At 33.1% G+C, this 72,089-nt stretch overlaps 4 protein-coding genes and 2 pseudogenes across 5 annotated transcripts; 2 read left to right on the top strand and 4 right to left on the bottom strand.

Annotated features, from left to right (window-relative positions):
• The window catches only part of LOC128176896 (solute carrier family 22 member 16-like), a 13,966-nt pseudogene extending 7,757 nt beyond the window's left edge, over nt 1-6,209 (bottom strand).
• A 14,132-nt stretch (nt 6,210-20,341) lies between these two features.
• Nucleotides 20,342-22,866, top strand: LOC128175220 (uncharacterized). Its single transcript, XM_052840676.1, has 2 exons — nt 20,342-20,757; nt 21,602-22,866. Exons 1-2 carry the CDS (start codon nt 20,726-20,728, stop codon nt 22,701-22,703), a joined length of 1,134 nt encoding a protein of 377 aa, XP_052696636.1. The 5' UTR covers nt 20,342-20,725; the 3' UTR covers nt 22,704-22,866.
• Nucleotides 22,867-29,630: 6,764 nt separating this feature from the next.
• Nucleotides 29,631-30,592, bottom strand: LOC128175180 (uncharacterized; annotated as a pseudogene).
• Nucleotides 30,593-33,008: 2,416 nt separating this feature from the next.
• Nucleotides 33,009-39,293, bottom strand: LOC128177697 (uncharacterized). The gene is made up of 3 exons (XM_052844519.1): nt 37,918-39,293; nt 37,422-37,637; nt 33,009-35,074 (listed from the first exon to the last, which is right to left on the bottom strand). The coding sequence occupies exons 1-3, from the start codon at nt 38,380-38,382 to the stop codon at nt 34,754-34,756; spliced, it is 1,002 nt and encodes a 333-aa protein (XP_052700479.1). The 5' UTR covers nt 38,383-39,293; the 3' UTR covers nt 33,009-34,753.
• A 1,267-nt stretch (nt 39,294-40,560) lies between these two features.
• LOC128177501 (uncharacterized) lies at nt 40,561-44,820 on the top strand. Of its 2 annotated transcripts, none has more exons than XM_052844221.1 (8): nt 40,561-40,601; nt 41,123-41,205; nt 41,396-41,569; nt 42,046-42,143; nt 42,630-42,769; nt 42,891-43,003; nt 43,757-43,908; nt 44,308-44,820. In XM_052844221.1, exons 1-8 carry the CDS (start codon nt 40,563-40,565, stop codon nt 44,511-44,513), a joined length of 1,005 nt encoding a protein of 334 aa, XP_052700181.1. In that variant the 5' UTR covers nt 40,561-40,562; the 3' UTR covers nt 44,514-44,820. The 2 variants fall into 2 exon arrangements, with proteins under 2 accessions (XP_052700181.1, XP_052700182.1); XM_052844222.1 differs by having other exon boundaries at nt 43,757-43,912; nt 44,308-44,450.
• A 1,548-nt stretch (nt 44,821-46,368) lies between these two features.
• Nucleotides 46,369-61,688, bottom strand: LOC128175163 (G2/M phase-specific E3 ubiquitin-protein ligase-like). The gene is made up of 13 exons (XM_052840591.1): nt 61,199-61,688; nt 58,506-58,617; nt 57,796-58,250; nt 57,454-57,507; nt 55,612-55,704; nt 53,523-53,579; nt 51,407-51,472; nt 51,220-51,269; nt 50,372-50,661; nt 49,599-49,780; nt 48,983-49,152; nt 47,654-47,871; nt 46,369-47,186 (listed from the first exon to the last, which is right to left on the bottom strand). The coding sequence occupies exons 1-13, from the start codon at nt 61,274-61,276 to the stop codon at nt 46,933-46,935; spliced, it is 2,079 nt and encodes a 692-aa protein (XP_052696551.1). The 5' UTR covers nt 61,277-61,688; the 3' UTR covers nt 46,369-46,932.
• Nucleotides 61,689-72,089: the final 10,401 nt, after the last annotated feature.

Raw genomic sequence — 72,089 nt, 5'->3', positions numbered from 1 at the left:
AGTAGAGGTCACATTTCTTAGTTCTCATTCCAAAACAGTTGTTTGCATTCATTTTGAAACTTTGGATTGAACAAGTTGCTAATGGCACTAATATAGAGATAATGACTAATTCAAATGTTACTACTAAGAAGAAATGATTTGATGTATTTATGTGTATTTGTACATTATGGAATTGTTATAATTGTTTTGTTTAAAAAAAAAACAACAAAAACCCCTCAAATTCAGTAGTACCAATGATAAATTGGATTTGACCTTTTCGCACAATTTTATTAAAAAAAAAACTTCTTTATTTAAGCTAATCCCGCTTCAATAGTATTATCCCACCAAGTTTATTACCAGTTTAAGAAGAAAATTTCAGTTAATACTTATTGTAAACACACAAAAACATTGAATTTGAAAAATACATTCAGTTTTACACTGCATTAATTATTATTCCTTAATCAGTGATTAACACATTTTGAATCCTTATTCTCAAATTTATGTACTTTATGAAATACTGAAAACCCTTAAAATAAGTTGAATGTATTTTAGACCATCCAAATAGTGAAATATTCAGCTAATTTTCTTTAGTTGTGAATAGTTTTAGCAGACTTAAACTCAGTTTTCAACATTTTTGTCAAAATGACCTTTTTGCACTTAAAATTATGAAAAATGTTGGTTTTTGATGAGTGATCATTATTTCTTTCGTCATAAATCATTTCCTATTATAAAGAAATAAGCATGTATTAAATTATAGTCAATATTTGTGACATGAACTCCGTCATTCACTGTCTCATAACAATAATAATAACACGTTATCAATGTCAAAAATGGGTAATATTGTGCTGCTTCTATGAGACCGATGCTGTTCCCACTGAATTTATTTTTGTTTCTCAAAATTTCATTTCTCAGGTTTATAAAGATGCCTCATTTTTTCCTTTCATGAAAATGTATTGGATTTTATTGAAGTTTCAAATTGACATCAAAATACCAGAATTTCTGTTCACAAAATATGCATCAACTTTGATAAGGCATATATTTTTGTTTGAAATATATTTATACTTTAAAAGCAGTCTAAGTTAAAGAGTTACATGTAAGTGTGTTTAAACTAAATAATATAATTTTTAAAAAGGTTTAATAGAATAAAGCAGTTTTACAACTTATCAAACTTCACAATATTTTTACAACTTCTTTTTACAACTTCTGTGACCTTTTTGCACTAAACATGTTCCGAATTCAAAAATAGACTTTTTTCTGCCTAGTTAGACATATAATGAACTTTTCCTTTCACATGTATTACATTAAAATGTTAAAATGAAGTGATACACAAATATTTATTGAAATCCAAGACATAGCATGTGCAAAGCCCTGCCTGAATTTTGCTTGGACAGCCTCTTAACATAAGAAAATCTATGTACTACTGGTGAAATAGATACACTAAAAATTGTTTTAAACGTCCATCATATAACATATCTCATTATCTCATCTAGAGCCATAAAACTTGGTATATCTTAACAGTGTAAATATCCTGCCAGCGCATGATAGCACCTCTGTGAATTGTGTTGACCCTTTGTTTTATTTATTGAATATTGGTAATAAAAGAGAATCGGTTAAAATCTAAAAAGTCTCACCATGTGTTGATTTCATAATTAAAACAGAGCCCACCTGAAAAATAGTTAAAAAGAGTAGCTAGTGCCAAGAATGTTCCTACCATGCCGAGAAACAATATTGCAACAGTCCGTCGTCCGAACCTGAAATAAGAAATCAGGAGTGCTACATGTAGTTGATTGTTATCAAGTATTAACCGTTTTTATTTTGAAATATTATGATCAAAGTTTATTTAAAAACATGAAAATTCATAAACTATAGAAATGAATTCTTTACTTTCACAATAAAATAAAGTGTTGTGGCGTACATTTAAGTCTTACCGGAAAAGCATAGGATATTCTATGAACAATGCAATGTATTCCACACAAACCGAGAAGAAAAAATTAAGGAAGCGATTTCCCGCCAATGATGTCGATGTCAATGTGAGACTATAGTATGTCAATGTTACTGTAAACCTAAAATAAATGAAATGCTACATGTATTTAATTTCGTCATGTCTAACGGTTGAAAGTGAAAAAAAAGTTCAAAAATAAATTTTCTTTATTCCAAAACATGAACTGACCAAATAAATGTTATTTATTCTAAAAATGAATTGACCAATATTGATCAATCGAAAAATTTGTTAGACAATTTGGATTCAGACCCATCTTATCGTGCATTTATGCATGTAGTATAACTTACAGTTTTTTTTGGTCTTACGTCTCATAAGACACACATCGCCGTTAAAATATAATAATTATTTTATGTTTTTCAGCTTTAACCCAGATAAAGAGATTAATGAGAACATGCTGAAACTAGTGATATACTTAACAAGTTTTGGAATAGTTTTACACTGTTTCATACGTACCAGGCAAAATACACCAGAAGTGATATCAGTAGGACGGATTTATTTTGTAGGATGGTCAAAAATGAATACTTTTCTACAATTATTATTTTTTTACTGCTATCCAGTAAAGATTCCTCATAGTCTGGTTTTTCTTTGCTCGAAACATTCATTTTCTTCTTTAAATGAGCTTTTAATTCCCTATAATCTATTTTGTTCCACCTAGATATTTTTAGTAATATTCTGTCGACTTCTTTTGTTTTTCCGTTGACAATCAGCCATCGTAATGATTCGTCTTGAACCCTACAAATACAATATTAGTTCTGGTTTATTTACCAAATATAATGAAACAAATTGATCAAGGTCTTTAAATATTTTATAGCTCATACTTGCCAATATTGAATCAAGCTCAGAAGCGAAAAACAACTCAATACAATTTGTAGATATCTCCAAGAGTAATCTTGGAGCAAATAGGCTATACCGGACATAAAGACAAGACCAGTGGTCCAGAACACTGAACCCATGATTTCACACAAAAATCGTGTTTTTTCGGGAAAAAGTTCCAACGAAAAGACCGCAGCAGGCAAAACCATACCCTGTTTATTATAAAAATCGAATTAATACTAAGGAACGGACATAACAAGTATATTTTCAAAAAGTGAACGCATAAAAATGTTTTTCACTGTATTATGTCACATTACCGGTATCAATACGCCCAATATAAACTTTAATATAGCAAGTGTCGTATAGTTTGGGGCGAAACCAACACTTATTCCAAAGACCAATGTCAAATAGTTGGAACATAGATGAACGGTCTTTCTTCTTACTCTATCTCTGAGGGAAGAAGCAAAGGCAGCTCCTATTAGCTGACCAACCATAACAAGGGTCTGAAGTAGTTCAGCCAAACTCGATCGATCACATATCAGGTCGAACTGCAAAGGAACGTCATGGTTTTGGTTTTTAAAATATATCAAACGAATATGAAATATTAGTTACTTATAAAAAGAATGTTTCTTGGCTTACTAGATTATGTCCGTTATTTCTTTTTTTAGGGGGAGGGGTTGATAGATAAATGGTATATTTGTGTTTGCATATTTGTGATTTTTTGGGAAACAAATTAATACTTATGCAAATAATTTTCTTGCATTTCAATACCATACATACGTATTATGAATCTAAAAAAGTAAATCACTGACTTAAAAGAGGTCAAAGATACTTTCCAGTGAAAATTTTATGTGATGCATTATTTAAACAATAAAATGCTCTCTTTGGTGATTCATTTGGGATATGAAGGTAGTGACATTGCAGAAAAAAATACATAACCCGCGGTCGTGGGTTATGTGATTTTTTTTCTGCAATGATCACTACCTTCATAACCCGAATGAATCATCAAAGAAAGCATTTTGTTTATATTAACATCTTTCTTCAAGCTAATCGATAAATTAATTAGGAAAATTAGTAAAATTCACTAAATTACTGTTGATGTACGTAAGTAAGTTAGCTAAAAGAAACAGCCAAATCGTCTCCTGTGAGACTTTGAGTCTGACATCGTCATGATTATTTCATGCAGTCCGTGATTTTTCCTAGGTCGCTATAGGTTTGGACTAATCGATAAACAGGGTGATATCTGCCCTGTCATTTTCTTGTCAGTTTCAACCGCTGTAGATTTCGACCAATCGATAAATGGGGCGTGTAGATTTCAGTCTGGCTGTTTCTATAGAGCTATGAATTAACCATAAGTTTCCGTAAGAAATAGAGGTAAAAATACTTGGGAGATGTAAATATAAAATCATTAACAAATACCTCCGTTGCAATTGTACTCAGTTTATCCAGCGTATACTTGTATCCGTTTGTACATTCCCAAACTGATTAAAGGTTAGCACCATTTGTATCGTTGTGGAATATTTTAATCTGACATTTTTCATAGATGAGACTGGAATGATTGAACACTGATTGGTTAACGGAGGTTGCTGGTGTTGCACACTGAAAGTCCGGCCTATAAGCTGAAACCAAATCAAACAAATCTAAAGAAAACTACATTTTTGCTTTACATGGTTTATGTCATCACTGGTTTCCTCAATATTCATGTTTCTCAAACAATTTCTGGTAAATAAACTTTTAGCCACAATAACAATTAAATTAATATCAATTAAATACCAAGAAGAAATGAACCTAACTCCAAAAATAATCGATTGAAAATTTGTCATCATATGATTAGAAATCATTAACAAACGATAATGATGTTTAAATTTATGAAGAACGAAATTATTCATTACTATTTCTATGTAATCATGCTTCCAACATATTCTTTGTCATTTCATCAATTGTATCATGGTAATAAAGTTTTGTGTAATCCTTTTTTAATCATTTATCGCCCTTCGTTATTGCTATCGGGTTTCATTTAAAATTACCAAGTAAACAAATCTAAAACGCATGGTTTCATTAGAAGAACGAAGATGTTCCAAATTCCATACACTGAAATAGTAAAAAATTTTAGTTTATAATCAAACTATGAGTAATCATAAGTATTGAATACTTACATTTAACCAAGTAAACGAAACTGAAATTCATGTTTTCATAAGAAGAACAATGACGCTTCAAATTCCAAACATTGAAATAGTAAAAATGTAAGAGTTTGTAACCCAACTTTGAGTAATTAACAGTAAATGAAAACTTTAACATTTAACCAAGTTATCCAAACTGATATGCATGATTTCATGAGAAGAACAAAGACGCTTAAAATCCCTACATTGATCTAGTTAAACTTTGAGTAATTATCAGTTGACAAAAACTTCACAGGGTGAGAGTAAAATGTCACATAAACGCAACTGGTACGGTTTAAAAATATGATTTTGGAACGCTAGAAAAAAAATCCTTTATTAATTTTGTTAATGCAATAATTAATTGATAAAGAATAGTTTTTGTCAACTCCTTTTTGTGCCATAAACCTTCCTCATGTGTAATATTTATAATACGTTGCTTATCTTTCTTACCGATCAAAAGTTGAAAACCCGTCTGCCATATATGGAAGTATATAAATCCAATCTGAATCGTTTGATATGGACCCCATCGACCATATCTGCAGACGAAATTAATTTTGATTATAAGGTTTTAATGCATCATTTCATATTACGTCTGTTACCACAATTTGTCTCGTTGGAAACGTTTAGTCTATAGAAGACGAAACAAGAATATTTTTCCCTCAGTTGTAATCGGGTTTTCAAACGAAAAAATGATACCAAGTCAGGGTTGGCTGGGAAATACCAGTGCTGGGAATTACCGGTGATAAACACCGGTATTTCCCGTCCCGGTAAATACTACTGTTTTCCACTAAACTGGGAAATACAAATTTATAATCTTTATTTCTTTAGTTTGTTCAATGTAAAACTTATGTTTATGATCAAAGATATTAACAGTAACTACAAAAACCAATTTATTATACTTCCCCATTTCACTGTCAGTTTATAAATCTTAAATTCACCAGATCACCTATTCCAAAAGATTTCTATAGCTGCTAATGTACAAATTTTAGTCCAGTATTTTTTAACTTCAAGTTTTGTGTTTTACAGATTTATAATTCAAAGCACAAAATAAACTGTTATAATAAGTGTAGGTTTTGCAAGTAAAAATTCAATAATCACACATGTTGTTTTAATAAATAATTACACTTGACAGTTTTGTGCTCCTGTTTTGGGGAAATATATACTATGAGTGGGGCTAATTGGCTTCTTCTTAGGTGTGTTGCATACTGAGGTAGTGACTCAGTCACACTTTATTTTTCACAATTTTCTTGCCCCATTTTCATATTCACCAAATAACCAGAAAATGGAACCTTTGATATCATGTTTATGATAACTGTGTAGATGCACCTATACCTGATTAAAGCCTTAAAAACGAATTACAATGGTATATGAATGAACCATGTTTTGAGTATTCATAAGAGATAACCAATGCATTACTGACCAGTCAAAACTAGTTAAAATCAAAGAACATTATAAAATATCATTGCTGACAAGGTGTACTATTGTCTACATCCCTACAGATTTAATTAAGACTAATGTCTTAAGTATGAAGTACTATAATATGTAGTTGTACTTTATTTCCCAGTATTTCCCGGGAAATACCAGTAATTCCCGGGAATTACCAGTATTTCCCATTGTCCTGGGAAATATGAGTATTTCCCGCATTTTTTGCCAACCCTGTAGCAAGTACATGTAAATAGTTTGTGTCAAATCTATACAATATTTAAACGATAAAATCTTAGTATCTTCCGACAAAATAGCAAAACATTATCTGGCAATATTTGAAATATACACCTTATTTCACCTGTTACAGTGCAAATGAATTGACGGTGACAAATTGACGCGGACGTTTGAGAAAACATTGGATTGAAACTGTATTAATTCATCAATTGGTAAATAAATTATGAATCAGCAGATATGAGAATATCACAGTTAGGGAGAGATTATACTTAAAGGCAAAGCGTTGTTCAATGTCTTCAGAGAATCATAGGCGCTCGCCAGCTAATTTTGTAAAGGACGAACGATATCTATGTCTACTCTCTATACTATGAAACCAACTGATTTTGATTGTAAAATAGATTTTATTGTATATAGGGTAGACATATATAAATAGATATCGTTCGTCAAAATTAGCTGGGGAGCGCCAATGCAGAGAGTCACAAGTCTGAAAAAAGTCGGGCCATTGTTAAATCAGGGTCTATTCCTAGAGAAAAATAATTCAAATTCCAATTTAATAAATTAGAATTATACCAAGATAAAAAAATCCTTTTTTTCGCTAAGTGAATGTATAAGAATTGATATTCGCGTTCATTGTTTATCTAGCATATACACAAACATTTAGTGATTCAGCGATAGTCGCCGACGATCGAAAAATCGTCGTTAGACTACTGCCGATGCCGACAATAGATAGCTGAAAACTAACATCGATAGTCGGTGAATGTTTGACAAAAAAATTAACTCGCACTAAACAAATCCGTTTGAGAATGACCCCCGTAGAATAATGATCGGGGGTCATTTTTCGACGTAAAATCCCCCCCTTGCTGAAGAATAATTGGATTTTTCTGAAGAAAAAAGACCCAGGGGTTATTTCTCTTCATGTTAAACATGGAGACAAATGACCCCCACTATAAACAAGAATAGAAATTGGTTACCCCGTATCCAATATACGACTTTGAAATTACTTGAATTTTTACTCTATTCAACTGATTTTGTAGTTATAAACACCGAACTTGTAAATAAATCGCTGCATATAGTTTTTCATATCCGTAGCAAGCACACACAAAGCACTCTTACATTGCCACAAATTGATTGTTAACATTTATGTTACATTCTCGTCGACATATGGCGAGAAATGACGCAAATAAAGAAAAACAAATTCATACACAATGGGGATATTACGTAATAATTAACGAACAATTATAATGAAAGAATTATTCTTTTAATAATATACGTAATATTCATTGGTGAATGAATTGTCATACGAAGAATGATACATGTATACATTTTTAATGGGAAAAGACTAAGGACGCAGGTAACGTAGGAATATGAATACTTCTTATTTACATTTTTTGGGGGAAAGTGATTTTTAAAAAGGCATTTTACGTTAGTTTTGTTTTCTTCTACGTTATACATGAACATCAATATTCTTAACTTTTGTTGTAATGTTGTATTTGAGATCATCAATAGACTTTATTCTTTTAGAGCAAATGTGTGAAGAGTACCTGACTATAGTAAATCTTAATAGATAATAAACACTGATCGATTATAATAAGAATAGATTGTTTCTAAAAGCGTTGTCAAGGGGTTCGAGCTCATATTAGGAGTTTATACCCTCTTTGATTTTGATCACACGATCTTTCCAAAGTTGTCAATGCTCATACAAACTATTGATACATCAATCATCTTGATATTAATTAAAGTATGCCGATGATAAAGTAAAATATATTTTCTGTTCGAGTACTCCCAGTACTTTGACGATTTTCCTTATTGGCCGTTAACTTCACTTGCGTAATGGCTGCTGTCAGTACCTGCTAACTTCAGCTTGGTTATAATGCCTAACAGTAAACTTTTTATAATTTTGGTTTCATCATTAATTCTGTGTGATACACTTGCATACCCAGCAGTTTGTAGTAGGGGAAATCGTCAATGCAAGTATAATTCATGAACAATATCGAGTCTAGTCTTTCATCGCCAATAAACAGAATTTTATTTTAAAGTGTCTTTTATCTCGAAATAATTTTAATGTGTTGACACTCGTAATAATGAGATACATATGGTGTTCCGATGGGGCCACTTCGACCTTCGCATTTCCGCCTATGAAGAGAAGCTGCGAGAGTCCGAAGATACGATGGCGAAAGTGCAAAGATGCTAGGGCGAAGCAGGAAGATGAAAGTGCTAAGTTGCAAAGGCGAAGAAGCGATACTACTATCGCTCCTTCGCCTTAACAACTTTTATTTTATAAAATTAAATTATTCAGGCCGACCAGGGGGGTGGGGTCCGGACCCCCTCTCCCATTCTATTGCGTGAAATTTTTAATATTGAATTTTCCGGGAGGCGGACCCCTCTCCCCCTCTAGATCCATGCATGAGCAAGGAGTGTCGCATAATGAAATTAGAATGTTAATGAGTTTGATCCGCGGTAAAAAGACGGCTGGTAAGTGACAGGAGTCTGGAGGTGCATATGTACACATTATGGCAGACATTACGTTTTATGTGGAGTATAAAATGATTAGGCATAGCCAACACTGGTAAACATATATGCCACATGAACACATTAAATATTTACAAACATTCATAGTAAGCACGATGGCGTAGCGCATGCGTACCAATAATAGCATGGATTAATCGGAAAATTATGACGAGTAGGGTGCCTGCATCAAATTCTATGTATTCGACCGAGACCTGCTTGCAATAAAAAAAGCGAAGGTGAAAGTGAGACCAGAGTGCGAAGGAGTGATAGTAGTATCGCTCCTTGGCCTTCGCCATCGCATCTTCGCGCTTTGCCGTCGAACCACCATAGATATATGTAAATATAATCGTTAAGAGGACAACCATACCCCGAAGCAATACGTCCGTATCTCGTTATAACGGAAGGATTTTTATTTTCTAAGATATACCTCTTCTTTCACTTTGAGTTAATTTGAATATGAATTATAATAGCTGTTACTTTCTGTAAACTGCAGCAGTAAAAATTACATTATTGTAAATACTATTTCACAAATAATAAAAAAATATACTGAAAAACTTTAATCTATTAGGGGTCTTTATTCTACAGGGGTCAATTTCTTTATGTAGAGAGTGCTTATTTTTAACCGGGTTTTCCAACGGAAAAATCCGTTGGCGGCTGCCAAAATGGTACCCTCATTGTACGGATAACTCCTCCTACAGTTCTCAAGATAGGAAGTTGGGTTTTTTTGCAAATCAATTGTACATATATTAAACGTGTGCATATTGCTATTATTTTGATTTCCGATAACTTATGAAAAAAATACCAGCTTTTGAACTTAATCATTTTTTGGCAAAATATTGCATATAGGGTACCCTCATTGTACGGATAACTCCTCCTACAGTTCTCAAAATAGGAAGTTGTTCTTTTGCATATCAATTGTACATATATTAGAGGTGTGCATATTTCTAGCATTTTGATTTCTAATAAATTATAAAAAGAAAAAATACCAGCTCTTGAACTTAGTCATTTTTTTGCCAAAATATTGCATATAGGGTACCCTCATTGTATGGATAACTCCTCCTACAGTTCTCAAGATAGGAAGTTGTATTTTGCAAATCAATTGTACTTATTTTAGAGGTGTGCATATTGCTAGGTTTTTAATTTCTGATAATTTATGAAAAAACACCTTTTAAACTTAGTCATTTTTTGGGCAAAATATTGCATATAGGGTACTCCATTTCACTGGATACGGGTTGACATGGATTATGGATACCGTTCACATAAATGAAAACTCGGTTTGCTGTCACATTGACAGCTTTTCACTTGTTATGAAAATGATACTTATTCATCAGGCAAAAGGGTCATTTTTCTACGTAGAATAATGACCGAGGGGTCATTCTACGTCAAAAAATGACCCCCGGTCATTATTCTACGGAGGTTTCTTACGTACGGAGTATTCTTACACCGGTTTTAAGCGTTTTTTATTTTCCAAAAAGAACGATAACTCTTAATAGTAAAAATGGCTGAACACGTTGAGGAGGGCGCAGTGACAGAGTCCCAGATTTACCCTTATCCCGGGGCAAGTAAACAGAACTTGGATATGGCCGTCGTCATTTGCAAACTCTGCAGAAAATTGTATGCCAATAAAGGTGAACAGAAAAATGACAATTTCGCGCCACGACTCGCAAGTGGGCATGTTCTACATATTTTGTTGTTTTGCGCAGTCAAGCTTGGCAGTTCTTTTTTTTTAAAATAAAACTCTTGTTTATGATTAGCGTTTACGACGATTTAAAAAAATACCATTAAGATGATTATTTATCATATATGTCTACCTTCGCACAGGAAATACGAACAACGTTCAGTTTCATCTTGACAAGCACCATATGGTCAGGAATTAACTTCAGCAGACAAAAAAATAAGTCAAACAGCTGAGAAAAAAATCAATTCAGTCCCAGATTATTGTAGTTCAGAGTGCTGGCCCTAAAATTGGTTTAAGTGCTGAGAGAAAAAAGAAGAAAAAAAAGGACGATCGAACACTGAAACTATTGATAGGAAAAGTGGATCCTACAAGAACAGTTTACAATACGCATTTCATCACATTGGCAAAAGAATTTTACCTCAGGTAAAGTATTTGTTTCATTTCATAATAAATGATAAAGCAATAAAATTCAGGCACGAAGTAATGGGGGGGGGGGGGCACTTTTTCTCGCCGCCAAAATTTTTCTTAAATTTACATAGTAAAAATTGAATTACTATGGAGTTGCCCCCCCCCCCCAACTTATTTGGGAGTATGTAAGAAATTGGAATGGAAAGTGAGAGAAATCAAAGTTATAGATATATACTACGCCATCGAACCCCCCCCCCCCCCCCCTTGTCAAGATTTTTTGGATGAGTCTGCCCCCCCCACCACTTTCAAAATCGATGCTACGTGCCTGAAATTAGGGAATGTTGTTGCTGTTTTTAAAGGAGAACATAACTATTGTCAATTTTCTTTTAGATATACACCCTAAACTAACATGGAATTTTAAAGTTAATGAATGAAAATAAAATCAATATGACAGAAAAAGTAGCTAGACATCTTCTACCAAAAAATGGATCCATTGCAATAACGCACGACGGCTGGAGTAGTTGTGCAACAGAAAGTTATAGCACAGTGACTGCACATTTCATCACAAGTGCCTTAAAAGTATTTTTTGTTATCTTAAAATGTTAATTGTGTAAGATTAAAAATATGGGGATGGAAAATGATAATATATTGAGGCTTAATTCAAATTCTTTCCTTTTCAGAAACCGTGTCGACATGGAACCTACCAAACCCAACATGTGACACAGACAATGCACCGAATTCTTGGATGGGAGTGCGGAGACTGTTATGGACATCGCATTAATTTGATTGTAAAACAAGCACTAAAGTTCCTGAAGTACAAAAATATTGTCTAAATGTAGATATAAGTTGGATATTTTCACGAATAAACTAGTTTTAATGACTGTTTGATTGAAAAACAGGCAAGCTTTTTTTTTTAGCCAATGAGAAACTGATTGGGCACAAATTGATTGTTGACTGTCCCACTCGGTGGAACAGTTCTTTGGACATGTTGAAGTGTGTATTAGAACAAACCCCTGCCATCATGGCTGTAGCTAATGATAAACATGATAGACAATGTAAAATATTGTTGTTTGAGTTTTGAAGAATTTACAGTTGTTGAAGATTTAGTTCAGATACTTGAACCATTTCAAAGAGCCTCATGTATTTTATGTGCTGAACTTAACCTGACAATGTGCAAGGTTCTAGTGACCTTTGAGAAAATCAAGAAAATTCTTGATAATCCAAATTTTAGTAGCGTTATTCAGAAGGTTGTTTCTAAAATGAAGGTGGAAATATGTAAAAGAATAACAGATGAGGAAATCCCACTTATGGCTGCAATGCTCAGTCCTGATACTAAGAACCTAATTTTTGTGTCAGAGGCAGAACCATTTTCTTTACATCATCTTCTTCAAAAAGCTTTGGCTGTTCAAATTGAAATCTTAATATCAAAAAGGAAAATATAGAAACGGTTGCAGATGGCCGTAGTGGAACTTCATCTGATGTTCTTCCCAAGCTTCCTAGTTTTGATAGTGAATGTTAAGTTCAGCAAGGTAATGTTCCCTGTGCAGATGATGAAATGTTAGACGATGGGGATGTCTTCAGCAAAAAAAATAAAATGTTCCGACTTGGAAGATTGGTTTGATGATGTTTTTATTGTTCATGAAGATAAAGTTCCATTGTCAGTGGCTGTGGAAAAGAGGTTCCTACATTTTTGGGGAGTACTAAATGTGCTAAAGATAGGGACACCAAATTATTACAGTGGTGGCATAATGAATTTATTTTTCCTAGATTAGCTACTCTTGCAAGAAAATACTTGACAAATGCTGCCTCCTCTGTGCCAAGTGAAAGGGTATTTAGCCTTTGTGGAAATATAATTCCTGTTGAAGAGGGGAAAACTGAAAAGTGGTTTTAAATATCTGGTAAATTTCTTATATTTTTGATCCACCATATATCAGGTTTTTTCCACGTCATGTTTTTTCCGCGAATCAGAGCTTATAAAATTTACGCGAAACAAATTTTCACTATTTCAAACTAAAATTGTAAATATACATGTAATTCACGATTGTTTAAACCTGTGAGGTAAGAGGAGAAAAGTATCTAAATTGTCGCTCCTTATAATGAAAATTTGGACAATGAAACCATTTACACGATTTCTTTAATGTGAAATAATTACCGATAGTCAAACAGTCCGTACTTTTACTTACCTATTTACTTTATCAGGAAAGACAGAACTCTATTATAAGAACAAACTTTGTATGAAATTTACACTGGTTTATTTCCCGCGAACAAAGCGGAAATTAGATACACGCAGAAAATACCTGATATACGGTAATACATATTTGATAAATAATTGAACATAATGTTCATACTTACTACATGTACTGCTTGTTATAATATTATAAACCAACGATAATGATGTTCAAAGTTATGAAAAACGAAATGGATCAATATTCTATCCATTTATTATGCTTCCAACATATTTTTTGTAATTTCATTTAATGGTAATATGGTTATAAAGTTTTGTGTAAGCCTTATTTAATCGTTTATTTATTGTTTTTCGTTATCACTAATGAGTTTCATTTACAGTTAACCAAGTTTTACAAATCTGAAATGCATGGTTTCATGAGAAGATTCCATTGATGGGATTAGTAAAATGTCTGAGTTTGTAATTAATTTATGAGTAATTATCTTTTAATGAAAACTTTTACATAAGAACAAGGACGGTAAAATTTCGCACATTGAATTAGTGGAATACCTGGGTTTATAATTAAACTGTAAGTAATAATCAGTTAACGAAAACTTCCCAGAATGAGAGTGAGATGTCATATAAACGCAACCGATTTATTAGTATGATTTTGGAACACAATAAAAAATTTTTTTCCTGCAATAACTAATTCTTAAAGTATACTTTATGTCTACTTCATTTTGTGCCATAACCCTTCTTCATGTGTAATATTTATAATACGCTGCATAACTTTCTTACCGATGAATACACCAATCAAAAGTTGAAAACCCGCCTACCATATATGAAAGTATATAAATCCAACCTGAATCATCTGGTATTGACCTCATCGACCATATCTGCAGATTAAAACTAGAGGTACTGTGAGCAAGCTCACAATTGATACCCCCCGCTAAGAAAAAATCATAACTCATGTATTTTTTTCTATTATAGAAAATATTGGATGAATCTATTTCACCGTCCATTTTCAATAAATAACAACTGCTCTATTTTTAAAAACTGTTAATGCTAATATGAGTACAAAAACCAATTTCTATTCTTTAAATTCCATTTTAGTTCAAGTTAACTGTTAATGCATGAGGACATTTGCATCCTTAAGTTAACAAACATGACTCGAATCAAACAAAATTCCACATGTCAAGCAGCTATTTAATATAAACATTTTGAATTATTGGTATACTGAGCTCGATTTTTTTTTAAACAATGACCTTGAACTTCTTCAATTGACTTTGGGTAAAGGTCATGGCACACCCTCAAGGTTACAAGCAATCTTGATGTGAATTAAGAATTTCCATTATTTGTCCATTAGAAAGATATGGACTGGACATAAAATTTGCACTTTTCTGCCAGTGACCTTGGCCTTGCCCAAATGACCTTGGATCAAGGCCATGACACACCCTTAGGTCATAAGCAATCTTTGTGTGAACTGAGAACTTTTAATGTTTATCCATAAGAAAGCTATGGACCGGACACGGATGTTGCTCTTTTGCTGTCCGTGACCTTAAGTCAAGGTCATGACACACCCTTAGGTCATAAGCACACTTTTTGTGAAGTAAGAACTTCCAATGTTTCTCCATATGAAAGATATGGACCGGACACGAATCTTTTGCTCTCCGTGACCTTGGGTCAAGGTCATGACACACCCTTAGGTCATAAGCAAACTTTTTGTGAAGTAAGAACTTCCAATGTTTCTCCGTAAGAAAGATATGGACCGGACACGAATTTTGCACTTTTTCTGTCAGTGACCTTGACTGAATGACCTTGGTTCAAGGTCATGACACCCTTAGGTCTTAAGCAATCTGTGTGAAGTAAGAACTTCCAATGTTACTCTAAAAGAAAGATATGGACGGGACACGAATTTTGCACTTTTTCTGTCCTTGACCTTGCCCGAATGACCTTGGTTCAAGGTCATGACACACCCTTAGTTGATAAGCAATATACATATAGTCAGATTTTGTGAATTAAATTTCAATGAATATAAAATGTTCCACAAACCTAACATCTTGGCAACAGAAAAAAAACTTACCTTAAAAACAACTGAATGTTTATAATGGATAATTGAAATAGGCGCAAATCTAGAATATATTTAAAAGGTTGGGGAGAGGAAAATAATTGATAATATGACGTATTTTTAAATTGCCACCAGATTAAATAAAATCCTCCCACTTATTATACACTAAAACTGATACAGTACCCGGAACGTTATTTTTTACAAGATAAACGATAGGATAGGATTCACGCAAGATAGAACAGTATATACGCACGAAAGGATAGGATTTACGCACGATAGAACAGTATACACGCAAGATAGAATAGGATTGATACACGATAGGAAAGGATAAACGATGTTCATGATAAACGTATAATCGCTTTAAACGATCTTCACGAACAAACTGATAATCAGATACTTTTGTTTCCGTAAAATATGATGCAAAAAAAATCATATTGCATAAAAGTTAATGTTTACGCAGGTATACACTCCGCGTACGATTTAATATATTCAATATACAGGTAAATATGTTACCTTGTTCCTAAGAACTACGTTTTTCATTTTCAATGTTTACATATATTTACATGTAATATTGGTTAATTTTGATCTAAACAAAATTAATAAACTAGTATCATGATAGAATGCTCGATAGAATTTTACAATTCTTGTTAGATAAATATTTGTATACGGCGCACTGAACGAGTTGCAACTTAGTAATAAATTTACTTGCTTATGAAAAGGCACGAAACGATTAACACGATAGGATAAACGGAAGAACTGTTGAAATTAAACGATTACCCTGATAGGATTAACGCAGATATGATAGGATTAACGCACGATAGGATAGGATTAACGCACGATCGATAGAACAGTATACACGCACGATGGGATAGAATTAACGCACGATAGAATAGTATACAAGCACGATACGATAGGATTGATAAACGATACGAAAGGATAGGATTGTAAAATATAACGTTGCGGGTACTGTACATCCCTGCTATTTATTAACGACATTTAAATCTAGACATTAATACGGCCATATACCAACATTACTTTAACTTTCCTTGGATTTTCTATTTAAGTGTCCCAGGCATTCATACTCGTTTATATTTTTTTTTTTTTTTCTAAAAGAAGAAACGACATCTGTTTTTATTACCATTCTCGAAAACCCTTGGTATTTATAAATGGCATTTTAATCTAATGTTAAAACGGCCATATTCCTACATAACTTTAACTTTCCTTGGATAATTGTTCCAAGTATTCATCCTCGTTTATAGCACAACAGCTGTCTGTATTACCATTCTCGAAAAAGTGATATTTCAACTGAGTGTAATGAGAAAATGACAATAACAAACTGTCAACCATCTCAAAAATCCATAAAACGAAATATAAATTCAAAGCAAACCGACACGGACCTCTAAAAAAGATAAGGTAGGATCAAGTGCCACGGAGGAGCGAGCATCCTCTGCTGACCGGTGTCGTATAATGTAAGGTCCGCCCTGTAAAATGGTCTGGGGCGGACCATTAATGTTAACATTTAAGGTCCGCCTTTGCTATAAAAGGGTCCGGCCCGTATAAGAATAGGTCCGCCCTAATAAAGGGTCCGGGGTCTATTTTCATTTCTTTATCTTGACTTATCTTCAAGTTGTGTCTATACGTATCTTTTTGTTTTAACCAGTTATATCATTTTATAATTGCTTAAAGTAGAATACTGAACCTTACGACAAGTGAAGTCATCAATTTCCTCTCGTTGTATTGAAAATAATTGCTGATTCAATAGCTCGTTAAATTTGATTACGGTTTTGAATCACAACTGGAAAGAAATGAAGGACTATTTTAGGGCTCCTTTAACATTGTAAAACCAACAGGAAATGGAGCTTGTTGTTGACACCTATATAACAACAATGGCTTCATACAGGTGTGATAATTATACCCGAGCCCCCTGCGCTTTGGTGTAAGCAGGTGAATTCAGTAGGCAATTAGCGGTTGTTATTAACTACGTTCACACATGAGACATAATTTACTGGCATCTTTTCTCGTAGCAACTGAAAGAAGTATGTATTTTTAAAAAAGTGAGATTGCGGTTCAGAAAAAAAACACCTCTGAAAATCATTGATCGCAGGTGTTATAAACTTTTACTATTACTAAGATAGTTTGTTTATTTATTTATGTATATTTACGAACACCAGGTAAGATTCCTTCGATTTCTTACGAAAATTGATTGTAATTCATAGTTTAGTAGAAATTAACTGACAGGACTTAAAATAATTTTATATACTTCTATCAATCAATTCATTAATTTGTTAACCGGGTTTTCCAACGGAAAAATCCGGTTATTAAAATGGTGAAAATGGTGGGCGGGCGGGCGGCTGCCAAAAGGGTACCCTCATTGTAAGGGTAACTCCTCCTACAGTTCTCAAGATAGGACGTTGTTCTTTTGCAGATCAATTGTACATATATCAGAGGTGTGCATATTGCTAGGATTTTGATTTCCGATAATTTATCGAAAAAATACCAGCTTTTGAACTTAGTCATTTTTTGGCAAAATGTTGCATATAGGGCACCCTCATTGAACGGATAACTCCTCCTACAGTTCTCAAGATAAGAAGTTTTTCTTTTGAAGATCAATTGAACATATATCAGAGGTGTGCATATTTCTAGCATTTTGATTTCTGATAATTTATCGAAAAAATACCAGCTTTTGAACTTAGTCATTTTTTGGCAAAATGTTGCATATAGGGCACCCTCATTGAACGGATAACTCCTCCTACAGTTCTCAAGATAAGAAGTTATTCTTTTGAAGATCAATTGAACATAAATCAGAGGTGTGCGTATTTCTAGCATTTTGATTTCTGATAATTTATCGAAAAAATACCAGCTTTTGAACTTAGTCATTTTTTGGCAAAATATTGCATATAGGGTACCCTCATTGTACGGATAACTCCTCCTACAGTTCTCAAGATAGGATGTTGTTCTTTTGCAGATCAATTGTTCATATATCAGAGGTGTGCATATTGCTAGGATTTTGATTTCCAATAATTTATCGAAAAAATACCAGCTTTTGAACTTAGTCATTTTTTGGCAAAATGTTGCATATAGGGTACCCTCATTGTACGGATAACTCCTCCTACAATTCTCAAGATAAGAAGTTATTCTTTTGCAGATCAATTGTACATATATCAGAGGTGTGCATATTGCTAGGATTTTGATTTCTGATAATTTATCGAAAAAATACCAGCTTTTGAACTTAGTCATTTTTTGGCAAAATATTGCATATAGGGTACCCTCATTGTACGGATAACTCCTCCTACAGTTCTCAACATAGGAAGTTGTTCTTTTGAAGATCAAGTGACATATATCAGAGGTGTGCATATTGCTAGGATTTTGATTTCCGATAATTTATGAAAAAAATACTAGCTTTTGAACTTAGTCATTTTTTGGCAAAATGTTGCATATACATGTAGGGTACTCCATTTCACTGGATAATGGTTGACATGGATTATGGATACAGTTTACATAAAAGAAAACCCGGTTTGCTGTCACATTGACAGCTTTTCACTTGTTTACATATAAGATGTAAGTATAAATAATTGTATAGAAGATTCAATGATTCTTGTTGGTTATGATTGTAGCGTAGCGATCGCTGCAGGAAAAAAATAACTAAACCATTTAGCGCGAGGTTATGCATTTTTCTGCAAGTTGTCTCAAAGTGCATTGTCCTTTTAAAAAAATGCATAACAATATGTATGTCAAGTGACACGCGTGAGACAGAAGAATATTTCATGAATCATTCACTTTTAAAAAATATTCTTTTGGATATGAAAATAATTTGATTTTATATTTGAGCACATAGAGGTACATTTTACTTCTTTTAAATGAAAGGATTTTTAAATAAAATTAATTTACAATCTGAAGGAAAAAATGATTTAAAATGTGCTCAAGAGCACATTAGTACATGCAATCTGAAACAGGAATTCCGACTGATATTTTTGATTGTTTGTCGGGGAACGTACTTCACATAGAACCTAATCCTTTTCAGCTTCTTTTATCAATAGTTCTTTCTTTTAAAATAAGATAGAGATAAGTTTAATCAGAGCTAAAAGAGATTTGGATATATGATATAACAAAGACATACTGTTGATAAAACAACGACGTTTTGTTCTAATTTAAAGAAGCACACAAACCAATTGCAACAGGGTTTTTTTCTTAATTTATGACAAGATGCGATATAAAATCCGTCACCATGATTAACAAAATGTTCCCATCATCAATACAAGTAATGTCACGAAATGCACCGCGCTTATCGTGTGCGATGTATTATACAAATGAAATATTATTGCCAAATAGTATGTTTTATGTCATCATTGTATCGTTAATTCTATTTTTAGAAATTCTAATTTAAGTTCCAGTTTTTATTGGTTATTTTAAGCTAATTTGTCCATCATGTATCTATTTTTAATGCCTGTGCTTGTACCTTGTCATTAGCCAATGAAATGAGAGTATTTCGATCACGTGTATATAACTTTTGTCTTAAACTCAAGTGTGAGAAAGACGTGTTTCCGTAATCTAAGATATTGATCGTTTTGTAAAGTTTAAATTCACGGCCATGTACTTTCCGATAGTTTGAGAAGTATTGGACGCGGGAGGATTTGCTTTGGAACTTTGTTATTTAGTTAAAGTAAGTGTTAAAATCGGTGTACTGTGTAAGTTTTTACCATCGGCGCCCGGGGTATGTAACCAGTCAAAATGGCGGATCGAACATCAGTGTGCATTATTGGGCATTCTTATGTAAAACGATTGGAACGATTTATTTTACAAAACCCTGTGTATGAAAACTTGGGTCTTGATGAAGAACAAATTAATGTGTGTTTTCGGAGCCAAGGGGGTTTGTCTATTTAAGGACTTGCTAACTCGTCAAGATTGTGCGCGTTTTCGGCAGTTCCTACTTTGTGTGTTCTGGAGATAGGGGGTAACGATGCGACGACTCGACCATCACATGTCATTGCACAAGACATTTTTTCATTTGCGAACTATTTAATACATGGATATGGTGTAAAATCCGTGATCATTGGTCAACTGTTGCGCCGCGACCCTCGAAAATCACCGATTGGATATAACGAGGAGGTCATCAGTATAAACAAACACTTGGAACATTTGACAAGTAGCGAGGAGCATGTCCATTTCTGGAAACATAGAGGATTTTGGACTAATTTGGCATACCTTGGGCGCGATGGAGTTCACCTTGGGGTAGATTCGGATGGATGTTATCCAGCACCCATGGTCAAATACTTGAGGAGCATAAAATATGCAGTGCATAACAGAGTTCAAAAACTCAAGGCCAGTAAATTAACATCACTTTGTCAAAGAAAATTTAAAAAAGATAATTTAAGAAAGTTTTTAATGAGTATAACTTGAGTTATTTTCTAAGAAATTGAGTATGCATACTTAACATGGTGAATTTTTGTTTACATAAGCATAAGGAATAACATTTTGGAAATATTCTATAAAGATATTTTAAGAATATTCAATTCAATCTGTACAGTTTAGGTACAGTACTGTAATCCTGTTTCAATGTAATGCAGGAATAGTAAGAATTTTTAGATTGATACAGCAATAATTGCGAGAGTGACCAAAAAAATTAAGTTCATGTCTATTATACACACCTTTATCAAAGCTGAGACATGATTGGATGGGCTATATCTAAGTATGCCATCATCTGTTTTAAAGGATATATATGTATTTGAAGAAATAAGAATTTAAAATACATGATTTCTGCTTATGGGAAAGTTGTCAGAATTCTAAGTTTATATATTCTGATTAAAGCCCTTTCTAAGTTGAAGCATGAGCAGATTGGCTGTATCTAAGTAAGCCATCATCTGTTTTATGTATGTGTTTATATCAAAAGAAATAAGAAAACATATACAAAGTCTAAGATTTCTATGTATGTGTTTATATCAAAAGAAATAAGAAAACATACACAAAGTCTAAGATTTCTAAGTTACTAATTGGATACAAAGGTGTATCACAGAAGTCAAGTCATGCAAGTTTTAAAGATGGTTACATGTTTTTCAAATATAAGTTACAACCATCCATGAAAAGAAACAAATGGTCAATTAGCCCTCAAGGGCCAATACTCTGGCAGTAAGCATGTCTATTAATAAGTATAAAAATTTCACTTCAGAAAAACCATGCCTAAGCGGGCTTTAGAGGGGCGGTCAACAAAAAGGAGGCGACCGGCAAAAGTACCACGAAATGATGACTTAAGTCTTCAAGCAGAACCAGTGTCTGATGAACCAGTGTCTCGTGCAGAACCAGTGTCGAGTGATGCTATTAATTACGACCTATTAGCTGCAGCAATCTTAAGACAATCCCAAACTTTGTCCCAAAACCAGACAAATTCGAGTGATACCACCATGGATATCCTGCAGCCATGTGTTCAAAACCAGGGTGATATCGAAGCCCACGCTCATCCAATGGCAAGTCAGCAAACAACAACATCAACAGTTAGTGACAACCAGCCTCAGCAAAATATTGCAGACTTAGTTAGTGCGTTATTACAACAAGACGGTCAAGGTGAGCCAGCAACTGCCAATCTGAAAAATGTTATTGATTTATCTGATGGGATTCCTCTTGGGGCTGCAACACCTCATCGATTAAAAGCTAAGATCTGGGCAAATCAATTTATTGATTTAGGTTTGCTGTTGCAGCGTCGAGAGGATCCTATTTCGTTAAACATATCTTCTGGGTCCCTTATTGTACAGCAAGGGTCATCAAAGCCCAAATTGCCAATGTCAATTCAGCAATGGACTGATGCTTTTTTGATTTTTATGGGAATTTTTATTGAAAAATATCCAGAACAGGCTCCCCATCTCCTAAAGTACTGCTATTTTGTTAGAGAAATGAACAAAATGTTAGGAGATAAGGCCTGGAGAATCTATGATGAGAATTTTCGGATGTTGAAAGAGACTGTTGAATTACCGTGGCAAAAACCGGTTGAAGAATTAAGAATCAAGGCTGCTTCTAGCAATTATCAATTTCAGCAGCCCTTTCGAGCAAACACAGGCAATAAGCCTATTAGATTCTGCTATGCCTTTAACAATGGGGAACAATGCACTCATAACCCCTGCTCATTTGCCCACAGGTGTCAATCATGCTCAGGATCACATGCAAGAGCCAATTGTAGATTTCGTAAACAAAAACCAACAAATACCAACACTGTCACCAAGTCCTCAACAATCACCCAGCCAACTACCTTCCCCAGTCAACCCAAAAAGTTTAGGTGAATTTTTAGTTGATTATGACAGTGATCAGGCTTCGTACTTGATAAATGGCTTTACTCATGGTTTTAGATTAGGTTGTACTTCTGCTCCTTCATCATGTGTACCTCAAAACCATAAATCCACATTAGATCACCCAGACATTATAGAAGACTATATACAAACAGAGTTAAACAAAGGAAGATTTGCAGGTCCATTTTCAAACAAACCTTTTGAACAATTTGTGGTATCCCCATTAGGTTTAGTGCCAAAAGGCAGTACAGGAAAATTTAGGGTAATTCATGATCTTTCATTCCCTAAAAATCAATCAGTAAATTCCAATATACCAAGAGAAAATTCAGCTGTTCAGTACGATTCCATAGATCAGGTGGTTGATTTAGTTCAAAAGTTTGGGCGTGAATGTTTAATGGCAAAGACTGACATTGAAGATGCTTTCCGGATCATACCTATTCATCCAGCTGACTACTACCTGCTAGGGTTTACTTGGGAAGGTCAATACTATTATGACAAATGTCTTCCTATGGGAGGGAGTAGTAGCTGTCGAATCTTTGAATCATTTAGTTCTGCTCTCCAATGGGTCATGGAAAATGTCTTCAATGCTTCGGGTATGTCCCATATTTTAGATGATTTTTTCTTTGTGGGACCCCAAAATTCAATAACCTGTAGAAACGATCTTGCTAGTTTTTTATTTCTATGTAAAAAAATTGGGGTGCCAATAAAAATGGAAAAAACTCAGGCACCTACGACCAACATTGTCATTTATGGTATAGAAGTTGATTCAGTGAAAATGGAGTGTCGGCTTCCAGTAGATAAGATCCAAAAAATAAAGGACAAACTTAACTTGTTCAAAAGGTGTAAAAAGGTCACTTTAAAAGAAATGCAGTCAATCATAGGCCTTTTGAATTTTGCTTGTTCTGTGGTTGTCCCAGGTCGAACATTTCTTCGTCGTTTGATCAACCTAACATGTGGTTTGTCTAACCCAAAATTCTACATAAGATTAAATAAAGACTCAAGGGCTGATTTAGAAACTTTGGCTACTTTTATTGACCATTTCAATGGCAAGTCAGTTTTTCTGGATAGAGTTTGGGTGTCATCAGACCATCTGAGTTTATACACAGATGCTTCTGGCTCAATGGGATTTTCAGCTGTTTTAGGGTCTGGTTGGTTTGCAAGGGAATGGCCATTGGAATTAGAAGATTATCAAATTTGTATTAAAGAATTGTTTCCAATTGTCCTTGCATTGGAATTTGGTCATGCCATTTTCAAAATAAAAAGGTATTATTCTTATCAGACAATATGGCTGTCGTTGAGGTTCTCAATAAAAAATCGTGTCGAGATAAAGCTCTCATGAAATTGTTACGTCGTCTTGTTTTAGTGTCCTTACGTTTTAATATTCATTTCCGTGCAAAGCATATACCTGGGAAGTTGAATGTAACAGCTGACAGATTATCCCGTTTTAAATTTCAGGAAGCTTTTCAAGAAACACCTCATTTACACAGACAACAAACAAAAATCCCAGTGGATCTTCTTTACATTTGACAAACTCTGCAAAAAGAATTCTACAGGCTTCCTTAGCCCCTGCAACAAGGAAAGCATATCTACATTCATGGCATATTTTCCTTGAATGGGTAGGCTCCATATCCTTATCTGTACATTACATTACAATATGTAATTTTATAGGTCATTTATTCGAAATTGGTTATTCACCAAGCTCAATAGCATCCCACATTTCGGCTTTAACATATATTCATAAGAAATTGCCAGATCCCGCTCAGTGTTTCCTAGTACAAAAGCTGCTAAGAGGTTGTTACAAATTAGGTCCATCGGTAGATACCCGTCTTCCAATTACAGGTGAAATTTTGAAAAAACTTGTGAATTCACTAGATCAATCTGTCTCAACTAGGGCACATTCATTGTTACTTAAGGCATTGTTTTTTATGGCATTTCATGGTTTTTTCAGGTTAGGGGAATTGGTAATAAAATCAAAGACTCAGTCAGATAAGGTCATTCAGAGATCGGATGTCCATTTTGAGACAGCTCATGGAAAGCTAAAGCAGGTGCAAGTGGTGTTGAAACATTTTAAAACAGTCAGTTATGGACAGCCAAAGATTATTACATTAGAAGTATCAAAGAACACTAAGTCATGTCCAGTACATGCATTGTTTTACTATTTAAAACATTATCGCCATTCTGGTGGCCCCCTTTTCCAGTTTTTAGATGGTTGTCCGGTGCCTTATTCCTTTGTGGCAAAAAAGTTAAATGAAGTGATCAAAAATATTGGTTTGGATCCAAAACATTATAAGGGTCACAGCTTCAGAATTGGTGCTGCAACTCATGCATCTAAGGTTGGTTTCTCGGAAAATGCGATTCAGAATATGGGTAGATGGAAGTCTGATGCTGTTAAACGATACATTCGGTTGGGTTCATTTAATGTTGCACTTGACTAAGAAAATTAATCTATATCATTCCTGGGTATAAGTTGTTATCAGCAAGATAACGTTATATAACTAGTTCAGATGATGTCTGCTATAGATCTGCTCTGTTGTTTGCCTGTGAGTGATTTTTATTACTACCTCTTCAAAGTGGTAGGATTGTTTGGAGTTCAGATCAAGTCTGCTACCATAATTATGATATATACAACTTACATTGATAGTAGTTCAGATCAGGTCTGCTACTATGTCTGTCATCTTGGAATTAGATCATGGCATTTACTTTTCCCCACTGCTTTCATTGTTCTAGATTAGATATGTTAGTGTACCCCCCCCCCCTTTTTTTTTGTTGCATGTAGTTCAGATAAAATGTCTGCTACCACCCTGTCCTTAGAAAACATAGTTTTGTTTTTTAGTATTGTATTTTAGTGTTTGTATTAATAGGGTATGTTGCTGGCCATCCGTCAAAATCAGTTAATCATATTTTATATATATTCTGTCATATCAAAAATGTCAATTATTATAATTACATCTTCAGTAGGCCATACTATTACACATTGTTCTAAGTTTTACTAAAACAATGTATAATATAGTTATTAAAGTCTCCAGTTCCATCTATTTCCTTTGGGTGGCGGGAATCCAATGGGTATTGGATTTATGGCAGAACTTTGTATATGCCACCTTAATTTTTTACATGTTTATATTAAGGGAGATCACCCTGCCATTGTTGTTTACTATTTTTGGTTATATTTTACCGGGTGATCTCAATATTTGTTCAGGTGTTTTTTAACTAATAAGGGAGATCCCACAGTACCTGTTACATAAGTCATTTTAATAAGTTTAAGTATTGACTTTGTCAGGGATCTCCCTGTTTGTGATGTGGTTTATTTGTACAAGTTTTTGATTCGTCATTAATAAATGACATTATTTCGTCAATGACCATTTAGTTGTTTTTTAAGGTAAAAAATTAACAAGCTGCAGTTCATAGATGGAACAAAAAGATTTAAGTCTATTAATGGAATAAGCTTTATTGGTAACTGTTAAGATCAATGCATGGGCATAATGAAATATTATTGCCAAATAGTATGTTTTATGTCATCATTGTATCGTTAATTCTATTTTTAGAAATTCTAATTTAAGTTCCGGTTTTTATTGGTTATTTTTAGCTAATTTGTCCATCATGTATCTATTTATAAATGCCTGTGCTTGTACCTTGTCATTAGCCACTGAAATGAGAGTATTTCGATCACGTGTATATAACTTTTGTCTTAAACTCAAGTGTGAGAAAGACGTGTTTCCGTTATCTAAGATATTGATCGTTTTGTAAAGTTTAACCCACCACCATCCCCATCTAACCGTCCAAATAATTTTATAATTTAAAACAGTCATAATAGCTTGTGCCAATATCAGAAATCCATTCTAATGTTTACATTGTGTGCATCATGGTTTTATTAGATTTATGGCAGAACTTTGTATATGCCACCTTAATTTTTTACATGTTTATATTAAGGGAGATTACCCTGCCATCGTTGTTTACTATTTTTGGTTATATTTTACCGGGTGATCTCAATATTTGTTCAGGTGTTTTTTAACTAATAAGGGAGATCCCACAGTACCTGTTACATAAGTCATTTTAATAAGTTTAAGTATTGACTTTGTCAGGGATCTCCCTGTTTGTGATGTGGTTTATTTGTACAAGTTTTTGATTCGTCATTAATAAATGACATTATTTCGTCAATGACCATTTAGTTGTTTTTTAAGGTAAAAAATTAACAAGCTGCAGTTCATAGATGGAACAAAAAGATTTAAGTCTATTAATGGAATAAGCTTTATTGGTAACTGTTAAGATCAATGCATGGGCATAAATGATATAATAAAAAAATGGACATATAGAAATTTTAATTCGAATTAGGAAATTGGTTTAAATCTTGTTGAATGATTAAAAAGATATGTTTATAACATTATATTCGTGACATTGTCGCATCATAAACTTATGCCTTTTTAAAGGTTTTTATTTCAGAGTAAATAACTATTGAATTTGAAAAACTTTAAACAACGAATTATTTTAAAATAGATATATTAACATAGACATTTAAAAAATAAGAAAATCGTAAGCGTTCATTTCGGTTAACTACACAGCGCTTTCAGAGCTTTTTTTGTTTCTAGATCTATGAATGTCCATGCATGAAAAAGACTGACTGGATAAGCGGAGAGAGTACCCTCCATATGGTTCCAATATTTTATTAAAGCCTATGCCATGTTGACTAAAAAATTCGATAGAATAAATACGCGCGGAAGGAAAATTAACGCTACTCGATGCATATGTCACCAGCAATATTATAAGACCAGAGGCTACGTTCATGGCTTTTTTGAAAACTGGTCACACATCAAATAATCCAATTTACTACTCTTTCAAACACAAAAGAGAATTCTTTTTTTTTTGGTAATGTACTTAATGGAAAAAATGATTTTAAAAAGGTTATTAGAGTATCACGGCTAATTCTTTGTTAAGAAATAAATTACGAAGTTTTTTTTTTATATAACATCAAGAATTCGAAAATGACGTTGCTAGTGTGCGGCGCATAACATTATTCAAAGTTTTATACAATTTTATTCAGTAATAATTATCTGGTTGCCTTAAAAATTTCAGACCTGTTAGATTAAGTTTGATTGAATATGATCTCTGCTCGATTGATTAAAACCAAAGAGTATGTATACGAGTTCAATGAGCCTGGGGCTTTTGCCTTTATTTATTGGGCCATTTATTTCAAATCATAATTTATTATCTAAAGCTGCATATTTTTTCTCCCATTGGATTTACTAAATTCCTACACACCGTGCAATCTAAAATATACTAAAATGGTCTTATTATATGAATTAATATTTCTCCTAAAATTGTAAAAATGACGAATCTTTTCTCTGGCTATAATATAAGGCCCCACCTCTAAAACAAAGCTCTACTGAAAATGAATGCTTCAGTATTTCCGTCTACTCAAAATCTACTAGTCTAGAAAAGGAATGCTTAAATATTTTCATTTTCTCATAAAAGTTTTGGGGCGTACTTTTTTGGGCTGTAATAAAAAGTCCTGCTTTCTACTAAACAAAGCTATTAATAGATGTAGAACGCTTGAATATTATCCCCTTAAACAAATAAAGGGCGGACCTTTTCTTGGGCTATAATTTAAGGCCCCACTACCAAAAGACAAGGCTATATTAATCAAAGAATGCTTGTAGTTTACATTATCCCCTTAATCATTTATTGGGCGGACCCTTTCTTGCGCTGTAAGAAAAGGTCCTACTACCCTATGAACAAATCTATTAACTCAGAAAAAGAACGACTAATTATAAAGTTTACCTCTTTAAACATTGATAGGGCGGACTTTTCTTGGATTGTACTATACGGTCGTTTTAACACCCCCCCCCCCAAAAGTTCTACAAACAGAGTATGTTTAAAAATATTCGCTTTCTTCTAACACTTATTGGGCGGACCTTTTCTTGGGCAATAATATAAGGTGCTATTACCCAAAAAACAAAGTTTTATAAAGGGGGGATAATTAAAACTTTTCGTTTTCTATTTAGAATATTAGGGCGGACCTTTTCTTGAGCTATAATATAAGGTCCTACCTCCCAAAAACAAAGTTCTATAAAGCGGGGGTGTTTATATAACTTTTCGTTTTCTATTAAGAATATTAGGGTGGACCTTATCTTTGGCTATAATATAAGGTCCTACCCCCCCCCCCCCCCCAAAAAAAAAAAAACAACCAAAGTTCTATAAAGGGGGGAAGATTATAACTTTCTGTTTTCTACTAATGATATTTGGGCGGACCTTTTCTTGGGCTATAATATAAGGTCCTACCTCCCAAAAACAAAGTTCTATAAAGCAGAAATGTTTATATTACTTTTCTTTTGCTATTAGAATATTAGGGCAGCCCTTTCCTTAGGCATAATATAAGGTCCTACCTCCCAAAAAACAAAGTTCTATAAAGCGGGGATGTTTAAATAGCTTTTCGTTTTTATTGCTCAAGTAGTAGAAAACGAAAAGTTTTAATCCCCCCCCCCCCCCACTTTATAGAACTTTGTGCAATTAAAATATCCAAATAGTCATTGCTTAAGTGTATTTGGCTATAATTACAAATAGATTTGTAGTGTTATCATACAGACACTGAAAAATTTAAATAATTATGAATAAATTGTTATTTATTATGTTCCAACTTGTTGTTGACATTGACATACCGAATCATCCAGCCAATTCTGACCATCCAGGCAATGGAGATTTTTTTTCTGTAATGGAAATGGAGCCAATAACCAATTTCTTCGATGCAGGCAACTTGGGGAATGGTCTTGGGGACGCTTTTTGCAGATGATTCGGAACTTCATCGATGGTCTCCATGGTTTCATGAAGCAGCATCCCTAAGTATACGAGGACACCACAACTGCCGTTGCCACGTTGCTGAACACAATTTGGTGTGAATATCTTCAGTCTTCACTTCCGCCAGAAGAATCTTGAAGACATGGTCATAAAGGTCTTCATTTACGTCATGTGTATCAGCAATGAGTGACAGTCTTGGGTCGGCATGACACTTAGAGATTTGCAATGGGGAGGTGATTTTTGGTAGTGCCTTGGACGTCACCGAAGTTTGGACTGCTGCCAAATGTCCTGCATCGAAGAATTCTTTCAGTCTTCCTCCGACTCCCTGCAGGGTCCTATTCGACAAAACTGGTGATGATGATCTCGTAGATGCCTCGTCTTCCTTTGGCTCACCTTCACGTTGCACCGTCTTAAAAGACACCTCACTATCACTCTGATGTTCATTTTCCTGGGTTTCCTCTGCGGAAGCTGTCATCACTGGTGATGGCTTTTCCACTCGATCCATCAAATGCCTTGGTCTTCTCCTCTTTAACTTGATGTTTCCAACGCTGCACTTCAACTTTAACACTGTTCCGGATCTGTCCATAAGAGTAGCAACTCCTCTGGATGAAACATCAGAAATAGTGTATGGCCCAATCCAATTCAGCTCTTTCAGCTTTGACTGTTTCCTTTGCAATTTCCGGTAATTCCTCCTATGCACAATGTCTCTAGGTGCAAACGAATTCTTGGCAGCAACTTTTCTACCATGGTCTTCTTTCATTTTCGTATGGGCATCCTTGATGTTTTCCTCAACCATGTCGTGTAAAGTTTTCCTGTACTTCATCAAGTTTTGAACAATTTCTTCTGTTGCTTCTTTCGGTGTTTCCATTTCTTTGAGTTTCATCTCTGCCGGAAGTGTAGGAGGCCTTCCATATGCTATCTGGAAAGGTGAATACTTTGTCGTGCGGGAAATGGCCTGGCGAATCCCAAATAGGGCTGGATCAAGTTGCAGATCCCAAGAGTCAGCATCCTGGACCAACTTCTGTAGTGATCTGTACATTATAAAACAAATCTATAAGTACCAGTTCAATACGGTATTAAATGGTATTATAATTACAGTACATTGCCTTGTATATGTTGGTAAACTTTTTCTCAGTATGATGAAAGGAAGAGAGTGTACAAGGTCTGTCGAATCCCCCACAACCAGGCATGACTAACCAACACCCCTTTTTTTCCAGTTCAATCTCGCCGAAGAAATTATTAAAAGATCCAAAGGGAATAAATCTCTTTTCACTTCAAATACTGCTCAGGCAATATGTAACCAAAATATTGCAGTCTAACCCGAAACTTCCGATATCAAGCCTTGGCAGTTTTACCATGTCAATTTCACTAACCTTGCACATTTCATCCACCGCGTGAACTTTACTACAGAAAAAAACCGCTCAGTTAACTGTAAATTGTCAAAAATACAATATACACGGCTGCCATAAAGAGAGGCATCCTTCCTCCTCCGATCACTGCAGACGCTAGTAGCGTCACCTCCGCTGTGACGTCATATTCACCCCAAGCACTGAGAGAGTGGATCCAACTGTGTTGAAGAATAGATCTTGTATATAATTGTACTACCAATATTCTAAAATAAAACACGTAAGGGATTGCAACATTTTGATATATATTTGCAGATTATATATGTACGAAGCTTTGTTTGGTTTATACAAATGATAGAAGGTGGTAAAATTATTTTGATATTTACTGCAGTTCTGTTTCACACCCCTCTCCCCATCGATGTGTTTGTAATGTATAAATTTCATTGTTGTTTATTGTTTTGTTGCTTGTTTTTATTTTGGGTTACCATTTTTTTCTGTTTTGTTATTTGCGCGTTTCTAATTTATTCATTCTTAACGCAGCTGAATCACATAATGCAATATTCATTCATTTTAATGTTATATTAAATTATATTGGGAAAAAAAACACAATGATTTTTATGGAAGTCTGCGATGTACGTTGTTATGAGTTGTAATAGAATTATGCATATGGGCTCATTGTAAATTTTCATCTTAATATTCTTTTTTTTATTTCCAAAGCTGGATACATTTCCCATCACCTTAGTAGAAAGCTGTATCAGTGGTTTGGCAGAAACTAAAGAGTTCTCTTCAAAATACTAATTCAAAGTTAGCTGTGATTATTTATTTAAAAAAAAATCAGGTAGGACCTTATCTTATAAGGGAAAGGCGGACCTTATATGTTAACATTAAAGGTCCAGCCGGACCGATTAACGTGTCGGACCTTAAATTATACGACACCGTTCACACCGTGTGCTGTTTGTCGTAATCGGGAAAAAAACCCCGGAAAAGTCCGTAGACATTAAGGTGAATAATTATGGTCTTACAGTTAGTATAAAAACGTCCATCAGCATGCGACCCAGTGGAAATGTACGTGAAGTATGCTATCCATTGAAAAATGTTTGTAAGTAAATTTATGTTCAAGTGTTACAGTTCTGTGCAACAAACTCTTTTCTAACCCGAGATTCCACTGTCTTATAAATAGAGTGGTTTAGAGACGGATAGTCCTGATAAATTAATTCAATTATAAGTTAATAATTTTTAAAATAAAAAAGGCACAAAACTGTATGAAATTTTCATGGATTGTCAATAATAAAAATAGAAATCAATAACATTACTTTTATTAGAATATACATGCTTGTTAAATGCAATACTAAGTTGTTTACTCCTATTTCAATACCACAATTATGTGATTTACTATACCTAATGCATTGACAATTTGATTTAAGATGTTCCAATGAAACCTCAGATGGCAATTGGATGTTTCAAAGCAATAACACCAAGAGCACAGTCGATGAAAAGATCCCTTGACAAGACACCAACCACAAAAGGAATCAAAGTACTGAAAGTACTGAAAAGCGCTAACCTAGATTGGTTCTAAGAAAATTTACTGTGTGCAAGCGTAGGCGGAAATGAGCCTTATTGAAATTTTGGTTTATGTTTAATGAATATCAATTTAAAGTATCGAAGACCAGATTTCTTTAAATATATGTTACTTTTTGAAGATGATGTGAATTAAAGCTTGTATATGGATACTTGCCTGAAACATGGTACATAAAAGCCTTTGATTTTATAAAACTTAATTTCTCATGTGGTCCTTGTGTTCGACGTTTTGAATGTTTTTTTGGGGTCTAATGCTTGCACTTTATATTGTTGTTATACGTTTGCACAATTGCATATTTTTTGCTTTTTTGATATACATACAGTTCATCATCATAATTCACTTCATATTATATTAGATTATTACCAGTTTGAGCGACATTTTTTTAGGTGTGTTATACCACCTTTAATAACACTTTTCTTTTTTGTTTTGTTATACAGCTATTGGCGCCATTGAAGGTTATTTTGCAGCAAAGCTTATTAACTAGTGTCAACAATAATAAAATAGTTCTTAAAACCGTATAAAAATTACCGAAGGTGTGGTAGAAATTTGCAAATACATCTCACAATAAATGACTCAAAATGAGGAAAGATAACGTTTATTTGCAGATGTTTCAAATTAGACCTTGTACAAATTATTTTGAAGTAATATTTTAATTAATCAAAACTGTTTGAACAATGAGTTATTTTTTACAACATATACATGTGGTAAAACTTCAATCTGTTAAAAATGGAGAAAAGTAATTTTTATGTTATTTGGAAAACAGATATGGAATTAATGACAATTGTAATAGAATATATCTCTTCACAAGATGATTTTTCATCAGTCAGTGACAAGAAGAACTGTCTTGGTAAATTATGTAAGAAAAAGTGAGATTTTGGCAGCAATGGAAGAGGGGAAATTATAAATGTTACATTATGAAACTGAGAAGTAGTGTCCAATAATAATATATTAAAGTTAAAGTAAACAGAAGTTGGCATGTTTATATTCATGGCATTTACAAGCTGAGTTTTATCATTCCTCTTTAAACAATAACTTGTACAGTTTCTATGTTGTGCATAATTTTTACACATTTGGAAATGCAACAAAAGACATATTGAAAGTATACAAAAAGTGTTCTTGCAAGTAAAATACCTAACACTACTGTATAATTTAAATGCTAAACATTGAAAAATGATTAAAATAGACTTGGACATAACCTTGTCATGCATTTTTTTTAATCATAGTGTACAACAAAATGAGTTTTAGGCTTTTTGTTATTGGCATATTGAAAGTAAAATTGGAATTTTTCTGATATATATCAGACTGGTAAGTTTTTTTCTCCATAACCAAATAATAATAAAAAATAACGATAATATCAATGGAAAATGAGAAGTGAATGACAAAATTCAATCTACATAAATGTATACAAAACCTATATTTACAGGTGTGTACAGTTCAACAAAATATTGGTACAAAGAATACACGTATTATCAACTCAACAATACTTAGAAGTTTAGCCATTATCTATAGTAGTTGACAATTAATAACAAATCATTCAAATCTCAAGTTACATTTAGAAACATCACAAAGACAATTAATGACATGCAAGATTGTCTGGTTGTTAACATGAAGAGTAAACTAAACAGAAGCTTCCCTGTTTAAAGTATATTAATTTTAGAAATATCTATGATACATGTTCGTTAAAGGAAGTAGTTTAAAGCTCTGTACTACAAGTAAGTGTGAAGACTAAATACTACCCAAGAAAATGTACTATTACTAGTAAACGCACACACAGTCAGTTAACATATTTTTAAAAAACTACACATGAAAGGTACAGGTTCAAAATATGTTTTCTTTCAATTTTCAGCCATGCAGATGCAAAGTTATAACAGAGTCTGTAGCTAAGAAATGATAATTTTGGATTTTTGTGAATGATAAGGTGACATATTTATTATTTTTTACAGTTGTTATAGGAAATAACAATTAATTTTTCAGTTTCTTCCAAAATATTACCTGAATCTGTCAGAATTTCATAAAATATCAGTTGATCAAAAAATTTTGAAACCAAATAAAAAATAGAAAGGTAGTCTGCTACAAACATCTGTCTTATTAAAATACATGTACAAAAAAACATAAGAAAAATTTGTTGTTTTTTGATACAAATAACATCCCAAAAATAAGCACTAGTTGCATAAAACACATTCAAACACATATGAGTATATCCTTTGACTCATGAAAGTGTAACTATTATTTACAGTTGTATTCTAATTTCTCAACAACAAAAAAACTCCCAGAATTTAGAAAGAGTGACTATATATGTACTTGCTAGTGCATGTTATTTACAAAGGCAATGTTCATTCCATTTTCTCAAATTGTGGATGTGGAATCTGCTGTGCTGGTAAAATTCCAAGTTGCAGATTAAGAATTCTTGATCCCATCATGACAGCTTGAAGTTTGAATGGAATTCTGTTGATAAGGACGTTTTCTAACTCCTCTTCTGTCAGAAGGCAGGCTTCGTCAATATGGCTTAATGCATTTTGCATCATGTCTTTTTCAATAACAATGTCTCTATATTGTTCTTTGTTGTCTTCTTTGAGGCAGACTTCCCAGGAAGTTTCTGTTAAACTAAGGGCTTGCACTGTTCCTGATACATTTGCCTCCAAGGGCTGTATTTCCTAAAAGAGGTAGTACAGAATACAGAAAAAAGATACAGAATATGTTTGTAAAAAACTGTAGATAAAACAACTTATATGCTGCGCCAGTAGTAATACATAGCATGTGCCACATAAAAAAATAGTGCTTTTAAAATAACGTTATTTTAAAGTGTACAAATTAGAAATAAAACTAGACTCTTGTTGCAAAAGCAACAAAAAGGTCTTCCGTTTTGATATACATGTATCAATTTAACTGTAAGACATTGTTTCTCTCACATAGAAAAAAAGTGGATATGATAATTATTGTGAATGATATATCCAGACGTTACTTCCAATAAAAACAACGAGAATAAAAAAGAAATCAATTTTTAAGTACTTTCTGTGACGACTGGAAGTAACGCCGAACTTAACATCAATGTTAATCATATGTACAATCACAAGTCAATCTTTCCTCAAAGTTTGGTTGTTCATGTCTCTGCCAAATCTAAGATCTCTATGAAACAATATTTTTGTCTCGGGACCGGAAACGGACAATTGGAAGTGATTAATAATAACAAAAGCTAGTATTTCTCATACATTTGCTTAGCGTACATCACTGTTTATCAGGCTAGATGAAACACCCAAGAAAGTCAGTTAAACTTGTTAAAAACATGATTTATTTGAATCCCTCCGGTGAAAACCGGAAATGACAGTTGACAAAATAAAACCCTCTAAACATATCATCAATCAAATGTCTATTATTCATGAAAGCTTCGTGTCTCAATCACTTACAGTGACAAAATTCTTGCGGGCATCAAATTTGTAAAAAGGAGAGCTACATAGATATATTTGAGATATATCACCGGAAGTAACAGTTATTTGAATATTTAACATTATAAGGATGACACATCTAAGATTGTATACCGATATATTCATTCCATGTAAACGAAATAAATAAAGAAAAAACAAAATTGTTGTAGTGCTTCCTGTGATGACCGGAAGTTATGCCGAACAAATTAAAACACCGTTTTTGAGATCTCGTCGAAATAAGGTTTTTTTGTCTCGGGACAGGAAACGGACAAACGGAAGTGCTCAATGTAAATTGTATTAAATATTTTTTGTATACCTGCCTTTTGAACATAATTGTTCATAGACAACCTATGCATACATTTATACTTATATATCTATTTTATGGAAAAGGAGTTTTATGCGAAAAAGTAGTTATTTTTGAAGTGCTTTCGGTGACGACCGGAAGTTACGACGAACAAAACAAAATAGTGTGAACACGTCTACAGCTATATTTATATCATCCCACAAAGTTTGGATGTTCAAGTCTTAACCGTTTCTGAGATCTCGTTGATACAAGCTTTTTCAACGCTGGACAGGAAACGGACAAACGGAAGTGCTCAATCTAAATTGTATTTAATATTTATTGTATACTTGCCCTTTGTACTTCATTTCTCATCCAGAACACTACAAATATCAATGGAAAACAGTTAAACTTATAAACAGTTCGATTTGTTTGAACTCTTCCTGTGTGGACCGCAAGTGACGGAAGACAAAACGAAACTGGTTAAACACATCTTCAATCAAATGTCTATCATCCATAAAGGTTTTGTGCTTTGATCACTTATAGTTTCTGAGATCTCGTTTGTACAAAATGTGTTTCAAAAAAGCTACCTGAGATGTTTGAGATATCTCACCGGAAGTAGATTTTTTTTTTTGAGTTAACATCGCATAGATAACCTATGTATGTATTTATACTTATATATTTATTTTATGGAAAAGGAATTTTATGCGAAAAAGTAGTTATTTTTTAAGTGCTTCCGGTAACGACCGGAAGTTACGACGAACAAAACAAAATAGTTTAAACACATCTACAACTATAGGTCTATCATCCCTCAAAGTTTGGAGGTTCAAGTCTTTATCGTTTCTGAGATCTCATTGTCCATAGCTTTTTGTCGCGGGACAGGAAACGGACGACAGGAAGTAAATTTTGAAAAAATGAAAAAAACGCCTAGAGATATTATCATTTTCTATCTGTCCTTAAAATATCAAAAGAATCTATCCAGCCATCTCTGAGAAATCTTGTGGACAAAAAACGGACAAAAAAAAATAATAATAAGAAACATTACAATCACTATAAGGTCTTCCGTTGGAAACGGAAGACCTTAATAAGTAATAAGGAACCATTCTTTGAATATAAGGAGGTGATAATTTTGGCCAGAGCGTGGTCAAATTTATCATAGACCTTCGCGCTTTATTGGATTTGACCATTACCAGATCAAAATTATTACCTCATACTACTCGACAAAGAATGATTCCTTATTATTTAAAAATTATAGTGATTAGTGAAAATTATATCAAAGATATTTTTCAAAATCTGTACCTGTATCGTGGTGTTCCTAGTCGTATTGAGGGCTTTCGTTCCTTGCCACTCATTCAGGAGACAGTGTGTGATTTGCAGGGTGTCCCCAATGGTTATCGCTAGTTCAGCAAGTTCTCGCCATAAAGTAATCTCGATGGTAGAACTGTTCTCTTCAATTGTAATGGTCCTTATAGTTGTTTCTGATCCACTTACTCTTACAGTTCTTGTAGCCTCATTCTAAAGAGAAGAATTGCAAAATGTTACACACACACACACACACACACACACACACACACACACACACACACACACACACATATATATATATATATATATATATATATATATATATATATATATATATATATATATATATATATATATATATTTAAACAAGTTTATATTTACTTTTGTTATTAAATCTTAGTACATGTACAAGCAAACTTCTAATTTTAAATAAAGAGGAGTATTGATAAAGTGATTGTACATCTACTACGGGAATCAAAGCAATTATCACCTTAATCACTTGACCTTTCACAGAGCAGATGCTTCTGAGGGGAGCAGTGTGCACTTCTGCAACTTTCTTTTCAGGAGAAGGTGGTAAGATTAACCGGACAGCACTTGTCCTGATTTCATCTGGAATTTCTAGGCTAGGTTTACCCATGATGGAGGTTTTGGACGACATTGTTATCTTCCCTCCTTTCAGGATGAAGTTTCGAACAAGGAAAGTTTTCCCTTCAACAATTTTGCTGTGTTTGGTTTTGTCAGAAAGTGTGGCCAACATGGAAGCAGATTTGTCTGCAACACTGAAGTTTAGTAGTTCCCCCTGTTGTCCGTTACTATCGACAAACTTTGCTGTGTGACCTTTCTTAACTACCACCACGGTTACTCCATCTGAGTAAGGAACTGGCTTAGAGGTCCCACTGTGACAGTTTTTAAGCTCTGACAGGCTTTTCTGAGCCATTCTGAAAGTAAAAAGCATAAATTTTCATAAAACAGTGCATTGAAATTTGACAACAAGTATAGGGATAGAACATGAAAATTAAAATTGCTTAGTTGTTCTTATATAAGTAACTGAATGTTTGTTTATCATTGAAATTTATCCTATTGAAGAGAATCAAACAATTTATTAAATATTGATGGCAAGGGTTATTCAAATTTTATTTCCCTGCTATAGTTTTCTATATGAGAGATGCAATTAATCAATTTAGTTGTTGACTTAGTTGACTAACACTAATGATGGTCGGATATACACAAGTATTACATTTGACTTGCAGAAGATTTTTATAAAAATGGTAAGTAAGCAACAATTGGTTTGTGGTCAGAGTAATAGGATTCTAATGTAGCAGATGAAATTTGATCATTGGACATCATGTTTGTATAAAGGTGGTCTAAACAAGTACCATAATCTGTTGTTGCATTTTAAACAAGCTGGCGAATATTTTTTAAATCCATAAATTTACTTAGAGTATTTTGATTATTGAAGTCCACATTTGTGTCTCCCATTATTATAATAGGTTTGTCCATTTCCAGAATGCCAAGCAATTGATTAAGGATATTGCAGAGTTTGCACAAACTGGTTCCTTGTGGAGAAAAATAGAGGAATACAATCTGATGCATTTTTCCATTGTGAGTGACACACACGAGTACAGAATCAACATTTTCACACAAGAATAACCTTTTAATGTCCATAACTCCCAGCTTTGTATATACAACAATACCCTTGTAAGACCTTCCACAATTTACACCAACATCATCATCAAATCTGTACATATGAAAGCCAGGAATGTTGTAGTCATCATTTTTATCAGATTGTTTCAGTCTGCTTTCAGAAATTGCAATGATGTCACTTGCATGCATGTTGCTTTCATGAGCTAAGTCTATAATGTGCAAATGAAGAGATCTTGTATTATGGTACACAATTTTAAGATCACTGGTAATGTCTTTCAAAATTGGCACACATGAATGCATATGTATGGTGTCCGGATAGGGCCATTTGCGTTAGCGCGACATCGCGTTCAGATAAACGAGACATCGCGCTAACACACAACACGCCGTCGCGCTAACGCAACTTTGCACAACACGCCGTCGCGCTAACGCAACTTTGCACAACACGCCGTCGCGCTAACACACAACACGCCGTCGCGCTAACGCAACTTTGCACAACACGCCGTCGCGCTAACACACAACACGCCGTCGCGCTAACGCAACTTTGCATAACACGCCGTCGCGCTAACACACAACACGCCGTCGCGCTAACACACAACACGCCGTCGCGCTAACACAACTTTGCACAACACGCCGTCGCGCTAACACAACTTTGCACAACACGCCGTCGCGCTAACGCAACTTTGCAAGTTTCACAGTCTATTAGGAAGTCGTGTCCGGAAATATAAGACTGCGCATGCTGATTGCAATTAACGTGTTCATCACTTTTAAAATGCAGAATGAACCCAATGGGATATTCGTCTTTGACAGAAGGCAATCACAGGGAAGACGTTACTCGTAAATATAAACTTTTGATATTTATCTTTTTAAAAAGGTTTCATTAATCAAATGAAAAAATTTAAGAGACCGAATTTTCTCTCAATATGCCCTATATAATAAATTTTCTTCTGTCATATTTGTAATTTTTACAAACTATTAATTTTTTTGTTGATAAAGGAGAAGACCTCATTCGAGACTATTTCTACGGTGGGTACACAAATCTAGAGATTTGTGGTATCCTGCTTTTACGACATGAAATAGTTATCAGGTAAATATATAGATTGATCAGTATAATTATGTTGAACATTGTTTCATGGCATTTCCCGTATTTACTATAAATTGATTATGAAAGTCCCAACCAAAATATCATTTTTAGAGCCAAGTAACAAATATTGCTGCAGGTGATATGCACATGTATTCTCTTTTGAAAAGTGCACAGGCATCAATAAGCCTACATCCACTGGATGTAAGATATAATTTATTGCTGCACAGCAAATAACAGCCATAGGTACTGATAGCTATAGTGTTTTCAATAGCTTGCTTAATGATTTTTATAATGTGTATAAGCACAATTAATTAATATCATAGTAGAAACAAAATATATCCCAGATTTTTTTGGCACCCAGTATACGACATCTGAAAAGAATATTGGCGATGATGGGACTAGGAAGACGAATGCTGCAAAACACTGTTGAGGCATCTTATGCTATCATGGTAAAACATTATTTCAAATAATCCAAAATAAAATATATAAATCTTAAAGGTCCTTTTTATATATTTTCCTTTCTTAATTCATTACATAATTTGAACTACTACATGGAGCTCATGTAAATTATATCTTTAATAACTGTTCTGTTATTAGTTATAATAACAAAAGTGCTAATTATTTTGTTGTGAATAAAATTAAAACAAGATCAAATTTAAGGTCAAATTATTCATTCACAAAAATATACACTACTTATTAAAACATGTTACAAATTCATGTCCGGTGCTTTGTATATTACCAAAACAAAGAAATTTTAAAATGTACAATTGCATTTAGTTAAATTACATGAATAAATAATTGTTGAATTTATGAATTATTTAAATATTTAAGGTAAAGTAATCAATTGGTAGATTTATTAATGTGTTACATGCATGTTAGCATATATCCTTATACAATGACATAACTATATTTTATTCATATGTATTGATAATAAAATATATATTTCAAACTACATTTATTTTTAAATTAGGAGGAATTAAATGGAAGTGGTTCTTCTCTTGGATGTCGTGGACTACAGCGTCGTCTTTTGTCACATGGACTCGTGGTTTCAAGGTTGGGTATTTGTACATCATGCCAGAAAAGGGTAGTAGGCAATAAGGAACAAAATATACTGTATGAAAACAATAATACATATAACTGAGTAATGCTATTTATTGAAAAACTTTAATAGATATTAACATACTTGTGAATTGTGAAATACTAGTATGTTTTGATCAATGGCATTATATATTGAATCATTAAGAGAACAGGTTTTGGCCATTCAAAAGGAACTGGACCCTATTGGTGTTTTGGAAAGAAAACAGAGGCGTCTAAAGAGAAGAGTATATCATAACAAAGGCCCTAATTATCTATTGCATGTCGATGGATATGATAAGCTTAAAAGATTCGGTTTCGCAATTCATGGATGTGTTTGCGGGTATATACATGTATGTGTTGCTGTGTCAGTTATGTAATATATATATACGTAGTCAAATGATAATTTAATATATGTAAATGAAACAGTTTTATGCCCAGAAATTATGTCTTTAAACTTCTTCACAACTGAAACATGTCTTGCAGTCTATGTATAATTTTTTTTAAAAGTTAGATTAGGGTCACATGTATTATGGGTTCATTGTCAAGGTCAAAGATCTCTTTTGCCCAAATATGATTTGGCTACATATTAAACCAGTTAATTGGAGAGTATTTCTCAAACACACATTGTTTATACTTTAAGGAAAAACCCTCTCTCTGACAAAATCTGATATATTCATAATGGTTTGATTATTTGAAATAATTCAGTTTCATAAAAAGATTAATTTAAACATGAACTAATTATAATGTCATATTTAATTTTAGTCTAAAATCTTTCCTGGCATGAATACATGATTGTGCTTTTTATTTTTTGAAAAGATTTTCTCGACGTGTGTTGTGGCTAAGAGTAGGCAGATCAAACAATGATCCCAAGGTGATCGCCTCATATTTTTTGGATTTCTTAAGAGAATTGAGAGGTAAAGTCTTCCATAATCTTAGAACTGATTTGATCAGTTCTTGAAACATTTTTAATTAAGTTTATATAAAATTAGAGCTCTACAACAAATCAAATTGTTGGTTATAAATTTTATTTATCATTTGAGTTAAAAAAAAACTGGATTAGCTTTTTAAATTGCTTTTGGATAACTAGTAACTGTAGCTGAACTTAAATTTGAATATGTGATCTCAGTTGAGAACTAAGGTTTAAGGGCAAAATAATCATGATGATGAATTCTTAATGAATTCTTCTTCTCAGTGAAGTTTTTCAAAGCTATACGAAATCCAATACATTATCATATGTGCATAGTATTAAATATTTCAAGTCTATTATTTTTAATGCCATGACTTCCTCCTAGTAGAAAGACATCTGTAAATGCAATGGTCCGGCTTCATCTGAATTAAATTGTAAAATTATATGTAACTTATAGGTGATTATTTTGTCTAATCCTTTGGATGAATTACAGGAGTTCCAAGGTGTATAAGATCAGATGAAGGAACAGAAAACTGCATCATCGCTGATATTCAAAGGGCTTTTCGGTGGTATCATGATGATGATATGGCTGGAGAGAAAAGTTTTCTTACAGGATCATCACCTTCAAATCAAGTATAACAAATAATGTCCAAATAAATTTTACATACATTACAATTGCAGTATTATGAATTAAAACTAGAAATAAAAAATAATGTTTTGCTACAGTTTATTATTCCTGACTGTTTCCCTTCAGAGAATCGAACGATGGTGGTTGTCCAACAAACAAGGTGGTGGACAATTCTGGATTGAATTTTTCAGCAATTTGGAGCACATGGGAAAGTTTTCTACCTCGGACCATGTTCAGCTGTAAGTTATTGCACAAAGTAATAGATGTAGATCTAGCTGATACACTGGTACATACATTTTTACACTAGGAGCTGTGTCATTTAATACTACCAACACATTTTGATGGATGAAATGTAGACTGCCTGTGGCAGTATCATTAAACATTTTGTGATAAAGAGAATGAGGCTACTAGCTCAAATTCAATGTCTCTGGATTAATTACTGAATTATTGTATTGTTTTTGTCCAATAAATGTAAATTGGTTAGGATCTACATACTTCTTTTAAGATTAAGTTAATGTCACATGCAGTTTTGCCCAATTTATACTACTTTTCATTCTTCTTTTAACAAGACATATTATGGTACATGTATAAGCTTTCCTGTCTCTTTTCTAGCTTTTTTATGTCTCAGTCACACCATGAGCATTGCAAGGTTTAGAAACTCATCAGTTTAAGAATTAACTTTTTTTTAAAATGTAGCTTCAATAATGTAGGCTTTCCTCTCCCAATCATTTTTTTGGTGGAAAGAAATTTAAGATATAAAAAATTGGAGAGGGTTACATTATTGCAGCTAATAAAATTGGGAATTAACTTTTAAGCAAACATGAAATAATTCTTATTCATTTTGGGTGTGTTGCCTAAATGGCCCTATCCATAAATTGAAGGGATAGAAAGATGCCTCAAATCAATGTTGAGCATCTTCGGTAGGGAAAAAATTTTTTAAAACTGCTGAATAAAAAAAACCCACTGCTTTTTCTCTTTCGCAACAAATACAGGGAATGTCTACGATTTTGCTTCACAAAACTTGTGCAGGATGATCTTAATAGGTGTGCTCAGGAGTGGAATCAACACAGAATTCGACACACAAAGTCTGCTGAATTGCCTGGTGGAAAACCAGACTTGATGTATTATCTTCCAGAGTTATACGGCAAGTAAAGAAACTATTATTATTAGTTATATTTTGGTTGGGGAGAAGTATCAATTTTGAACCAAGGATAAGTCTTTTAAAAACACTATTCTTGCCCGTTATAACACTGAATTCACTTTTTTAAAAATTTGAACTAAAAAATCAAAGCAGGCATTTAAAAATGTTTTTGTAAGGTAGATTCTATATCTAAACATCATTATCAAGCATATAAAAGTGTTTATTTCCAAGCTTAATCCCCAGAGCTTTTTATATACAACTTATCCTAAGTTTAATTGCACATTAAATAAATGTGCCTCAGAGCTTTATAAGTACCAAAAACTGGCAAAATCTACAGACCAATGATAAAACTCATTTGGGAAGAGGGGATCTACAATCACAATGAAGTTTTTAATTTTTCAGGTACACATGATTTCAAAATGGAGATAGATATGGCTGATGTGGATGCAGCTGAAGAATTTTGCATTTATCAAAGTGCTTTTGGGTGTTTGCCAGAATTTGAAGAGGAATGTAAAAACATTATGTTTGAAAATTCGCTGTTGTTGCCAACAAATCATAGTGAAGCACTTGCATTGTATGAATGGCTCGTATCTTACTTTAATGCATGAACAAGATTGCTGATGAACACCATGTACAAATACATGTAATGATATGAAAAAGAGTTATACAATATCATTCTTTGTAAATTGAGCATACAAGTATGTTTTCAGAAAGTTGCATTCATTTAAATAAAATTATCAAAATAAACTTATTGGAATAAAGTTAACAAATTAAGGAAACTTATTTTTAATGTAGATGATGGAAGGTCAGTACAGGATGATTTAAATTTCCAAAATCAACTTAAAATTATTTACAATTGCTCTTGGCCTTTAAGTTTCCAGTTATGTACCAACTTATCTCCCCTGCATCTTTAGTCTAGTGTTCAACCACGTACATGTACTAATTAATTTGACAACGAAGCCTACATGTACTTGACTGTCGTATCTTTCTCATTGCAAGTTTATATACAACCCCAAAGAAATCTTAACCCAGTCTGGGTCATGTACATATTAACCCTGAAGATCGAGTATTAACTGTTTTATGTACATATCATGATCTAGTAAACAGTATAAATAAAGAAGAAGGTACAGTTTCCTTCAATATTTGCCCTAAAATTCAAAAGTTGTTTAAATCTTATAAAAATACACATATGCCATCTTGAACATGTGTGTATGTAAAATATCAAATTATACACTTTTATCTTGTTTCAAAAAATAATTATGACTTCAACACTTTGGCATATTTCTAAGATTTGGTCAAAAATGATAAAAAAACTGCACATTTTCTCAGAGTTATTTGAAGACGAAAATGTGTCCGCAGCCATCGCTCACAGCGAAATTAGTATATATTATGATATCACATGATAAATTTATTATGCGAGTTTCATCGTGGGCAACAGCTGCGGACTTTTAAAAAACAGGACCAAATACTGTGGTTTTATTAATATTCGTTGAATACCAATTTTCGTGGATTTCATTGTTAAATTGATCCACGAAATTAAATGTTCATTGAAGTGCAATTTCTATTAACATTTTGTATTGATAGGGTCATTGGCCATGAATATCTATAGGTATCCAGCCGTATCCTTAAAACTGTGATTCTCGCTTTATCCACGAAAATTGATACCCTTGAATATCAATGAAACCACAGTATGACTGAAACTGTACCTAGTTCTTTGAAAGGAAGGGGAATATTGTGGAATTAAACCCTGGCATGAACCATGCATTTCAAGTCATTCTACAGGCCATCTTAGTTTAAGACCACACACACCGACTTTGTCAGATGACAATTTCCAATTAAGTTATTAAGATTTGAAAACAATTCAAAGACAGGTTGTCATAACAATGTCTCCTACTCTGAGATGTTCAGCAATTTATTTGGAATATTTGTTTACATTAGAAATAAGGCTTTCATCTTGGAAAACATGTTGTAATGTAAATAACTAAAGCCTAATTTTAAATTTCCTCTAAGTAGCCACTCACCTAGCCCCTAGGTAGTAGATATCTATGTCAATTGAACAATAAGCTAGCCTAGGTCCCTGCTTTGAAGTTGAAATATTTACATTTTACAGTGTCTTTGCCTGTGATAACACTACGTATCAGTTTTGTACCATACAGTCCAATAAAATCAAATGATCTAAACTTGTGGCGCAACGGGGTTTGCTTATTTATATTCAAATATTTAATCTACATTTGCTGAAAACTATTTAAGTATAAGTAATAAGGAATCATTCTTTCAATATTATGAGGTGATAATTTCGATCATGGCACGATCAAATCTATTGATTTGAGAACTGCAACTCATTCTTATGAAATGGTAAAGGTTGAAAATGGAATATTTCTAAAATTGCATTATATGTTCATCAATACAATTTTTTCAAAGAAGAAATATTTGGGCTTAACAGTTTTAAAATTTTATTGTTCAATGCAATATTATTGGCACCCATTAATGTAAAAATGCTCCTGTTTCTCAGTACATATGAATCTTAAAAATTGTAACAAAATAAATCATATTGAAAATTATACATGCAATTTAAAATGTTTGCTACATCATTCAACTGAGTAAGAATTTTGCTCCCCTCTATAAGTGCAAATTAACATTTGCAAAAATACAAACAAACAAAAAAAAATGATCACAAACTAAAAATAAAATTAAGGCCCATTGACATTCCCTAGCTTTTATCTAAACAAATTAACTTTATCATTTTAGTGACTGTCAATTAAAGGCCCAGCAAATACCATAAAATCACAAGTACAAAGGTGCCATTAAAATTTCCATGTAACAATTCATGCAAATAGTAAGCTTCCTTATGTAAATAAGTAAATTTTTTTACTTATATTTATACACTGCTTTCTCTTTATAAATCTACCGGTAAATACAAATTCAATTATACTTGCATGCATGCATGCACTAGCGTGCTCTTATATTGTTAGTATCTTAACTCTAATCTGTGAATTATACATGGGAATATATATCACCCAACATCTCTTAATGATCTGTAAATAAACATCCCAAATCTAGTGCATTGTCCATGACTTCTTTGAATGCATTGTATGTTTCGGTGACAGGAATGCTCAAAGTGTTGAAGCATGTGTTTGCGTAAGGGGTAGCAAAAACACTGAAGTTTTCATCTGCTTCTGGATGACGAAACTTCAATTTCAGTGGTGGAGAAAACCCTAAAGGGGGGACCGAATCCAAACCAGTTACAAATACCAAGATGGATTTGAATTTGTCAGGTGTATCTACAAAATAAAAAAAATACATGCAGCTACACAGACAGAAATCATAACTTTTTTTCTTTTTTTTTTTTAAATTTTCATACCTATAATGGTACATATAAGCAATGCGAGATTTATATTTACTGATATAATTTACGTCATGTCTAATTTCAAAGCTCTGTTGATTTGGCATTGAGACTACTGACTCACAGATTTAGAGTTTGTTTATACATGTATGAACTGATAAATGCTTTTGAAAGTCATATTTGTAATTTAATACATGTTTATATGTTGCATTATTTTCAGTAATTTTTCAATTTCATACATACATGTATATGCATATCTTAAAAGATTAAATAAGTTCATGACAATTTGAAAATATTTTCACAAAGGTGTTGATCGAGGACCCTTAATTATTAATTAATAATTCACATTTATGCATACAATCTCGCACAAAAAGTCTGAATTGTAAGATAATAGATACCAGATACCTTCTATTTCAAGTAAATAATCTCTCCAGTAAGTCTGTATTCTTAATTCATTAATATATTTGTTACTGCCTTCCTCAGAAAATTCAACAACAAACATGTTGTCCATTTCCACCGCATCAACAACAAGATCACTTTTATGGACAAAGAGCCCTCTCATGGCATCAGGATAATTTCTGATCCTGTCAAGTACACCAAGGCATTTTAGACCTTTAGTGAACCTGTAAAACAAGTTTTTGTGGACATTATAAGTTTATGTTTCATTTCTGATAAATTTTCTGTAATTGACGAAAGATACGATACAACTAATCCTTGGTTTATCTAGACCATTAATTTTACATTGATTATTGGTGAGAAAAAATTATGCAAAAACTACTAGTATACAGTCATATATTTTAAATATCTTTTTAATCTATAGTATGCAGTGGGACTTTTTTGGAGACCTACAATTACACTTTGCACACATAATAAAGTTAAATTTTTAATTGGTTAAAATAAGAATGGAGTGTAGTAGCACTAACATATGCTCTTAATTAAGAGTTGTCTACAAGTAATCATTTACTTGAGTTATCACATCGGCAGTACCAGAAAGGTAAATTGGTATGTTTTTTCCAATCTATTTAACACAATCTCATTATTTATCCTAATAATGTAAACAAATGAAACCTAATTTTCCTATATAAAATTTACTTCACAAATCTAATAAAATTCACATTCCCACTCCATTCAAAACTATTCAATTTGTCATTTACAACTACTTGTATCAATGATTCTTGTTAAGGTCAGACACGTTCCTCGAGCATCTTTTTGTATATTCTCCTCTTAATAAAGAATTCCAACAAAATTATTATTATTATTTATAATCATTTTTATAATGATTAAAATTTTATTTTTTGATATGTACATGCCTAAGATGGCCGAGTGGTTAGAGCGGTGGCCACTCACTGCTAGGAGAGTAGATTCCATAGGTCTTTAGTTCAAGCCCCGGCCGAGGTGGAGCTCCAACATAGTGAATTTTCCCTATATGCCAAATATTTTTGTATCAGCAATTCAAGTGTATTTTCAAGAAGATTGTATAGGAAATTGCATACTCTAGCATCTTGCAGAAATGCCTTATTCAGGTAAGGTATACTTTTTGTAAGAAAAGTTGTCAAAGTAGTAGTAAATCAATTACATATTCCTGGAAAAAATATAAAATTGAGGAACGTGTCATCTGACCTTAAAGCACTGCTTTTATGAGATTCAATAACTTGAGTATTCTATTTTTGATATTTCCTGATTTTCACCTTGCACAGGTGAGTTACAAAGCTATTCAACATTATGTCAACTCACTGTTTAAGTGACTTCTCAATCCTTGTGACAGCAATGTGTCTACATAAAGCATGCACAAGCTCATTTTTCTTTTTTGGTACTGCCAATGGAAGAGCACCAATATAATCCAAAAGGGGTCTCATTGGATCCACAGCATCAAAAAAAGACGAAATATCTGTAGATATTTCAATCTGAAACAAAGAAAAAATCTGTAAGAAACATATATACTCCCCCTACTCCTAATTAGTAATATTGAAGTTAAAAGGGTCAATATTTTCACAAGCTATTGAACAGACATGCTATAAGGGGTTTTTTTCTACAGAAAATTAGCAGACAATATCTTAAAATTCCTTATAATGTCCAGAATATAGTATGAACATTGACATTGTGACCTCAAATTAAGTAGGAATCTCCTACTCCTCTGGGGATACATGTACCTTAGTACCAAGATTGATGGCTGTCCAGCAAATGGTTTTTAAGACAGGATATTAATTGATAAATTAACCAATCAACCTGCATATATATACTGACCAAAAGACCAACAGGTGCAAAATATTATACACCTTTTTATCAAATGGGGCATAAAATATAATAATATTATACATGTAATCATTTGGCTTTCATCTATTAAAAATACCTTCTGAACTTGTTGTTTATATTCATCATCAACAATGTCATCAATGGTAGGGTCTGCTGAATCAGGACCATAGGCTAAAAGCCCAAACAAAAACTCTGACATAAAGGTGGGTGCTGGTCCACCATGAACCAAGCAATAGGCTATTATTTTCCCATATGTTTCATAATCACCATTCTCTTCAGCTTAAATAAGAAAAATGGTTACAATTGAAACAAAACACTCAGTTGCCTCAGCAAGTCATTTTTAACAAGAGGCCAAGAGGCCATGCTCACCTGAGCAACAATTTCCAACTACCTGTACTCTTGAAATCTTTGGGAAAATCTTTAAAAATCTTCTAATTAAAAACCATACCTGGTATTTGGCCAAGAAAGTTAGAACTTATGTGGAAGCATTCTTATGTAGTGTAGATTCTAAACTGTTGAAATCAAACTTGAATCTACACTCCCTGAAGATGATTACACATAAGTAATGATAAGTTTCAACATTCCTGGCCAAATGGTCTTCTGAAGATTTTATAAAATTTCAAAGAAAATATCATTTACTAATTATCTCCCCATATAAGAGGACATGGTCCTTATTTTAAAAAATTGAACCCCCTTCACAAGGATGCTTTGTGTTAGGTTTGGTTGAAATTGGTAATGGTTTTTGAAAGGAAGTAAAAAAATTTTTAAAATTTATACAGACAAACAACAGATAAAATATGACTATAATCAAAAGCTCACTTGAGCTTTCAGCGCAGGTGAGCTAAAAATGAAATATCAAAATTAAATTACCTAGCAGGTTTTGCAAAAGCATCTTTCTTCTGGACTCGCCTTCGAAAATAGAAGACTCTGACACTGCTTGTATTATAATTCTCATAAATTCCCTTGATGGACCCCCATCATCAATTCCCTTTTCCCCTGAGAATCGTACAAATAATGGATGTTCAGCCATGAATTTTTCTCTTTTAAATGATTCTTTTGTGCCCAATACATTGTTTCTATCTACGTTAATCACATTTTTTTTCCCATCAGTTTTTATATTCTCTCTGAGTTGTCTAAGAATTTCTTCAGCTGTTACATTCCTGAAATAGAATACAGAAAAATAGACCAGTTTTTCAATGTCACAAATACCTGTCATGTGTGAATATTAATTAACATGTATCCAAATAAAGTACATGTACCTCACCGTCAATATTTTTGTAAAATTGAGAATTGCTGTATTTAAAGGCTTGTGTGCACTGCTAAAGATCATAAAATAAATTTTATGATATTTATTAGTTAAAGGGTTATCTCATGTTGAAATGGTATGGAATATGTTAAAGCCCCTAATGATAAACAAGTATTCTAAGAGTATTGCTACATGTACATAGGTAGAACCATTACTTAGGCAGCCAATTATTAATATTCAGTGGTGTTGGAAGCAAATTGAAAGTGGGGGGGGGGGGGGGGGCGCTAAACTTATCAGCAATCTTGACAAGCAACAAAAAAACCCCACAGGATTATGGTTATGTATATATAAAAAGAATTAAAAAAAAAAACCTGATATTTTGAAAATGCTACATTTTTCAGGTCTATGCTGAGATGGAACCTGAAAATGACAATATTAAGTTAGTATTTACCGGTATGACAGGTCTACTTACGTATTACTCTGGGGTAAAACATTATCAGTGGCATCTCTTTTGAAAATGACCTAAAAAAAAACAAAAACCAATGTAATACTCATTATTAAAAACATTATTAATTAATGATTGGTTTAGTGCATATATATAAATGTAGCAATTCAGCTATAGTATCTTGAAATTATTATTTCATTTATAAATTAATTACTGTTGGGGTTCCTGAATCAGATGGTACATGTATTTCTGGTAAACTTTTGCAATCCAGTTCTTCTGTCTGTAAAAATTGAACACATATCAAATAATGTAATAAACTCATAATTTAATAATAATAATGAGCAAACGGTGACATATCAAACTGGAAAGATCAATATATTAATATGGATATAGTAGATGCAAAATTAAAATCAACAATGAAAAATTAATAAGCTACAATATAATTTCTAAGAACTGGGTACGATAAACAGCAAAATCGGCCCTGTTTTCAAAGTTAATGAAATTTTAAGTGAAATATTTGGGGAATTAACCAGTTTCAAAACAGTTTGATTTTTGAAAATATCTTCTACGGTTTTCATATAAAAGTTATCTAAACATATCATTGTTTATAGCTATTCAGTTAACCAATAATGTCATGACATCATGAAATGTATTGAAAACGTTCTTCAAATAATAATTACTGAAAGGATGTGCTGGTATAATGTAAAAAAGACATATTTTATCCATTACTTCTTTGCCTTTTGCAGTAAGAAATTGATTTTGTTTCATGTTATATAATTTTATACATTATCATCATAATAGTTTGCATTCTCTCACCAGGTCGTGTTACGCAAGTTTCGGTTGCACCCCTGTCAACGCTCAATGTACAAGATTAACGTACAGAGACGATGGGCAAACTGTATTTAAAATCAATGTACCGGGTAGTTGATTTTTTTTTTTATCTAAAAGCATGATAATAAACAAATCAATTTAAATGTTTGATGCATATGAACATCTTGCTTTCAAAGTTACTGTAAGAGCTTTTTAGTTGAGGTAAAAATTAAAAACTGCACGATTACATTATCTATAGTTTGACGGATTTTTGAAAAATTGAAAGGGTATTTTTTCCCGCTCCACTAGATTTATCGGTGATTATATAGAAATCAGCAACAGTGTCAACTCCTATAATCTTATATAAACTTGCCCACAATGCACATAGCAATATGATCACTATTATTTTTTCTTGTGAAAATAGTTTTTTTAGTTGATTTAATTACTTCAACAGGATTGCAAACATTCAATGTCTGATTTACTAGTATAAATATCTGATAACATTGTACCAAATATAAAGATGACTACACAAATATCGTGTCTTGAATATGACTTCTGATTCGATAATAAAGCGGTTTTGAAATTTTAAATGTGTCTGTACAAACTCTCTCTCTCAGCTACTTTATGACGTCATTTGTTTACACTTGTTACGTCATTTATGTAGAGTACAAGGGCACACAGATAACTTCATGTTCATTAAATAGCAATTAAATTATAAGAAATGTTGAGGTTTTTTAAATAATATTTCTTCTTGTATCCATCATGACATCAATATAATTGTATATTTGTTTTTACTACAAAACAATGTTGACCATTTTATCTGCAATACACGGTATGTAATTGTGAGTAATTTAAATACATTGTTTCTAAGGACGAATAAACTAATAAAAATACTCCAATTTCTTCACGGAACAGTTTTATTTTTCTTAAATTTAAATCATTTGTCAACTTAAGTCGATTTTTACTTTTAAGTATTTATTTAGGCGTTGTCATATTAAAGAAACTCATCTTACGTTTTAGCTGATCAATGAAAACATCTATTTTTGTTCATCTTGAAAATAGAAAATAACAAAAAACGAAAGTGGCCGCAATCTTGTACATAATTTTTTCCGTTTTTATGTTAATAAGCAGTCTAAAATTGTCCTATTCTGAAATTTTGGTACATGTACTCAGATGCAGCCTTATAGAAATATCAAATCAAACATTACAAAAACCCATATATGTTACAAAATCCGTAAACAAGGTCCGGTTTCGGATTTTACAATTACCAAACGCACGTGAATTTTAGCAAACAAAAGTTATTTTCATACATTAGATGTCCTAAATGAATTATTCCGGCGAACATATTAAAGATATCAATGGCATGTGTTTGATTTTTCACATTTCAACAGGGCCGATATGTTATACTTAGCGTACCCAGTTCTTTCAGAAAATGTTCTTTATCAATTAGCTAGTAGCTGAAAATATTTACCGTATGTTAATTGTGTCTGTAAAATATTCTTTTAATAAATATTTCTTACTGTTGGGGTTCTTAAATCTGCCTCATGAGAACATTGGGGCTGATCCAATTCTTCAACCTGTAAGTTAATACACAAATTAAAATTTTAGTGACGACCTAATAAAATATAATACATGTGAGATGATTCAAATGTAACAAATGCTCAGATATTAATTGTGGGAGGTGCATTCATGTATAAAAGCATGTAATTATATATGTGATGAGGAATGATTGACTAAATGACTCTGATTAGTGATGCTTCTTTTTAACACATTTATTTTGCATTATTTGCATGACATTTCAAAATATTTCTAATAAAATAACTAATTTTTACCACATACATACAAGTTGCATAGGTATATAAATCTTAAAGCTGCTTGCTCCGATTTATGTCAAATTTTGTGCACGCTTTTAAACGATGTTTATGCTAAGTATGTGTACAATAATAGGCATTACAGTAGTTTTCCTGGCCAAATTTCAATAAAAAAGAAAATATGTACAAAATTTGTTAACATAAAAGGGTATCACATTATTTCGCCTCATGTTTCAATTCGCCCCTGACGTTGAGACGTACGGGTATGGTTGTATTACGACTTTGACATCGCTATAAGTAAAGGTTGTAATGTTCCGGCAAATTAAAATTATTTTTAACCTGTTTATTTTGTTTGCTAATATTTCTGAAGTTTGCTTTGTTTACAAGTTTCTGAAGTTTGCTTTGTTTACAAGTTTGCATACCATGCGGGTTAAATAATTACCCAATCATTCGGATGACGTAACCAAACAGTTCCCTTTTCTAAACATTCCCATGATGCATTTTGGTTTGTTTATTCGTTTGCCCAAACAGAATTTATTTCATTTACACTGTACTTTGAATATTTTTAACTTTTAAAGGAGACCGATTCTGCTGGTTTAAATAGGAGAAAGTCTATAACTTTCTAAGATAATTGCTTTGTATGGAAAATTATTTGATACTGTGATAACCAAAAAATCGGACCAATCAGCTTTAAGTGCTATGTAAGCATATGTTCAGGACATATCTTTATAAAATTTAAGTTTTACCCCAAGTGCTTTAGGTTTGCATATTGTACTGATCTAGCTTGCTCCATAAGTTTAATCTAATCCAAAATGGTTAACCTGGTTATTTATTAAGAAAATATTGGATAAAAATGGCTCATTATCTAAATCATGATTGACTTATTTTATGAAACTTAAGATGCATCAGCATCTATAATCTAGCTCTGATCTATGTATGGCGTACTAAGGTATGGAAATAGTCTAGCTCCAAAAAATTAAACTGTGCTGATACCAAATGCCCAGTGTACTTCGCATCATCACGTTATCCGCCCCTCAGCTATGTTCGATAACTCTAAAATATCTGGAAATTGTTTGTTCATACAATAAATTTTGTTTTTATATGGAAAAACTTGCATGTTTTATATACCTACACAGTCAACAAAGCCATGGCTCAGTGGTATCGCAGAGGACATGACTCACTAAATATCCACAATATAAAGATTGTGCATGGGTAAATCAAGCCGTCTATGCATCATGTAAACTTTTAACCTTTATTCTCTGCCAATGAACCTTTTGTATTTTTAATGGTATATCCAACCTAGAAAATTTGTTATATTAAGTTTGTAAAATGTCTGGATACAACAAATACATTTCTTTCTATTTTATCATACATAACATATGAAGGATAAATAACAGTTTTATTAAAGATGATCAACATACTTTAATTAGGGCTGAGGAGCGGACAACCTTAAGCTCCCCAAAATTAATTAAGTTGAGCTACAAGAGTTATTTAAACAAAATTACCGGCATTTACATCTAAGGAGGTTGGATGGTCAAATAATTCAAACAATTTGATCAATTTAAACATTTTGATTGTGATTTTTCTATTAAATTAACTTGCTATTAAAATTTAGTAAAGAATTATTATAAGCTTTAAATTTGAATATTTTCCTGTATTTTTGTATTATACATAAAAAGTGTTTCTTTTCCTGGAGGTTAGAATTCTGAATATATGGTTTTAAAATGGTGATGTCCATCCAACTCTTTAGAAGTATATACCGGTTTTGTCAATGATAATGTTCTTCAGTAAAACACACCTTTTTGTCTCGAACGTCACCAGATGGTTTCCTTTTCTTGGACTTTTTCAGAACAAGTTTTGGCAGTGGTTCAAAGTCATCATCACTTGCATCCTATATTAATATTAGTTAATTTATAACTTTTCATTCCATATTTAAATTAAATAATTAAGATCAATTAAGTCTTGTGGTGAATTTTTGTTCAGACCTAGGAATTTATGCATATGCTTAAAATTAAACACTTTTCTAGATGTAAAAGTACTTATATTTATAGGAGTGACTTTCAAATGACATTGGTAGAAAATCAAGGCTGATTACACCAAACTTTTTTATGCCAAAATATTATACATTGTCTTAAGGTTCCTCCACACCCTGTGACCAGTACTTTTTTGCAAGTACATCACAACATAGCAAATTCAAAGTATTGTTCTGGCTAAAATATTGATCAATTTGAGTGTCTTACTTTGTAGCTCAGTATGTAAGTCATCTGACTGCCAATCTGCAGGTACTAGGTTCAAGTCCAGCAGGAGCTTTTTAATAAATATTTTAGCTTTTTTTTAGTTGACTTGCACTAAGTTTTTCAATTTCACATTTTTCACAACAAAAAAAAAATAAATGATTTTTTTCTTTTATTTTCAAGTTGTATGCATAAAGGAATATTATATCTTTCCATTTTACAAACCGGTATATTTCTTTTGATAACATTTATCAAGTTGTGTGAAGGAACCTTAATTTATGACCTGCATTTAAAAAATCAAAAATCTGGCAACAAAAAATGGTGAACGCAAGAAATATATGACAAGAATCCATTCTTACGGAATAAAGGTAAAAACAAGAGGCCCAGGGGCCACATCGCTCACCTGAGCAACAATATAGCCTTAACTCTGATCAAATTAGCATTACAGTATCAAAATCAAAATATCTTAACAACTAAGTAGAGTAGATCTTGCTCAATTTTTTTTTAAAATCTGCCAATTTTTATCCACATATTTATGTGGTAAATACCAAGCCCCTTTTGTAGTTGTACATGTAAGAAGATTTTTCTCTATTCCTATATAATCCCCCCTCCACTTGTGGTCCAACTTTTCTCTAGGGTATCATGGTTTGGTCAAACTTTAATCTGCACAACCTGTGCTTACAAACAAGTTACTGCTTTTTGGACTGAAAACTTTCCCAGAATATTTTTTTTAAGATTTTCTCCATAAATTCCTATGTAAAAATTTATCCCACCGTACCATTATGGCCTCGTCCTACCCCTGCGGACCATGATTTAAACAAACTTGAATCTACACTATTTGAGGATGCCTCCACACAAATTTGAGCTTTTCTGGCCTTATAGGTTTTTTTTTAATGAAGATTTTTAAAGATTTTCTCTATATATTCCTATTTAAAAATTAAGCCCTCCCCCCTTGTGACCCCACCCTACCTTTGGTGACCATGATTTGAACAAACTTGAATCTACACTACCTGAGGATGCTTCCATACAAGTTACAGCTTTTCTGGCCTAATAGTTTTTGAGAAGAAGATTTTTGAAAAATGCCAACAAATTTTCAATCATTTTAAATTATCTCCCCTTTAAAGAGGATGTGGCCCTTCATTTCAATGAATCCCCTTCACCCAGTGATGTTTTGTGCCTAGTTTGGTTGAAATTTGCCTGGTGGTTCTGGAGAAGAGGATGAAAATGTGAAAAGTTTACAACAACAATGCCAACACCAACGACAGACAATTGACAAATTTTGATCAGAAAAGCTCACTTGAGCTTTCAGCGCAGGTCAAACAAACTGCACAACACATTTGCATGGCTAGAGAGTCAATTTGCACATGTTGCATTAAAATTAAATAGCTGAACAAATTATATGCTACCTGAACTTTTTCATCATTTTCTTTACTGAATTTGATTTTCTTCTGAGGTTCTCCCTGAATAAGAAATAACTTAAATGGTAGAAAAAATTGAAAAACTTGTCATTGGGATCTGACCATAGCTGCAGGTATGTAGCTCCTGGTCTAAAAAAGATTTGGATTGACGACCTAGGAGCTACGGTGCCTCCCATAGTAAAAAACTGCAATTTACGGCGCACGAAAAAACAGACCTGCAGCTAGATTTGACCTATCAAAAAGTTAATTTCATAAGGACATGTTCGCCCACTTTCATCATTTTATATTTAAAAATCATAAATAACTAAATGCGTCTCTAAATTCACTTACTGTTGATTTTTCACTGATGATAGGATCTTCATCCCCTATTGATTTACATGAAGTATATAGGTACAATCTTATTGGGTATGTTCGGATTTCACTGTAATAGCCTTCTAAGGTGAAGGGGTCTCCATTACTCAAAACGTCTTTTATCTTTGCACCAGCATAATTTCCAATGTAATACATGTAATCTGTTAAAGGCCCTTGATTCTTATTTTCCCCATCAGGAAAATACAGCTCCAAAAATTTTTCGAGCATTTCTGGTAACGTTGTGTTTTTCTCTATGTCAATTACTTCCTTTCCTCCAGTAACCCTTGAATATACTGAATTTTTTCGTTTTTTATTCATCCAGCCTACATGTACCCGTCTGCTGGTTGAAACCCTTGATCTTGCCGATTGTCTCTTTTGGAAAGTTCTACGAGAACTCAATTCTCGTAATTTAATTAGTGTAGGAGAGTCTGGCACTACAATAACAATTCAAAATAGTTACAATAACTTAATACAGCATTGATCTAAGCAAATAACAAGAATAAAGTACAAGGTTCATTTCTAATTATATTAATTCCCACACACTCACACGTAGTCACACATACACACACACATATATATTTATATATCACATCTTCTCATTATACAAGAGTGAGTTATAGTTCTGCAAAAATAAAGATTTAAGTTTTAAATGCTTGAGTATAATATCTAACATCTATATATATACGTACATTTCATAACTGTTCGGCAACGGTTTCTAAGGCGCGCCCTATCCCCAAAATTTACAACTCCCAGCTTTTCAAACTCGGCATTAGTCAGGTTTACTACTTCCTTAGGCCCAACCTGAAAATCCAAAACAATTTCATGAAATTTCCACATTAATTTTTGTCTGAACAGACACATAAAAATAAGAGCATCCTCCACGTTACTTTACTTCATCTTTGAAAAAAGAGTTATTTACACTGACATACATTAATTAATATCAAATTGTCTGCATTTTATAAAATTTGTCAAAAAGTTTAATAACATCCACAAGTATCCAGAATATTTAAATGTACAATATTTTATTCACTTTCTAGTCTTCTTGTGTCATTTACTTCAAAAAAGATATATTTATGTTAAATTATGACTTATCAACTCAATATAATACTAACAGTGTATGAACATTTACTTGCAATTGACAATTTCAAGAGAAATGTAAAATGTTTATCATTATTAATATAGGAACAGATCTGAATCACATGATCACCTTTTTAAATAATTACTTTTGATAACTGTGTCACCTTAAAATTTGATCACTTTGTTGTATATTACTGCAATTCCTATAAAAAGCATTCTGAGAGCATTACATTAATTAAAGCAAATGTCTCCTAGTGCACTCCGAACCCGAATCATAAAAAATTCTGTACACATGTTTTAAATTACCATAATTATTAATGATCAAATGAAACACAAGCATAAACTTATATGCATTACAAAGATTTTTCTATAAATTCTTTTGATTATACCTTTTAACTTGAAGATCAATTACAAGGTCATGAATGATTGAAGAAGAAAGATTGGAAATATACAGCCTAGGTCATTTCTATATCTTTTACAGTAAAAACAGTTAATATGCCTTAAGGGACATTTAATTGGATTGAAATTACAGATAGGATTCTAAGGAAGTTAACTTTCAACCCACTTCGATCAGCTTTTTGAATTGATTATTATTTAGTAAAATTTTAATTAATGTGATTGAGAAATATATCAATGACATATATATCAGTTAAGTTAAATAGAATATATGCAAAAATTACAGTTATTGCAATATAGGCCTATAAAGTTCAAAATCATCCGATTTTAGGTTGCAATGTTGAGTTAAATCTTTTTCCTTGCCATGAAGGCACATAGGGCCATGCAGTGATTATCCCGTGGTGCTAAGCGGATGAGAGTAATTGACTCCCCCCTGCATGGGACACCAGTCCATCGCAGGTACATGTAAATTACCCCCAGAGTAATTCAATACCTAATTTCAGCTGGGTGGACGAGACAATGTAGATAAAGTGCCTTGTCTAAGTGCACAACATCAAGTGACCACAGTGGGGTTTGAACCAGCAACCTTTCGATTACTGGACTAATGCCCATGACCTGGTGACTGAGCCATAAGCTCTTGAGATTGCCATACAATCTACCAATTTCAATAAATTTTATCAAAACTTTGGTCATTTATCTAATGATATCAAATTAATTTTCTTGTAAGTTGCTCTGTAAAGATTTGATTGTACATATTATCTATATACAGAACTATAATATTTATATTGATATGCTGTCGAAAAAAGTATAAAGTTGAGTGAAATTAAATCCATAACTATATATAATTTCATTTACACAAATGGGTATATTTATTCTTATTTATTATATTACGTTGCAAAGTAAAGTATTAAATTTGAAATCTAATTATTTATCTTCCGGATAAAACAATTCTGTCTGCATTAGCTATACTGATTTGCAGCTATGTCTATGAGAATAACAATCAACTTATAACAACCGGAACCAAAATGAATTTCAATTAGTTAATCCAATATATGTAAAAAAAAAAATTTCTCACACATCCGTTTCATATTGTACTGTTCAGCTGCCCATTTCATTGCCACGCAATCTCAATGTGTTTTGACTGTAACATATGGAAATGATGTGAGCTATATACCAATCTTGCCAGTTAATGTTTAACTAAAGTCTACCCTGTTTAATGATTGATGTCATGTATTAGCATATGACAGGGGAAATTTGGATTGAAAGTTGGCTTATTTACTATTTACAGTTGTTTTTAGAGTGATTTTAAACAAATAAAGTATGGATAATATACTATTTCATATTTTTTTATTTTTCCAAGAAAATTATACCGTGAAATGGAGGGGGGGATGCCTAACGTACGGTTAGGCCTAGTCGTTATTGTTACTAAACTGAGGCTGTCTGAGCACTAAAGTCTGTCCAATGTTATTGCTTCCATCACTTTTTGATGATTTTTGATAAAAATACACACACCTGTTAAAGAAATACAGTTGAAATCGATAAAAGGGAAAATATCTAAGATATCTTCATTGACACATAATCATTTTTCACTCATAAAAGTTAACAGGAACTGTACTGTCAGTATAATTTAAGCAAATGGGAATGGGGCAAACTTTTGGCCCCCAGCGAAGGCTTATAAATTATGTTTCATTATGTTAGAGATTTGATCGGAAAGCGATATAAAATTTCAATTAACGTTAGGCCTATATAAAGTTTTAGCTTTCTTACACACGTAAGCATCCCCCTTATGAGCGGACCACGCTCCCTCATCAAATACAAATAGTTCAATGCCTGGACAGACTTAAAAATTGTCAGTAAAATTTGCACACATTTTGCCTATAACAATTATACATTTAACCGGCTTTATTACCTTGTGGTCCTCGAATAGCCCTTTAAGATTCCCAAGACCAATCTCATCCAGAATTTCATCCATTATATGGTTAAGCATGCGCAGTCTTATATTTCCGGACACGACTTCCTACTAGACTGTGAAACTTGCAAAGTTGCGTTAGCGCGACGGCGTGTTGTGCAAAGTTGTGTTAGCGCGACGGCGTGTTGTGCAAAGTTGTGTTAGCGCGACGGCGTGTTGTGTGTTAGCGCGACGGCGTGTTATGCAAAGTTGTGTTAGCGCGACGGCGTGTTGTGTGTTAGCGCGACGGCGTGTTGTGCAAAGTTGCGTTAGCGCGACGGCGTGTTGTGTGTTAGCGCGACGGCGCGTTGTGCAAAGTTGCGTTAGCGCGACGGCGTGTTGTGTGTTAGCGCGACGGCGTGTTGTGCAAAGTTGCGTTAGCGCGACGGCGTGTTGTGTGTTAGCGCGATGTCTCGTTTATCTGAACGCGATGTCGCGCTAACGCAAATGGCCCTATCCGGACACCATACATATGGGTTTCAGTTCTTAATCTTTCCATTTCTTACGTGACATGCTTAGACACAGCAATCTTCTTTTCATTTAATTCCAAGATGAAGACATCGTTTAATTTTTTTATGCGACTTAGTCCAACATAATGCATATGTTCAATTTTTCGACTTCCAAAGTGCAGGACTGCTTTGTTCATTGTTGATCCTTGCGATTTATGAATAGTTTTAGCACACGCAAGGCGAAGTGGAAACTGCCTTCGAATTACGAAAATATTTCGATGCTGACCTACATTGAAATTTCTAGTTATTTCCAGAATTGGAGTCCATGTCTTACTACAATCTGAAGTATACAAATGTGCGTATTTTGATCGAGCTTTTGCTCCAATTAGCAAAGTTTCAAATTCAACCCAGATTATACTACAACGAGTAGAGTTTTTTACTCTAAAATCCAGTTTTTTTACTATACAAGAAGTACCATTTGTAAGACCATCTTCAACATCAATATTTATACAAATTTCTGCTGGCAGGTCTTCAACTATCAATAATCTACTAACCAGTCCCATTGTCTTTGAAGGATCATCTGGTACTTTGTTCAAGATTATTTCCTTGTTTCTTCTTTTACATCACCATCAACAGCATCTATAGCGGCAATTTCACATTTCTTTCTATCATCTGCTTTCTCAAAAGCTTCCATATTGTGCAAATCAACTAAAGCATTAACAGTAAATAAATGTTGCAAAGATGAAACATTAGAATTTACTGTTTCAGGTGCAGTCAATTTCTGTTTTAGTTTAGCGATATCAATTTCTGTGTGCATGCCTTCTCTTAATCTATTTAACAACTCAGCAAATTGGCCATCTTCCTTCTGTCGCATGATTTCTGTCAACTCAAACATTCTGAAGTAGTCTTGCCAAAGATTTGTTGCTAGAGGCCCATATCCATCTTGCAATTGTTTGAATATCCAGTTATCAAATACAGGTTTCAACTGGAACATATCTCCTATAGCAATAATGCTCACACCTCCAAAGATTTGTTCAGTGGCAAAAATTTCCTGAAGTCTCAAGTTAATGAAGTTGAACATTTTGTTTCCAACCATTGATATTTCATCTATGAATATAACTTTTAAAGATCGAAATTTCACACGAAAAGTATCAAGCTGCTGAACATCCAATGGTTTGAATTTTAAGCTTTGATTAGCAGGAATACAAAATAAAGAATGAATTGTATGGCCACCAATGTTGTGTGCAGCTTTTCCTGTTGGGGCACATAACACTGCTTTAATTTCATCAGGGTTGTCTGACAAAGACTTCACATAGAACCTTGTAATTGCTTGGTACAAAGCTGTGGTCAGAACACTTTTACCAACACCTGCTCCACCAGTAAGGAAGTAATAAAATGGCAAATCACTATTCTTAATTTTGCTCAAGACATGATAGAAAAATATCCTTTGTTTTTCATTCAGATTCCTTGTTAGTTGTGTATATTCACTATGATTTATACAATTAATCAGTGTCTCACTGCTTATTTGCTTTCTTGTAATACCAAGGTCAATGCCTAGATCATATTCATGTCCCATATCCTTTGGGTTAAAACAACCATGATAAAGACCTTGATTTTCTACCTGTTCATTTGTGTCTATTTCTTCAGCATGTTGAACTTCAGGTGCAACGACATAATTTTCATAACTCTGTTCATTACTGTTATTTTCCACCAAGTCTGTTATTCCATTATCCATTTCAAACTTTGTTTTGTTGGTATTGATTACAGAAATGCATTCATTATATTTTGCCTCATATGAATCAGAATTACCCAGCAGATCTTCCTTTTCCTTCTTCCATGGATAAAACAACATCAGCTGTTCTCTATAATAATTTTCAGGATCTTGTTCTTTATTATACCTGACATACCGAATAATTTTAGGCTTTTTCCTTTTTTTCAAAATGGTTCCATTTCTCATTGGTATTTCTTCATCAAACACTTGGCATTCATTGTTGCATTCCTCTAATGAAATCTCATCCTCATTTGTTTCAAAATGCTCATCTTCTGGTAAAAACTCAAGATTTTCTTTCGTTGGTTCATCAAATTTCTTAGGATATACAACATCATATCCTGACACAAAGTTAGCCAAACAGCAATTTTGTAGCACTCTTGGTCGACGCTGGTACCTTTGTAGAGCATTATCAGACTGAATATCAGTTGAGTTTTCTGGCATGTCAGACAAAACATCATAGGGCTTTAAGAGAAATGTGCGTGTTTCACAAGGTGAAGTATTGATGAACACAAAAGATCTAGAACATGAGCGTAATGACAATTGCAAAATCAAAGATACTGCCTCCTGTGCACTTATTTCAACATGAGAAAGGAATTTATTTCCAACATGCCTCACCTGTTGCTGCAAATTTTTGTTTCCTTGCCGGGCTTCATTGCATGCTTCATACATAAGATTTGACATTCCTCTTTGGGACTTCGATATGTAATTAACTACATAAGCACCACATGCATAACCATCAGTAATGAACTGGACATCAATATTCGCTTCCCAACATCGAAGAATGAGTTCATTGTATGCATTTACCCTTATTTCTGACACATTTCTTTTCAGGAATATCTTAGGTGTTTTCAGGGAAGATCTTATTGCTGTAATATAGATTTCTTCACTCAAATTCAATGTTTTGAAGAAATCAGAAAATGTCATTTCTACACCTGATTTTAATTCATTCAAGAATGAACAAATTTTATCATATTCTTTTGCAATATCTGGAAATTTTTCCTTCTCAAATTCTTGGAATGGTTCCAATAACTGGGTACTGGACATGGGAGGCAAAGGAAAGTTGAAACGACAAATATTTTGGTCTCTTTTTCTACAAGTTCTGGCATGTCTGTGAGTTTGATAGTTAATGAGTTCTGGTATGTCATCATTTTTTTGACAAGTAGAATGTTTTTGTACAAAGTCAGCAATTTCTTCATTGCTGTTTTCACCATACTTTGGAGCACCTTCAATCCAAACAAGCATATGAATATGGGGCGATCCTCTTTGTTGGAATTCTACACGGTAAAAGAAGTCCTGTACATTTCCAAGTGGAGCCAAAGGTGACTTCAACACATCCGAAATAAACACCTGTACTCTATGATCAAAGTATCTTGTACAGGTAACAGGATCACCTTGTATCAACTCACATTTTTCTGTCCATGTTAGGTTTTTAATATCATCATCAGTATACTCTACATTTTTAACCAATTTGCCGAGAATTTTCAGCAAGTCAGACCACTTAGTCTCAGCAGCTGATAATGAGCAAAACCAAGTAGGTATGCCAAGCTGTCTCATCATGGCAAACAGGTCTTTTTTTGCATTTTCCCAATAAGCTGGTGAACCACGCAGTTTCCTCAAAACCCTGAATCCTTCATTAAGTCTTACAATATTATCAAATTCCCCAGGGTTGAGTACATTTCCAACAGTTACCTTTCTTCCTTCAGTTTGACACTTTCTCATTGCTAGAGAGACTTTATCCTGAATTTGCTTTACCTGAATTTTTTTAAGTTTGAAGAAAATATTTGGAATTGAACTTGCTGCACGTCTATCTAAGCTGCGCAATTCCCATTTGCAAATTGAGCTGTAATGAACAGGAGTTTCACGATCTTTATTTTCAGGGCGCATTTGACCACAATAAATTGTAGGAAATGACAAAATTTCTGCATTCTTGTCCTGGTACAATCCAAGAGGAGTCTGTCCCTCACCAGGTGAAAATGACATTGTTTTACATAATGATCTGACATCAAGTGGATGCAATAACGTATCAGTATTTCCAGTTAGTCGACTTTCAAAGTTGGGATCCTCTGTCCATTCATCAGAGCTGGAATCATCTGTTGAACAATCATCAACATGATCTTTCATGTTATTATTTGATGAATCTTGTTCAACATTTGAACAGTCATCATTATCATCAGTTTGCAATCCTAACCAGTTCTGTTGCTCTGAATCTATGTTCCATTGTTCATTGATAGAAATTCCTTGTTTTTGAAACAAAACACTATTCTGTAACAGCCAATGTAGAGCTTTAATACATTTATTGGGTCGAATTGCCTCTTGCAATACACAGTGTTTAAAACTCTGCTTTCTTTTTAGCTTTACTTGTACAGTTTCAGAGTCAGATAAGGTTCTTGGTAATGTTGTGACTGTTGTTGTTACATCTGATGGAACATTAACAACATTACCGCGTAAACTTTTTTGACCTCCACGGGGTTTTTCAACAAGTTGCATAAAAGGAATTCTAGGGCTAATTAATCTCTCTTCTAACTCTGTAATCAACAACTCTGGAGGCTTAGGAGGAAAACCCATTCCATTTACAACAGCTAATGCTGGGACCTTGCATGCCTTGATACTATTGTAACAAGTATTGCAAACCCATTCAATATCATCAACACTTTTAAGTCCTGTCAAACATTTGTTTGCAAATAACGAATTGTGTAAATTACTTGCATTTCGAACACTTTCTTTGAACCAAGTCTGCGTACAACAAGAACACTGATATACTGGACCTCGTGCCACCTTTTTATGAAAACTTTCAATTTTTCTAGCAAATTTGTTGTCAGGACTAGACGTACAACAATTATAATGACTGTCATTATCATTTATTTGAGCAATGGGTGGACTAGTTCCATCCAGGTGTGTTAGAGAACTACCACTGATTTGCAAACATTGATATTTTGTTTCTGGTGTATTGGTAGTACTTTCATTACAAATTGTGATTTCATTTCCCCTTTCTACAAGATTTCTATCTAAATCAATTGCTCCCCTTTTTCGCCTTTTACCATAATTAATGTCAAATAAACAAAGTTCATATTGCACTGCTTCTAAAGGAATTGTTGCACTTAAAGACACACAAAGTTTTCTAAGGAAAACACAAATGTCTTCTAAAGAGTAGAAAACTGATAGAACAGCAGTTCCATTTGGTAAACAGAGTCCATCCATTCCTCTACTATGAGAGTCAAACACATAAAATGCACCTGTTGTTTTGTAATACTTGATTGCTATAGCAGCAGAATGAAAAGTAAGAAGCAAGGAAACTTCTTGACGAGCTAATGATGAAACCAAATTTAAGCTTGATTCTAATGATAATCCTACTCCATCTATGCCTCCTTCCCTACACATAGTTCCTACATATGACTTTTTTCCATAAACTGTGAAACAAAAGCTTTGAAACAGAATAAATTTAGGTATATCTGAAAAATGCAAAAGATCATGACTTTCTCCTTCACTGCGAAGTTTCTGATATAAAGTGTCCCCAGTTATCAAAACAAAATTCATATTTTGTGTGTCAAAATCATCAATTTTTTTCAGAAAAGATTTCATTAGAAATGATATGCAGTTTGTCACACACTGCCTTCCCCTTGAAAAATTGGAAAAACATTCATCACCTTGACAAAAATCTGCAAACAACACTTTTCTTTGATTTAAATTTGACAATTCCGCACTAGCCATTATATAAATCTTTTAAAAAACTTAGTATGCACAATTGACTCAAAACTTTGTTTGTAATGTATGCTCACTCAGCATAAAGAATTGAAGTAACAGAATGAACAAGTTTTTTAAAATATACATGTACATGTACTAGTTCACATAAAAGTCTGTCTTTTTTTATCCTTTCTTATTTATAATCAATAACACTGATAAATAATTAGAATAACTCAGTTTTAACAAATGCTGCACTTTTGCATGTCATTTTCAAGAAATTGTCTGTTTTAATTCATACAATATAATTAAGAATTTTAAAAGTTCCTTTTACTCTAAATAATAAAGGAAATTGCTCGATATGCTTTTATATGACATTTTTAAGTGATTAAAAGGATATGTATTTGAACAATACAGAAAATAAAAACTCAAATATTTTTCAAATTATCATCACAATGGTCAAGGATTTTTTTTTGGGAGGGGGCAAAAGCTCTTGTTTGATCACCTACATTTTTTTAAACCAATCTTTTTCCTTGTAATAACATACGCACTCTTCTTTTTTTTATTTCATGAACTAAAAAAAATTCAAATTGGAATGTTTATCTAATGTATCTTGAAAATTTTTTTGTCACATATATATATTTAAATCAGAAGATTAATACTTTCTTACTATCCTGCAATTTTCGCACTCAATATTCAATTTTTTTTTCTATCAATAATATTGTAATTAACCAATTTTGATGTTTGTCTTCTGGGATTTTTGTTTCATACAGTTTTTTTTATTGTTGTTATTGCACAAGTTGGTTAACAAATTTTGTTTAGGATTTTTTTTTGTACATGTATTTTTTTCTCTTAATATTGTCACTTTTTCCCTCAGAATAACTCTTCTGTGCTTAAAACTGAAATGATTTCACATTAAATTTCAAATTTTTATGCAGCTTTATATTTTTCAATATTTTATTAACTACATTAATATGGAAGGGAATTACCGCCAAAATTCTATGTATCTTGCTTTTATTCTTATTATGCTTACTTCTTTATTCTTCATTACATTTACATTTGCATGTCACTTTATTGTTTTCATATTCATGCTTATCCAATTTCACTTTGATTCTCTTTGATCCTTCATTGTTTGCTTAATTCTATGTTGCAACACTCTCTTTTTATTCGTGTAAATTCATTCTTCTATCTCTGTCACAAACGTGAATTCAAACATGCAAACCATAAAGCACTTTCAATAAAGACGAATACAAGTTGCATGAATTTAATGCTGCATTATGACGCCAGGCGGCAGTGTGCGCGCTACAATTGCTGCTCCCCGAAAAAACCAACGTAGCTAGCTAAATGTGGGATGTTTCGCACCATGACATTTCGCTCCAATGTTTATATGTTCAGATCAAGAAATGGAGGGGAGGTTAATGTACTAAGGGATAATTTATAATTTTGTTTGCCGGGGAGGGGTGGGGGGGGGGGGGGGGTAGGTCGAGTTCTATTTTCAGTAGGTTTACTACTTGAATTTAAAAAAGTTTGAATTTTCAAGGGTGGTGAGGTGACTGGACCCCCCTCCTAAAATAAAATAAAATTCTAAGTCTGCGCATCAGTTATTTATATGAGACGATATAATCTTACAGTTCTCATAATTAGACACGTATCATAATTATCATCATCCCAAGCTTATGGAAGTCGGTCAATTCAACTATTCATTTAATTAAGACGACATGTATGAGGTTTATGACTCTTAGTTACATGTATCATAGCTTAAACACCTTCAAATCTAAATATGGACATTCAGTTTCATGTACATGATTTATATTAAAATAAACAAACCTACAATTAGCATGGCTGTGAGTGATACAGACACATTTTTATCACTTCAAAAATCTGTGTAAATAAGAAGCATACATTATTAATGTTTTGTATTTTGGAAGAAAAGATATTTTATTTAGAACTTTATACATGTATAAGAATTTTTATTAAGATTTGATTTAGATTTTAAACCAAAACGTATAAACAGTCATATCGATATCACATACCGTTTAATCTCTTTGCCTGGTTTGTTTTCGTTTACTCATTGTGTAATTAATTCACTGATAATTTAGATTCGTTAATTTTACCGCGTTTTTCTCTGCGACTCCACCGTTCTGTGCCGAATCGCAAGAATATAAAATCGCGTGCACCAAACTTAGTTTTCATATCACAAGTTCAAAACTTTTAGAAAAATAAGTGAGATTTTAAAACCTGCAGTTTTAAGTTTTTTAACCCGGAATTTCACGCGGATATTAATTCATCGCATTTAATCAGGGATACGCAGTACTGTAGCCTAACGAGAGGTACATAGTGATTCATGCAAGTGATAATTTTCACACGTACTAGAGTACAAGAAAAGCTACTTCTAAGTATTTCGTACCCCAGTCCTTTTATTGTTTTTCAAAAACATTTTTAATTTGGTTTAAATTTATTTCTATTTCATCTACATGTTCCACGGGTATCTGTGGACAGAACCGTGCATCATCCCACCTCTTTTCACCTCAAATGAAAATAAAGTCCTGTCGACAAGTACTTATGCCATGTTCCTCTTCTAAAAATTAAGCGTTCCTGCAAATAATTTGTTACTGCATAATTATATATATACGGTACATCATTGCATTGCGGATCTGGAATGAGATCAGATCCACCCCCAATGGAAAATTCACACTCATTTAATCAACCAATAAAAAAATTAATACAAAATTATCTCTCAGACCCCCCCCCCCCTTCTGATTTTTTTTAGAACCGCGCGGAGGCATTTTACATGTACACAAAAAAAATCCGTATCTTTTTAAGTCTGCGTATATCGTGGCTTGTTAAAAGTTCATTATAGCGAGCGCAGCTCGCCGGCGCGCAGCGCCGGCGCGAAGCGAGCTCTACCGGCAAGGCGTGTGTGAATAGAAAATTCGGACTAGTTGCACATTCATTTAACGGATTTTTTTGGCGTCAGTAAATCGTCCCAGTAATGCCTTGTTTTAATCGTTCCAGTAATTCCCTATAAATATGGTTTCCCATTTCACACTCTCACGAGAACAAGATAAAAGACTATGTACATAATGCATTGTAAATAAAATAATTCCATTACGTAAGACTAACAGAGTTGTCGTTCCTTCGAGTGACGTCACAATGGATTTCTTGCACATTGATCCCACAGAATTTTTCGGAGTCAGTAAATTTCGACCCACAATGCAATTTATCAATGTCGGACGATCTCACTAGACTTGATTCCTTCTCGCGAGAATCAAAGTTAAACTTTTGAGAAACAGATAAATTGTGTAATTTCAAGAATATCATGCTTTTTAAGTAAACAAAACAGTATATTTCACTTAGTTTTTTTTTCAGGGTTTTTTTCAAAGAGACAGACGACACTTGACCGACGTGAACTTTGACGTCACAATAAGGGGAAATTACTCTAAGTAGTTATTGTAAATCTGCTGAAATATAAATACCAAAATCTTCTCAAAATCTTGCAAAGCTAACGAATGGGGACATTTTTTTTTTAAATAGGAAATAAAACAGTTGTAACTTGCTCTCATTTGGATGAATGCTCACATTTATTTTATTCACGTCTTTTAAAAGGGGGCGCGGCAGCATCATTCAAAAAATATTTACAAGCAAAATGAAAAAGAAATTCTCAAAATCAGGGAAATTCTAATCCGGGTAAGGAATGGTGAGTGCGTAGTATGCATTTAGCTCTTTAACTGCTCAACGGTATCTTTGTTTTCACATTTATTACATCCTCCCCGGGGGGGGGGGGGGGGGGTCCAAAACCGTTTTTCTTATATGATCAGCAATTTTTTTTATACGTAAATTACATTTTTTTTAAACGGGGGGGGGGGGACTCTATGATAAGTCAATTTTTTATATGTACTAAGTTTAAGAAAAATGGCTGCTACAAGAAAAGAGGAAATAAACTGCAATAAATATTATGTTAAAATCTTTATTATTCAACAACATTGTATCTGAGATAAATTATATTTAAATAAATAAACAATCTTATAAATTCTGAATAATAAAAATTTACTAGAAAAAAAAGGCATGTTTATATTTTATTTTGCATTCAAATTCAGTTACGTTGATACTTTTATTTTTATTGATTTATCATAATTCATTATTTGATCACATGCTGCGCTCGCCCCAACGGTCGCACCGTAAAACATATTATTAGCATGTATTTCATATTCCTATACTATGCCCTTAATTTGAGATGTTCTCACGAATTTATTAAAGTTACATGTATGCCATTTGTTAGTCTCGTTTTAATAAATCTTCGGGAGCAGCAATTGTAGCGCGCACACTGCCGCCTGGCGTCATAATGCAGCATTAAATTCATGCAACTTTTATTCGTCTTTATTGAAAGTGCTTTATGGTTTGCGTGTTTGAATTCACGTTTGTAACAGAGATATATGAAAGAATTTACACGAATAAGAAGAGAATGTTGCAACATAGAATTAAGCAAACAATGAAGGATCAAAGAGAATCAAAGTGAAATTGGATAAGCAAGAATATGAAAACAATAAAGTGACATGCAAGTGTAAATGTAATGAAGAATAAAGAAGTAAGCATAATAAGAATAAAAGCAAGATACATAGAATTTTGGCGGTAATTCCCTTCCATACATTAAATCTGATAAAGTTGCTTCTCAGGTTCTCTGTTTTGATTGAGCACGATTCTCATTTCTTTATATTCACAATCTTTCAATTGCTTTTCAAATTTTATCTCTCATATTCATAAAACTCTCATAATATCTCAGATGTCTCAATTTATGTTCTTAAAATGTCTTTTGTACAATGTTCTTCAATTAGATCTCATTTTTCTCACATATTCTCAATGGGTTTTTGATTGCTCTTATGGTACTGTCTCATTAGATTTCTCAAAGATCTCTTTGTATCAATGTGTTAAATTGTCATATAAACTCAAAGATAAT

This window comes from Crassostrea angulata, chromosome 3, assembly GCF_025612915.1.
Source record: "Crassostrea angulata isolate pt1a10 chromosome 3, ASM2561291v2, whole genome shotgun sequence".
Taxonomy (NCBI): domain Eukaryota; kingdom Metazoa; phylum Mollusca; class Bivalvia; order Ostreida; family Ostreidae; genus Magallana; species Magallana angulata.
The sequence above is the reverse complement of the archived record's forward strand: the minus strand, read 5'-3'. Positions and strand labels throughout refer to the sequence as shown.

What these genes read in the sequence shown, in the direction of transcription:
- LOC128175163 (XM_052840591.1), bottom strand. Translation starts at nt 61,276, where the DNA reads ATGCTTAACCATATAATGGATGAAATTCTGGATGAGATTGGTCTTGGG. An exon ending in GTGACGTTCGAGACAAAAAG is followed by an intron (nt 53,580 to 55,611) that starts GTGTGTTTTACT and finishes ATTAACTTACAG; the next exon opens with GTTGAAGAATTGGATCAGCC. An exon ending in CAGATTTAAGAACCCCAACA is followed by an intron (nt 51,473 to 53,522) that starts GTAAGAAATATT and finishes CAATTTTTACAG; the next exon opens with ACAGAAGAACTGGATTGCAA.
- LOC128175220 (XM_052840676.1), top strand. Translation starts at nt 20,726, where the DNA reads ATGCAGTGCATAACAGAGTTCAAAAACTCAAG. An exon ending in ACAGAGTTCAAAAACTCAAG is followed by an intron (nt 20,758 to 21,601) that starts GCCAGTAAATTA and finishes ATTTCACTTCAG; the next exon opens with AAAAACCATGCCTAAGCGGG.
- LOC128177501 (XM_052844221.1), top strand. Translation starts at nt 40,563, where the DNA reads ATGCTGCAAAACACTGTTGAGGCATCTTATGCTATCATG. An exon ending in AGGCATCTTATGCTATCATG is followed by an intron (nt 40,602 to 41,122) that starts GTAAAACATTAT and finishes TTTTTAAATTAG; the next exon opens with GAGGAATTAAATGGAAGTGG. An exon ending in ATTCATGGATGTGTTTGCGG is followed by an intron (nt 41,570 to 42,045) that starts GTATATACATGT and finishes TTTTTTGAAAAG; the next exon opens with ATTTTCTCGACGTGTGTTGT.
- LOC128177697 (XM_052844519.1), bottom strand. Translation starts at nt 38,382, where the DNA reads ATGCTTTTTACTTTCAGAATGGCTCAGAAAAGCCTGTCAGAGCTTAAA. An exon ending in TGAAAGGTCAAGTGATTAAG is followed by an intron (nt 37,638 to 37,917) that starts GTGATAATTGCT and finishes TCTTCTCTTTAG; the next exon opens with AATGAGGCTACAAGAACTGT. An exon ending in CTAGGAACACCACGATACAG is followed by an intron (nt 35,075 to 37,421) that starts GTACAGATTTTG and finishes TACCTCTTTTAG; the next exon opens with GAAATACAGCCCTTGGAGGC.